This window comes from Rhinopithecus roxellana, chromosome 1, assembly GCF_007565055.1.
Source record: "Rhinopithecus roxellana isolate Shanxi Qingling chromosome 1, ASM756505v1, whole genome shotgun sequence".
Taxonomy (NCBI): Eukaryota; Metazoa; Chordata; class Mammalia; order Primates; family Cercopithecidae; genus Rhinopithecus; species Rhinopithecus roxellana.
In genome coordinates, this window is record NC_044549.1 from 199,974,334 (window position 1) to 200,046,422 (window position 72,089).

The following is a 72,089-nucleotide window of genomic DNA, read 5'->3' on the forward strand; positions in this document are numbered from 1 at the left end:
ACTTCCAACATACAATGGAGATACAGGCATTGGGTAAATATATCCATTCCAAAAGGGAAAAATTAGCCAAAACAAAGGTGCCACAGGCCCCACGCAAGTCCAAAATCCAGCAGGGAAGTCATTAAATCTTAAAGCTCCAAAATGATCTCCTTTGACTCCATGTCTCACATCCAGGCCACACTGATGCAAGGAGTGTGCTCCCAAGGCCTTGGGCAGCTCTACCCTGTTGCTTTGCAGGGTATAGCCCCCATGGCTGCTTTCACAGGCTGGCATTGAGTGTCTCCAGCTTTTCCAGGTACACAGTGCAAGCTGTCAGTGGATCTACCATTCTGGGGTCTGGAAGATGGTGGCACTCTTCTCACAGCTTCAGTAGACAGTGCCATAGTGGGGAATCTGTGTGGGGGCTCCAACCCCACATTTCTCCTCTGCATTGCCCTAGTAGAGGTTCTCCATGAGGCTCCACTCCTGTAGCACACTTCTGCCTGGACATCCAGGTGTTTTCACACATTCTCTAAAATCTAGGTAGAGGCTCTCAAAAGCCTCAACTCTTGCCCTCTGCACACCTGCAAGCTTAATACTGCATAGAAGCCACCAACACTTATGGCTTGCACCCTATGAAGCAGCAGTCTGATACATATCTGGGCCCTTTTGGCCATGGCTGGGTTGCAGGGAGCAGTGTCCTGAGGTGGCACAGGGCAGCGGGGCCATGGGCCTGGCCCATGAAACCTTTCCTCCTAGGCCTCCAGACCTGTGATGGGAGGAGTTGCCTTGACAGTCTCTAGAATGTGTTTGAGGCATATTTGCCATTGTCTTGGCTATTAATATTTGGCTCCTCTTTACTTAGGCAAATTTCTACAGCCTGATTAATTCCTTTCCAGAAAATGGGATTTTCTTTTCTACTACATGGTCAGGTCACAAATTTTCCAAACTTTTACACTATGCTTCCTTTTGAAACCTTCCAGTTCCAGGTCATTTCTTTGATCACAAATATAAGCATACATTTGTAGCATCAGCCAGGCCACATCTTGAATGTTTTGCTGCTTAGAAATTGCTTCTACCAGATACCCTAAGTCATTGCTATCAAGTTCAAAGTTCTACAGATCTATAGGGCAAGGGCACAATGCCACCAAGACCTTTGCTAATGCATAAGAAAAGTACCTTTTGCTCCAGTTCCCAATAAATTCCTCATCTTCATCTGAGGTCACCTTAGCCTGGACTTCATTGTCCATATCAGTATTAGCATTTTGGTCACAATAATTCAACAAGTCTCTAGGAAGTTCCAAACTTTCCCTTATCTTCCTATCTTCTTCTGAGCCCTCCAAACTGCTCCAACCTCTGCCCATTACCCAGTTCCAAAGCTGCTTCTACATTTTCAGATATCTTTATAGCAATGCTCCATTCCTGATACCAGTTTTCTGTAATTAGTCTGTTCTTGCACTGCTGTAAAGAACTACCTGAGACTGGGTAATTTATAAATAAAAGAGGTTTAATTGAGTCACAGTTCCACAAACTGTATAGGAAGCATGGTTCAGAAGGCCACAGGAAACTTACAATCATGGAGGAAGGTGAAGAGGAAGAAGGCACATCTTACATGGCTGGAGCAGGAGGAATAGAGTGAAGGGGGAGGTGCCACACACTTTTAAACAACCAGATCTTGTGAGAACTCACTCACTATCATGAGAACAGCAAGGGAGAGGTCTGCCTCCATGATCCAATCACCTCCTACCAGGCTCCTCCTCCAACATTGGGGATTATGATTTGACATGAGATTTGGGTAGGGACACAACTCCAAACCATATCAATCCCATTTATATGAAATTCCAGAATAGATAAATCTATAGAGACAGAAAATAGATTGGTGGTTGCCTAATGCTGGACATGACAGGAGGGTGTGAGTGAAAGAGGCAATGGAGTGATGGCTACAGAGTTTCTTTTTGGGGTGATAAAAATATTATAAAATTAGATTGTGGTTATAGTTGTATAACTCTTGAATATACTAAAATATATTGAATTTTCCATTTTAAATGGGTGAATCTTATGGTATGTGAATTATATCTCAATAAAACTGCAAAAAATCAGACAATTTGCAATTGCAAAAATATGGAATCAGTCCAAATGCCCATCAATGAATGGATAAAGGAATTGTGGTGTATATATATATATATATACACACACCATGGAATACTACTCAGCCATAAAAAGGAATAAAACAATGGCATTCTCAGCAACCTGGATGGAATTGGAGACCATTATTCTAAGTGAAGTAACTCAGTAATGGAAAACCAAATATCATATGTTCTCACTCATAAGCAGGAGCTAAGATATGAGGATGCAAAGGCATAAGAATGATATAATGGACTTTGGGAACTCAGGGAAAGGGTGAGAGGGGGATGAGGAATAAAAGACTACACATTGGGTACAGTGTACTCTGTTCAAGTGATGGCTGCACAAAAATCTCAGAAATCACTGCTAAAGAACTTATTTATGTAACCAAACACCACCTGTTCCCCAAAAACCTATTGAAATTAATTAATTATTTTTTAAAAACTGCTAAAATCAATAGTGAAAAGATGGACTATTCAATAATGGCATAGTTAATTAAATATCATATTTTAAAAATTAGATCCTTACCTCACACTATAACATAACAATAAATTCTAGATGAATTATAGCCCAAATATGCAAAGCAAAATTTTAATATTTTAGAAGACAATTTTTATGACCTTAAGTTAGAAAATGATTTTTTAAAACAGGAGGCAAAAACGCTAATCATAAAGAGATATTTTAGGCCATGCATGGTGGCTCACACCTGTAATCCTAGCACTTTGGGAAGCTGAGGTGGGTGGATCACTTGAGGTCAGGAGTTCAAGACAAGTCTGGCCAATAGGGTGAAACCCCATCTCTACTAAAAATACAAAAATTAGCTGGAAATCGCTTGAATCCAGGAGGTGGAGGTTGCAGTGAGCTGAGATTATGCCACTGCACTCCAGCCTGGGTGACAGAGAGAGACTCCATCTCAAAAAAATAAATAAATAAAAATAAAAAGAGAGATTTTAATAAGTTGCATTAAAATAAAAATCTATCCATCAAAGACACCATGAATAAAGTTAAAATAGGACACAATGAGAATATATTTGCCACGAATTTTTTCTTTTTCTTTTTTTTTTTTTTTTTGAGATGGAGTCTTGCTCTGTCACCCAGGCTGGAGTGCAGTGGTGCAATCTCTGCTCACTGCAACCTTCACCTCCCAGGTTCAAGCAATTCTCCTGCCTCAGCCTCCTGAGTAGCTGGGATTACAGGTATGTGCTACCATGCCCGGCTAATTTTTGTATTTTTAGTAGAGACAGGGTTTCACCATGTTGGTCAGGCTGGTCTTGAACTCCCGACCTCGTGATCCACCTACCTTGGACTCCCAAAGTGCTGGGATTACAGACATGAGCCACCGTGCCTGGCCTGCCATGAATATTTTTTCAAAGGTAGCATCCAGAATTAATAATCTTCTCCAACAAATTTCATTAGTAGTCAGGGAACTGCAAATTAAAGTCAAAGGAAAATACTACTTTCCATTCATTAGATTGGTAAATCCATTCAAGTCTGGTAATACCTAGTACTGAGTTGGAGTAATAGAAACTGCTAATGGGACAGTTAGTTGGTCACCACTTTGGAGAGAAATTTGTCAGTATCTAGTAAAAGCTCGTGATACATACACCTTCTATTTTCATCTGTTCTGCACTGCTACGACAGAATAACTGAGACTGGGTAATTTATAAATGATATAAATGTATTTCTAATGGTTCTGGAGGCTGGGAAGTCCAAGATTGAAGGGCCAGCCTCTGCAGAGAGCCTTCTTGCTGTGTCATGCCATGGCAGAAGGGCAAAGAGAGGGCAAGAAAGAGCAAAAGCAAATTCATAGCATCAATCCCTTTCATAATCAGCATTAATCTATTAATGAGGGTAATCATTATGGCCTAATCACCTCTAAAAGGTCACACCTCTTAATACTATTGGAATGGTAATTAAGTTTCTAATATTTACTTTTTGGGAGACATTTTCAGACTATAGCACCTACCCTATAGCCCAACATTTCTACTCCTAGGAGTATACCCTAGATAAATTCTGCATAAATATCTAAAGAGGAGTCATTGTTACATTGTTAAATAGTGGAAAATTGGAATCAATTACTATGTCTACCAGCAGCAGAAGATGGCTTTTTAAAAACTGTGGTTTATTCATGAAATGGAATATTGCATAAAGTATGCTCCATCTCACCAGATGAAAACATTTTGCGCTAGGACTATTTCAAAAGTAGTTTGATCACTGGGTTTCTCGATTATGCATAAAAATTTTAAATGAACATATTCTTTGACCTAGCACTCCTACTTTTAGTAATTTGCCCAAAAGGGACAATTATACTACTGGGATAAATCTTTGAATCATAAAGCAAGCTGTAAATGGTACATGCAGTAGGTCTTATTTTTATTTTAAGCACATTAACAATATTACACATATAGTAAAAAATAAATAAATAAAACATGCGAATAATAAACACCCAATTCAGAACAAGTGTTGACAGTGGAGAGGGAAAGAGAGAGAGAAAGAGAAATGGGGACTGGGGGAGGGTACACAAGGAAATTTTAGTTGCAGCTCCAAATTTTTACTTTTTAAACAATGAAGCGAATATGGCAAAATAGGATTTGTTAAAGTTGGGCAGCAGGTACACAGATATTCTATCATTATTATTTGAATATTTCTGTAGATTTAAATAGTCCATTAAAATAGAATACACATATCATTTTTAAGATTAACTTTTTTCTACTTTCTGGCCTTCATATGCACTGTTAACTTTACCCAGAATTCTTTATGCAATAATTAAGAGCAAAAGTGTAGAGCCAGACTGCTTGAGCTTGGATCACAGCACTAGGTTGATTTAGGGAGAGTGACTTAATCTCTTAATCCCAAGAGAAAATGTGATATAATAGTTTTGAGTTCATAAAGTTGTTGTAAGCATTAAATGTGACCTATATATGTAAAGCAATATAACAGTGCCTATTGCATTTATAAGCATCTGCCATTACCAGCTTCATCATTATCATGCCATGTCATGTCACCATCCACTACATTACCATCACTGTCACCATCATCATCATCACCACCACCATCATCATTAACTCCCTTTGTCTACTCAATTCTTTTTTGTTCTTCATATTTTAGATACCTGTTAAAATATTTTTTCAAAGATGTCTACCCTGATTCTTCAGTACAAACTTGATTTCATAAGATCCTATCTTTTTGTCCATATAATTATAAAAATTTGTAGTTCTATATTTAATGTGTTTTTGTTTGCTTAGCATCTCTCTCCTACATTGTGTTAAGTGTTTTAAAGGGAAGGTGAGGGTTAAAGAGAGACATAGAGAGAGATCGACAGAGAGAGAGAGAGGGAGAGAGGCTCTACAGGAACACAGGTATATTAGAAAAACCTGCAGAGGTGGGGACCAGCTTAATGCCAGAGCCCACCACTGCTTACAGGCTGGGGTACTTATAGGACTGGGGGTACTTATAGTCCTGGGTGGGTGGGGTCTGGGCAGTATGGCTTGCTCCCCAGGAAGATGTTGATAAGACGTTCCCATGATGAGACAGTTTGGTCCTTGTTCCCATAGAGTGTGATGCTCGTTGCACTTTTTCCCAGAAGAATATGATGGGGATGTTCCTTCAGTTGGGCCTTTGCCTGGCAGGGTATGATAAGGATGTTCCTGTGCCTTGGAATCAGGTAGTTAGACAGGATGTTTCTCACAGCCTGAACCCCCATGGAATGTTTCACTTTGACCAGGGTCTGCAAAATGGCAGGGGGCTTACAAATTGGTGCAGTTTGGACTAATACATTGGAACACAAAAGTTTTTTGGGGCCAAGGCCAGTGTATTAGTCTGTTTTCATGTTGCTAGTAAAGACATACCTGAGACTGGGTGACTTATAAAGAGAAAAGTGGTTTAATGGACTCATGGTTCCACATGGCTGGAGGCCTCACAATCATGGCAGAAGGCGAAGGAAGAGCAAAAGCACATCTTACATGGTGGTAGGTAGGAGAAAGTGTGCAGTAGAACCGCCCTTTATAAAACCGTCAGATCTTATGAGACTTATTCACTATCAAAAGAAGAGCATGGGAAAAATCTGCCCCCATGATTCAATTATCTCCCACCAGATTCCTCCCATGACATATGGTAATTATGGGAACTACAATTCAAGATGAGATTTGGGTGGGGACACAGTCAAACCATATCAGCTGGCTATGTTTTACTCATCTTTTTATACCCATTGTCGTGTCTTCTGAAAAACAATGGATGTAAAATGGTATAGACTCTTGAGTACTCACTTGTTGAATGATAAATCCATTTATGAACCATTTGACCAGCAACAGCCATTAAAATTTTTATTAATAAAATGTTATTAATTTTTTATTTTTAAATTTTATTTAAAAGTTTTATGTTTAATTTTATTTAAAATTTTATTAATAAAAAAATTATTAAAATGTTTATGAATAATTTACAGCATGGGAAAACTTGGGGTTGCTAGTAGAAAAATAAAAAGGTACAAAAAGATATATATAAAAAGCCTACAATCCATATAAACAATACTAACAGCAAAACAAACCTGTAAATTGGGGGAAGATGGGGCAGATAGAAGTAACCTAAAATACTAACATGTTGTTTGGGGTCATAAAATTATGGGTGATTATGCACCCCTTAATTTTTACTTTCTATGTTTGATTTTTCTATGGTAAATGCATTTTTATTGAGGTGGAATTCACATAACATGAAATGAACAATTTAGTGGCATTTATTATATTCACAATATTGTACAACCACTAGCTCTACTTCCAAAACATTTTCATCACTCTAAAATAAAACCTTGTACCCGTTAAGCAGTTACTCCCCATTCTTTCCTCTCTTAGCTCCTAGCAACCACCAACCTGCTTTCTGTCTGTAGAGATTTACCTATTCTGGATATTCCATAAAAATGGGGGCACAATATGTAGCCTTTCACGTCCGTCTTCTTTCACTAAGCATGTTTTTGAGGTTCATCCACATTGCATCATGTATCAGTACTTCATTTCTTTTTATGAATGACTGTATACAGACCACAATTTGTTATACATTTTTTGGTTTATGGACATTTGGATTGTTTTCATCTCTCAACTATTGTGAATAGTGCTGCTATGTGTATATTTGTACAAGAATTTGATTACCTGTTTTAAATTATTTTGTGTATATATCTAAGATCAAATTGCAGGGTTATATGCTAATCCTATGTTTAGCATTTTTTTAGGAACCCTTCAACTGTTTTCCAAATCTGCTGCCCCATTTTATATTCCTACTAGCAATGTAAGCAAGTTCTGATTTCTCCACATCCTCAACACCACTTGTTATTTTCTATTTTCATTATAGCCATTCTAATGAGTGTAAAGTGATATCTCATTGTGGTTTTCTTTGCACTTTCCTGATGACCGTTGATGTTGAGTACCTTTTCATGTACTTTTTGGTCATTTATATATCATCTTTGGAGAAATGTCTTTTCATGTATGTTCTGCCCATTTTTAAACTAGATTGTCTATCTTTGTTGTTGACATGCATGTTGACATGCATGCATTCCTTAAATATTCTGGATACTAGGCCCTTATCAGATATATGATTTACAATTTTTTTCTCATTTTATTGGCTGTCTTTTCACTTTCTTGATAATGTCCTTTGATGCCCCAAAGTTTTTTATTTTGATGAAGCATATTTATCAATTTATTACTTTTGTTGCTCATGCTTTTGATGTCACCTTTAAGAATTTGTAGCCAAATCAGAGGTGATGAAGATTTACCCCTCTATTTTCTTGTAAGAGTTTTATAGTTTTGATTCATTTGTTTAGGTAACTGATTCATTTTTAGTTAATTTTTGCATATGATGTGAAGAAGAGGTCCAACTTTACTCATTTGCATGTGGATACCCAGCTGTGCCAGCACCATTTGTGAAGAGACTATCTTCTCCTCATTTAATAATGGTCTTGACACCCTTGTTGAAGATCAATTGATAATAAATATATGAGTTTATTTCTGAACTCTAAATTCTATTCCATTGATCTACATGTCTATCCTTGTATCAGCATCACACTATCTTGATTACTGTAGATTTGTAGTAAGTTTTGAAATTAGAAAGTGTGAGTACTCCAATATTCTTCTTTTTCTTTTTTAAAGATTGCCAGGCCTCTTGCAATTTCATAGGAATATGAAGATTGACTTTTCTATTCTACAAAAAGGCCATTGAAATTTTGATAGAGATTGCACTGAAACTGTAGGTAGCTTTCAGTAATATTGCCATCTCAACAATTTTAAGTCTTCTAATTCATGAATATGAGCTTTCTTTCTCTTTATTTAGGTCTTCTTTAATTTCTTTCAACAGTGTTTTCCAGTTTTAGGGTACAAGTCTTTCACCTTTAAATTTTGGTTAAATTTATTTCTAGGTATTGTGTTATTTTTATACTATTGTAAATAAAATTATTTTCTCAATTTCCTTGTTGGATGTTCATTGCAGGTGTATAGAAACTCAATTGATTCTTTGTGTTGATTTATGCTGAGACCAGCTGGGTCAGGAAGACCCTAACCCAGCAGCACTAGAGGAATGAAAGACACACACACAGAAATATAGAGGTGTGAACTGAGAAATTAGGGGTCTCACAGCCTTCAGAGTTGAGAGCCTCAAACAGAGATTTACCCATGTATTTATTAACAGCAAGCCAGTCATTATCATTGTTTCTATAGATAATAGATTAACTAAAAGTATCCCTTATGGGAAACAAAGGGATGGGCTGAAATAAAGGGGTGGGTTGGGCTAGGTATCTGCAGCAGTAGCATGTCCTTAAAGCACAGATTGCTCATGCTATTGTTTGTGGTTTAAGAACACCTTTAAGCGGTTTTCCACCCTGTGTGGGTCAGGTGTTCCTAGCCCTCATTCTGGTAAACCCACAACCTTCCAGGGTGGGCGTTATGGCCATCATGAACATGTCACAGTGCTGCAGAGATTTTTTTTATGGCCAGTTTTGGGGCCAGTTTATGGCCAAATTTTGGAGGGCCTGTTCCCAACATGTCCCCCTTCTTTGATTTGCAAAGTGATAAAAGCAAAAGCAGCTTTGTCACAGTGAACTACTTTCCGCAGGAGTCAGGATCAGCATCTGCAGACTATACAAAGACAAACGACACAGATTAAAAGCACAATCATCATTGAAATCACAGAATTTCCAAATGTTTTTATCCATTTTAATGGGTTACTAGCTGCTAATCTGTCTGCAGCTCCTTTAAGCACTCCAGTTCCTGGCATTAAGGTCAGGTGTGTCTGGGATGTTTTAAATATTTGTTCTTTTAATTTTGCTGTATCCAGAAACAAGTTTGTAGAGTGTCCTTCTAGATGCTTTTTTATTCTTTCCTAAATTTTGATCTTATTAAGAGCCATTAATAGTTTCCACAAATCCTTATGTTTAGTTCCTACAACAAGCCATATCATTTGAGGTTGAGGTGCCACTATACCACCATCGTTCCAGATAATAGGAACTTTCGCCATACTTCTTATCATTTCTACTATCAGACCATTTTGTTCAGATCAACTGAACATAGTGTAGCCGTGGCACACAGACTGAGAGGTGCAATTCAAGCTAAACATACCCTTAGGGGACCAATTAATAATGATTCCATAGGAATCGTTGTGCAGCACCTCTGCCTGTTCTGCAATGCAATCTTCCTAAATAAGTACATTCATTTTTTTCTGGCCAGGTTCAATTTTGCTTACAAATAGGTTTTTGAGGGTGGTATGCCTCAATTATAGGAGCAGATTTATTATGGTAAATAGTGAGATCAGAAAGCATGTGTAACTGCATCATAGAGTGATTACATCCAGGCATTATTATCAGCCAGGATTGATAAATATGCCCAATAGGTATAATTGCTCTCTGTGTTAGCCCTTTTTGAAGGAATACTTACAGCAAGGGTGATCATCACTATCATAGGTACCATTAAATTACTCATTGTGACTGGTTGTCCCACTTTCCTCAGGTTTTCTTCCACCATCTGTGACAGCTTCCTGATCTGTCCCCAGGTGGGTGGCCGTGTTCAACAGGTGTTGCTTGTGGCAGTGGTGTCCTCCTCAGTGTGAACCTTGACATGGCTGCAACCAGGGGGTCCTTGGAATTCTCCTGGAATCTTTTCTTCAGCATCTGGCTCATGATAAGGTTTCAGGTGTCTTGATGGTATCTAAATCAGCTGTTGATTTTGGCCTGGAGAACCAAGCACCAAGAGGTTAAACACAAGCATAACCTCTACCCCAAGTAATTATTTTACCTATTTCCCAACTTTCTGTTATCGGATCCCTCCACCAAACCAGGTGCTCTGCTTCTGTCTTTATAGCTGGTTTCTGTAGATGCTGTTCAGCTGCTGATAACATCTGGCCTTTGGGCAGGCTCAACAAATTTAAAGTTAATAATGCTAGATTCAGTTGCATCTGTGGTGTTCCATATTCTCTATTTGCCCCCCTCTGCTTTTGCAACTGCTGTTTTAGGGAGAGATTCATTCTTTCCACTATGGCTTGTCCTTATAATTGTATGGGATACCAGTAATGTGTTTAACATTCCACATAGAGAAAAATGTAGCTAGATCTTGGCTAGTATAGCCTGGGCATTATCTGTTTTAATAGAAGCTGGAATGCCCATCACCACAAAACACTGGAAAAGTGATGTTTAACACAGGCAGAAGACTCTTCTGATTGGCATGTAACTCAGACACAGTAAGAAAAGGTGTCCACACATACATGTACATAAGCTGGTCTCTCAAACGAGGGAATATATGTGACATCTATTTGCCAAAGAGAATTAGGTTCCAATCCTCGAGGATTAACTCATCCTGTAAAAGATGAGGAATGTACCATTTGGCGAGTTGGGCATCGCTGAATAATAGCTTTAGCTTCTTTCCAAGTAATGCTGTATCTGCGTTTGAGACCAGAGGCATTAACATGGGTTAAATTGTGAAAGTGTCTAGCATTAGATATTGCATTAGCAACTAGGTGATCAGTCATTTGATCCCTTCAGTCAAAGGTCCTGAAAGAGGTGTATGAGCCTTAATGTGAGTGATGTAAAAAGGGTGCATTCTACTCCTAACTGCTGGTTGCAATTGGGTAAATAAAGTCATCAGTTGTTTATCTGTATGAAATTGTAACTGAGCATTTTCAACTAACTGTGTGGAATGAACCACGTGTGAAGAATCAGAAGTCACATTAACAGGTATATCAAAAGCAGTCAATACCTCAATTACAGCTATAAGCTCCACTTTTGAGCTGAAGTATAGGGCATCTGGAAAACTTTACTTTTTGAGCCAGAGTAAGAAGCTTTACCATTACTAGACCCATCTGGAAAACAATGAAAATGCTTAGCAGGCTGCAGGTTGTTTACTGCAGGAATTGTAAATGCAAACCATTCACAGTCTTGCTCAGCTAAAGGGATAGTAAAGAAACAGTCTTTTAAATCTATGACTATTAAAGGCCAATTTTTTAGAATTATAGCAGGAGAAGGCAGTCCTGGCTGTAATGCTCCCATAGGTTGTATAACTGAATTGATGGTTCTTAAGTCAGTTAACATTCTCCATTTGCCTGATTTTTTCTTAATTACAAAAACTGGAGAATTCCAAAGGGAAAATGTTGGAGCTATGTGCCCATTTTCTAATTGTTCAGTAACTAATTTCTCTAAAGTCTTCAGTTTCTCTTTACATAGCGGCCATTGTTCTGTCCAAATTGGCTTATCTGTTAACCATTTTAAAGGTATAGGTTCTGGAGGTTTATCAATGGCCGCCATCAAAAATGATATCCTAATCTTTGGCGGGAACTTTGTCTTTCTGCTTGAAGTGGTTCTTTCAAACATTGCAAATTTTTTTCTAGTCCCATACCAGGGACATACCCCATTTCACACATTATATGTTGACTTTAAGGGCTATATAATTGTTCTGGAATTAGAACTTCTGCTCCCCATTGTTGTAATAAATCTCTCCCCTGTAAATTCATAAATTTATAGGTACAGAAGTTAGAATTGGTTGAATAGTCCCAGGTTGTCCATCGGGCCCTTCACAATTGAAAATATAGCTACTTTGATACACTTCAGGGACTTTACCAACTCCAACTATGTTAAATTGAGCGGGTTGAATTGGTCATGTGGACAATAGAGAAATGTTGAATTGGTCATGTGGACTATAGAGAAATGGCTGAAATGTCCGCTCCTGTATCTACTAAACTTTTAAATTTCTTTCCTTGAATAGTTATTAAACAGGTAGGATGTTTATCAGTAATTTGATTTACCCAGTAAGTTGCTTTGCCTTATTTATTTGTGCTTCCAAATCCTCCTGTTCGTTTAACTTCACTCTTTCCCATTCCCACATACAGCACAATCAGGAGCTGTGCTATGCATTCTCCTGGCTCTGCTTTCCAGGGAATAGAAGTAGATATAACAATTTCAATTTCCCCATTGTAATCTGAATCAATGACTCCTGTATGTATTTGTACCTCCTTTAAATTTAAACTAGACCTTCCTAGAAGTCATCCTATCATCCCCGCTGGCAAGGGTTCACAGACTCCTGTTGGGACATTTTGTGGGGGTTCCCCAGGCAGAAGTCTCACGGATCTCATGCAGCACAAATCTACTGCAGCACTACTGGCTGTGGCGGGGGCAGATATTGTACAGGGGTGAGGGAATGGCCTGAGATGGAAATGCCCTGATTTGGAATGGGGTCCGGGACGGGCCCATCATAGCATTTCCCGAAATTGGGTCCCCATCTTTATCAAACTCAGAGTGACACTGATTAGCCCAATGTTTTCGTTTTTTATATTTTGGACATATTTCAGACTCAGCAGTTTTCTTTTTTCCCCTATCTAGCGGTCTGACACACTGATTTTTTCTACATTCTTTTTTAGTATGACCATGCTTCCCACAGTTAAAACAAGCTCCAGGAAATGGAGTATTTCCTTTATCCACTCTCAGTCCTGCCACTGCCTGTGTTAGCAGAGTAGCCTTATGCAGATTACCTCTGATACCATCACAGGCCTTGATATAATCAACTAAATGTGCTTTCCCTCTGATAGGTCACAGAGCAGCCTGACAATCAGGATTAGCATTATCAAAAGCTAATAACTGCAACGCTATATTCTGAGCAGCTGAATCTGCAATCACCTTTTTAAGAGACTCCTGTAACTGAGCTATAAAATCCATATATGGTTCTTTTGGTCCCTGTTTTATAGCACTAAAAGAAGGGTATTGTTCTCCACTTGAAGGGATTTTTTTCCCAAGCTCTAATGCACACTCCTCTAAGCTGTTCTATGGCATCATCCTTGTGACCACTTGTGCATCGAAACCAGCCCAGCTGCCAACCCCTAAAAGTTGGTCTGCAGTTATATTAATTTGAGGTTGGGCCTGGGCGTTGCAAGCAGCCTGAATGGAAGCTTCATCTGCCCACCAAGTTTTAAATTGTAAAAACTGGGCAGGAGTTAGACAAGCTCAAGTAAGAGCATCCCAGTCAGTAGGAATCATCAGATTGGAAACAGTAACATTCATTAACAGTCCCATTACAAAAGGAGAACCTGGCTCATACTGATTAATAGCTTGTTTAAATTCTTTGAGTAATTTAAAAGGAAAAGGCTCAAATGTAGCTGTAATATTTCCCTGTTGATCTGGGGGGTGCATTCTAACAGGGAACTGCCAAGCCTCTAAATCACCCACTCATCTAGCTTGCTGAATTCCCGCCTGAATATAACTAAGAGCGGTCGCTTGAGGCGCTGCTCAAACAGTCACTGGGGCAATTACTTTTTGCCCAGTGTCCTCTGGAAAAGAAAGATCTGGAGGGTCAGGCCACTCTTTTTCTTCAAAATAATAATGAAGGGGTGCAGAAGGGTAGGGATGAACCTCTCCCTCCTTTGCTGCTTTAGCTTTAGCTGGCAAATAAACCTGCTCTGTACTTCGTCATACTCTGCTTCCTCCTCATCATCAGTGTGAAAAAGTTCCAAGGTGGAACACACCAGAACCCATACTTGTCTCTGGTACCTTGACACTTCCAAGCTCCCTTCTTACTCACCATGGGGATTGCTTTAAGAGTACTCGGGTGTCCTCCAGCTAGTTCCATGTTCTCCAACTGTCACTCCAGCAACCCTTTGACCTGGATTCGAGCCCCCACAATGGACACCACTTGCTGAGACCAGCTCAGCTGGGGAGACCCTAACCCAGTGGCACTAGAGGAGTTAAAGACACACACACAGAAATACAAAGGTGTGAAGTGGGAAATCAGGGGTCTCACAGCCTTCAGAGCTGAGAGCCTCAAACAGAGATTTACCCAGGCATTTATTAACAGCAAGTCAGTCATTAGCATTGTTTCTATAGATATTAGATTAACTAAAAGTATCCCTTATGGGAAACAAAGGGATGGGCCTAAATAAAGGGGTGGGTTCAGTTAGTTATCTGCAGTAGGAGCATGTCCTTAAGTCACAGATCACTCATGCTATTGTTTGTGGTTTAGGAACTCCTTTAAGCGGTTTTCTGCCCTGTGTGGGCCAGGTGTTCCTTGCCCTCATTCCGGTAAACCAACAACCTTCCAGTGTGAGTGTTAAGGCCATCATGAACATATCACAGTGCTGCAGAGATTTTGTTTATGGCCAGTTTTGGGGCCAGTTTGTGGCCAGATTTTGGGGGGCCTGTTTCCAATAATCATACCTTGCCATTTTGCTGAATTTGCTTATTAACTTTGATGGTTTTTTTGTGGATTATTTGGGACTTTCTACATATCATGTCATCTGTGAATAAAGATAGTTTTACTTCTTTCTTCCTCATTTGGATGCCTTTTATTTCCTTTTCTTGCCTAATTTCCCTGGCTAGAACTTCCAGTATGATGTTGAATAACAGTGGTGAAAATGGGCATTGTTGTCTTTTTCCTGATGTTAGAGAGAAATTTTTCAGTCTTTTACCATTGAGTACAATGTTAACTGTGGGCTTTTTACAAATATCCTTTATCATGTTGAGGCAGTTCCTTCCTATTCATACGTCTTGGAGTGTTTTTGTCATAAAGGGTAATTAATTTGTCAAATGCTTTTTCTGTGTCAGTTAAGATGATCATGTGGGATTTTTTTCCCTTCATTCTATTAATGTTGATGTTACATTGGTTGATTTTTTATGTTGTACTACATTTGCATTCTTTAGATAAATTTCACTTGGTCGTGGTGTATAACCCTTTTAATGTGCTATTGAATTTAGTTTACTAGTATTTTGTTGAGAGTTTTTGCATCTATATTCATAAGCAATATCAGTCCACAGGTTTTTTGTGGTTTATTTGTCTGGCTTTGCTATAATGGTAATGTGGTCTTCATAGAGTGAATGGGGGAGTGTTTTCTCCTCTTTCATTTTTTAAACGTTTGAGAAGGATTGATATTAATTTTTCCTTAAGTGTTTGGTAGAACTTACCAGTGAAGCCATCTGGTTCTTAACATTTTTCTGTGTTGGGAGGTTTCTGGTTACCAATTCAATCTATTTTTTACAGATCAGGTTTTCTATTTCTTCTTGAGGCAGTTTTTAGCAATTTATGTATTTTAGAAATTTGTTCATTTAATCTAGGTTATTTAATTTATTGGTGTACAATTGTTCATAGTATTATCCTACAATCTTTTAATTTTTGTAAAGTTGACAATGTCCCCACCTTACCTGATTTTAGTTATTTGTGTCTTCTTCGTATTCGTTGTGTCTTCTTTTTCTGTCTTAGCATAGCTAAAGGTTTGTCAACATTGTTGATCTTTTTTTAAAGAATCAACTTTTGCTTTCAGCATGCATTACTTTTTAAATAGAAATATATACACCTAAGTTGCATTACAAAGAAGTTGTCCTCCACACACTTATTGTTTCCCCACCATCAGATGTTTATGGTCCCTGCAAAAGTCACCATCAGTTGGGCTCATCTCCAATCAGCCATGGTAAGTCAGGGTCCATCTTACTGTCTCTGTCACTCATGCCCCCCCCCCCTCCCCGCAGGGTGAGTCTAACCATGTTCAACAATCAGAACCTCTGCCACATCAGCTCTGTGGGTTTTCTCTCATGCAATCTGTACCAACAATGAGCACAGTCTGGGTTTCCTGATGTTTTCTATAGCATGGTGCCCCTCCCTGGGACACCTCAGAAGCCACAGTGATATTCATTAAACTTCTTCCTGCAAGTAATCCCTCTGTTGCTCCTTCTACTCACCAAGCTTAGTGTCAGGGAAGATGCCAGTGGGGAGTATGAATCTTAGCTTCTTGCTCCCAGACTCAGCTCCCAATCTGCTGTTGCCAAGTCTTGGGGACATCTATAAATGCCTTCTAAATACCTATCTTGGCCTATCCACAGCCAAGAATTCCTCCCTAGAGCAGGCTACATCTGAGGCATCTATACTGAGATCTTAATCACAGAGGCATTTAAAACATCTAGGCTACAAAAGAATTCCTATTATAGGGTTCAAATGAATTGCCTTCAGACACTTGAGAGAGCTTTTTAGCAAGTAAATGTATTAAAGATTCTGATTTCCCCTTTTTTCTCCTACAGTTTGTTTGGCCTAAAGGTATGACATCTAATCTGCTACATTTACACTCTAAGTCAAAATTACCATTTTGTTTTTTTAATTTCTATTTCTAATGATACATTCTTGTCTATTCCTGGTTCATCTGAAGACAATGGTGAACTTAGAAGATGGAGGAGAAATTCTTGTCTTCCCTCTGCTAGTTGACACTTCCTTTCCAAGAATCATTTGCAGTTGCTGGGCTTTCTTGCTGTAACTCTATGCCCTGTTGTGTTACTTTTTCATTTGTGACAAAAACAGTGGAAATAATTTGCTTCATTTTTATTATGAAGACTTGACCAGGATAGGTAGGGACACGATTACTGCTTTTTCTGTGGACATCATATTGGTCCAGATCATGTTTAACCAAAATTGAAGATGTAAAATCCTAGAACACACTAATCTATTTTAGTAGGTCACAGGAAGCATGCAAACCATAAAAACCACAATGAGCCAAAAGCATCTGTGTTGACAAGAGGCAAGAATTTCTCTATCTTCTAAAGGCACTAACTGAACAAATCCATTGCCCATTACTTAGGAAATTGCTAAGGGCATCATTAAAGTACTTTGGACTGTTGAAAAACCTTTTCTGTCTCCCTGCCCCACCACCAATGATCTCTAGCTATGTTTTCTCTCACATGTTCTTGCCATCCATGGAGTGGCAGAGAGGTTCTGAGTACAACTCTAACTTTCAGTTTCAATGGCCTAATCCCCAACTCAGCTGCTGACCTTGAGTGTAAAAATAAGCAAGATCTTAAACATCTTATGGCCAGCATTCTGGGTCTTCTTTTGTCATTTGGGGAGCATAAACTATTTTCATTTCATTGGCTTGCAGAAGAATTGAGTTTCTCCTCATCCTTGCCCCATGTCACCTTGAGGTGACCACAGCCCTGCCTTCTGTGTAATCCTGCTTGGTCAGCAGGCACATCAGAGCTCAGTGGCTTGTGATGTACTTTCCCTCAAGCCTGCTCGAAGGGCCATACTCATCATTGAGGTTGGGAACCTTAGAAACCATGAACCCAGTGCCAATGGGTAGATACAGAATTCTCAAACTCATGAAAAAGCATCTTTTTAACTCTCTCCACATGCATAAAGAGTTCTAAGATGTACTTATCAAGATTCCCAATTTTCTAACTATCTATTAACATATGGACAAGGTAAGAAGAAAGTTGCAAGAAAAAAATCTGTTTGACTTGACGGTTATGTGGTTATTTGCCATGCCCCCCAGATCCACTCTGAGTCCCAGGAAGCTGATTTTAGGGGCTACATTGCCTAGACTGTCCATGATTCCCTCTTCCCATCTGGTTCAGCCACTGGGAAGCACTGGTAGGAAGTCAGAGTGGGAGAAGGAGGTTAGGATACTTTCTGCCCCGGCTGTCCTACTGCTTTGCTGAACTTCTAGTAGTGGCTGAGCCATTAACCTGTGGTTCTCAACTCCAGCTGTCAATAGCACTCAAGTGGTATTGTTTATTCTTTTGATCCTTCTAGCTGTTAAGGAAGAAAAAATAAATTTTTCCTTAATGCTCATAAGTTCTTGGAATGGACCCCTCTAACGAAAGACAGATTAACAAGAGAAAAGAAAAGTTTATTAACATGCATACTTTATACATACATAGGAGATATCCAGGGAATGAATAATTCTCAAAGAGGCGACTTTGAATTCCAGCTCATATAGCATCTTCGACAAAGTTTAGTGACATTTTAGAGATATAACAAGACAAAGAAAATGAACTTTGAGCCTTTAGGGTCAGCGACTTGTAGGAAGGCAAAAGGAATAAATGGAGATAAAGGCTGGTTAGTAACGCTTGTTAATGAAGATTCCTCTGGTGTCATCTCCAGGTTCATAAGGATTTAAAGTTGTCTTCAGTGGTGAACCTTTGTTCGCCCTGGCAGAAGGTGTGAGGTGGGTGCAGATCCCTTTTGTCTTTTTAAGTCTATATTCTGCTTTCAGACAAGTAAAGGGAGGGAAAAGAGCTTTCCTTCATCTGCTTCTTCTTAATTGACTTCAGCTAACAATCCTTAGGCAAAAGAGGTACATTTTAGGGTAGCAAATTCTGGTGTCCCACAAAGCATAGGGATGACAGACTGCCTCACCATCCCTGTTGCTTCTCTTAAGCCTGCTTACCCCTCCAAAAATTATTTCATCCTATACAGTCTCTTGAAAATCTCTGCCGAGGGTGCCCTCTCTTCCCTGTGTCAGGATAAGCCAAAGATTTGAATCCCGGCTCTGCAACTAGCTACCTCTGTGCCTCTCCTTGTTTATGAAATTACAGGGTTGGAGATAAAGATCACAATGTGAAGACAAAATTGTAGAGCGGTCCTAAATCAGCCAGAGCAAAAGTTCTGGCTCTTGCCCTTCCCCATCCTGGGTTGAATCATAGGAACTGGTGGCAAGATGCCAGGGTCAGGAGATTCCAGAAGTGGCAGTAAGCTCAGTGTTACCAGGGCAGAGATGACCTGTCTTATTATTGAAATCTCAGAGATATGCTCCAATTCCTGCCCAGAGACACATTGAGAGACAACTGGGGAACTTACTGTGTTCCTGAACAGGCAATGAGCTGTCTTCCAAGAAAAAACCTGAGGCCCTTCAGGTCTCAGGTCTTACTTAGCAGAAATACCAGGTCTTAAACAGAACACATGGTTACAGCTGACTGAAATCTGGGCTGGGTGTGGGAGCTCACACCTGTAATCCCAGCCCTTCAGAAGGCTGAGGTGGGCAGATTGCCTGAGCCCAGGAGTTTGAGACCAGCCTGGGCAACATGGCAAAACCCCGTCTCTACAAAAAATACAAAAATTAGTCGGGCATGGTGGCATGCACCTGTAGTCTCAGCTGCTTGGGAGGCTCAGACTAGAAGATTGCTTGAGCCCGGGAGGTTGACACTGCAGTGAACCATGATCATGACGCCTCCCTCCAGCCTAGGCAACAGAGCAAGACCTTGTCACAAAAGAAAGCAAAAACGCAACACAACAATGACAACAAAAAAGCCAACTTCTTGACATCTGTAAAGGACCCCTGGACTGCACTGAGCATTTGATTGTTGGCTCTAGCAGTGGATGCATCCTTCAACCTCTGGCACTCTGCAGGGCTCAGACTGTTCTGTTCTGTTTGTTACCCGTGGAGTGCCTGCCAGACCCTGCACTAGCTGCTTTAGATCCATTTACCCTCACAGACCCCCAGTCTTGTTATTCATATTTCATAGTTGGGAAATGGAAACTTAGAAACTTGCCAAGTCCACAGCATGAGCTCCTACCTCCAGTGTCTGCTGGATTCCAGAAAGTGTCAGGGGCCAACTTAGATGACACCATGTTCTCTGTACAATCTTAGGAATGTTCCTAGTATGATGTCCCCATTGCAGAATTTACATTTTCTTTTAACTAAGCATCTTTCCAAGGAAGGGGACTTAAAATAACTGAGGTTCTTCTTGCTGAGGACATTCCTGACACAAGAGATAATTTAGTATTTCCTTTTCAAATCCTGTCATTTGTGACAATGTGGATGAACCTGGAGGATATTATGTTGAGTGAAACAAGCCACACACAGATAGACAAATACCACATGATCCCACTCTTATGTGGAATTTATTTTTTTTAAAATATGTTGCTTAGTCAGGCATGATGACACACACCTGTAATCCCAGCTACTCAGGAGGCTGAGGTGGGAGGATGGCTTGAGCTCGGAAGGTGGAGGTTGCAATGAGCTGAGACTGTGCCACTGCACTCCAGTCTGGGTGACAGAATGAAACCCCATCTCAAAAAACAACAACAACAAAAAAGTTGCTATCTTAGAAACAGACAATAGAACACTGGTTACCGGAGATGGGAGGAAAGAGAGGAGGTGAGGATGGGCAGCGGTTGATCAACGGGTACAAAGTGACCATGAGATAGGAGAAACAAGTTCTGGTGCACTTCTCCATGGTAGGATGATGGTAGTTAATAATGAATTCTATATATCTAAATAGCTAGAAGAGAGGATTTTCAATATAATTATTTCAAAAGAAATGATAAATGTTTCAGAGGATGGATATGTAATTACCCTGATTTGATCATTACACAATGTATACATGTAGCAAAATATCACGTTGTGTCCCATAAATATATATAATTATGTGAATTAAATTTTTAAAAAATTTTAAAGTGTTATCTAAATGAAATTTCTAACCAGATTCTAAATCCATGATACTACTGAAACCAGCACACGTGATCACAGTAAAACCTCATTATATTTCCTCCACTATCACTAACACCCTTTATTCTCTGGAAAATGAAAAGTTCTGTTGTGCTCATATCATGCAAATTATCACTAGTAGGAGAGCAGAGAGTGGAAGTGTTCCAGATATAAAGACCCACAAGATAAAGACTCTCAGAGTCGTTAGAAACAGGAGCAGATGTACAGGGTTTGCCTGACTCACACTCAAGGTTGCATAAGCAAGATTTCAAAATTAATCCTGTTCTGGAGACCTCAACCCAATGTACAATGTTCCTGGCTGGAAAAGAAGAACTATATTTTTCTGATCTTTTTTTTTTCAAATCTTTACCATTACTTGCCCTATATCTCCGCCTTCTCTTTCTGCAGGAAACTTTATTTCCTACTTCTGCATACCAAGTTTCTACCTCTAGATCTGTTTGGTTCAGTTGCTGAGAAGCCTGATATACCAGGACTGCCTGAGACAAGCCACAAGCTGGTGAGTTATGGGCATTTTTTCCATTACTTTCTGATTCATAGGCTCAATGCATCTCATAGCTGGAAATGCTGGAACTGGGTACACCCTGGGGGACTGCAAAGCCTGTGCACTTGTGGGGAATGATCAAGGTGAGAGGATGGGGGTGGCATGTGCACCAGGAGATGTCAGAGAAACCCTGAGGAGGAGCAGGGTGCAGCAGGTGATGGGGGAGAGTGGGCAGCAAGCAAGGCCAGGACAGCCACTCTGCTCAGTCACCTCTCCACACACCCAGGGACTCACTCTGCCCCTCTCAGCACCCAAGGATGTTAAAGAGCTGGAACTGTTAGTCTAAATATAGAACCATCCAAGCTCTGAACCAAAATGTGTCTCTTGCCTCAACTCAGGAGATCCAGAGAGGCAGAAGTAAGGAATTTATTTTTCTGAAAGGTAGATTTCTATCAGTCCTGGGTGACATGTCCTGACACTTGAAATGACACCTAGGACAGCACATTTCAGGCATCTTGCTTGTTGTTCATTGTAGTAGAAGCTACATGCTAGCCAGTTGTAAAAATGAAATTAAGTAATGTGTGCACAGCATTTAACATAGCACCTGAGCTTCAGGAGCATTCAATTAATGACCACAGTTGTGATTCTTTAGGCAGATGCATTTTTTTCCAACCTTGATCAGAGGTCTTATTTAGCTTCTCCAGATTTCAAGAATCTGACTCAGTGATATGAAATACAAGACTTGTGAAAAGTGTCAACTGCAAGAGAAATGGAAGGATAAGGTATACAGGTGGATGAAAAAGAAATTCAGAGTCACTACCAGAAAAAAAAATTTTTTTGAGAATCAAGTCCTGATGATGTTAGGGCTTATAGTTCTTATTATGAAGAGTTTTATGTACTCATTCAGTGAACATTTATTGGTGCCTCCTTTAGCCAGGTACTATTATAAGAGCTGGAAATAGAAGCATAATCCAGTCCTTGATCTTAAGGAACATGCTGTGTGTAGCAGATAACATGATAAGTGCTTATCTAGACGCATGCAGTGTTATGTGATAAGAGTAATTTGACAGAGGATACAGATTAGGCTTCACAGAGAAGGGGAATGTGAGCAGGAGGTATTGAAGGGTGAACAGGGGCTCACCAACCATTTTAGGTAGAGGGGCAAGGACCTGCAAAACCACTGAAGCATGAAGGAAGTGGTGAGTTTAGGGGAAATGAAAAGAAGATGGCTGTGACTGAAGCCCAGGATTTGGGATTGGAGAAAGGGCTGGAGGCGAGGCTGAGAAGAGGCAAACTCAGAAAAGACGTTGTGCTGGGCAGTGTGGACATTATCTTTGAAGCCCACCACATATAAGTCACGGGGCTACTGGAGGTTTTAAGCTAAGAGTGTCTATTCAATTTCAACTTAAGACAGGTTGAGAGGGAACATGGCTTGAGATGAGCCGTGAGCAAAGCAAAGACTACAACTAAGGCAGGAGCGAAGAGTATATGAAGCAAGAAAGTGACAGTTGAAAGCGGTGCAGAGGGGATGAATCTGAGAGGCATCTGTGAGGTGGAACTCAAATGACATGATAATAATACAGGGCATTTCTCTGTACCAGATGCTGCCCTAAGTCTTTATTCCATTGATCTTCACAGCAACTCAGCATAGTTAATATTTTATACATAAAGAAATTAACACTTGAAGGAGTAATTGGCCCCAAATTACACTGCCTACAAGGATTCGAATCCAGGTTTGTTTGGCTCCAAAAGCTGGCTCCTAATTTTCAGAAGGGGAAGGGACCCAGAGCAATGCCCAATTTTGCTTCTTAGGCAATGGAGGAATCCACAAGCTGGAGGAATTTTCAGGGGTGCCCCATTTGGGGTGGGTTGAATTTGCGGTCCCTGAATGATACCCGCTTTGCTCATGCCTTATCTTTAGTGCCTAAAACTGAGTGTGGTTCATAGTAGGTGTTTAATAAGTGTTGGTGCAGTGAATACCTGCATGGAGAGATATGCAGCAGGCAATGGGAAATTCAACTCTGAGGCTTAGGAGAAAGGTGGAGCTTGAAGACGGAGCTTTAGAAAACAGTAGCACAGAGGGGAGTAGGAACCATGAGGTCAGACAACATGATTCAGGAAGAACCTTGTAGCAAGGATATAGAGGCAAAAAATTAAACAGGTGAGAGCTAAGTGTGGTGCCTGAGGAATCTCAAGGTGTGGGCATGGGGAGGAGATGCCAACGAAGAACATGAATAAAAAGTGGTCGCACAGCCCCTCCCATCTGGAAGCCAAAAACAATTATAAATGGAGGAAGTTAGCAGAAGGATCAAATGCTCCATCAGGATGGAACTGGAATAAAACCAGGGCATTTGAAAATTGGGTTGTCACTGCAATCTTAACAAGAGAAATTTTGGCAAGATGACGGAAGCAGAAAGTTGAATCTCAGAACGTTTCGACTTCAGAGAACAGAAAATACAGTTCATAATGGCTTTAAAACAGGGGCTTGTTTTTCTCCCAGCTCTTTGGGAGGCCAAGGCGGGTAGATCAGGAGGTCAAGAGATCGAGCCCATCCTGGCCAACATGGCGAAACGCCATCTCTATTAAAAATACAAAAATTAGCCGGGCGTGGTGGCGTGCGCTTACAGTCCCAGCTACTCAGAGGCTGAGGCAGGAGAATCGCTTGAACCCAGGAGGCGGAGGTTGCAGTGAGCTGAGATCATGGCCACTGCCCTACAGCCTGGTGACACAGCAAGACTCCATCTCAAAAAACAAAAACAAAAAAAAAAAAAAAGAAAGAAAGAAAAGAAAAGGAAGAAGATGAGTAGTTCAAGGGTGGGTTTGGGACTCAGTGATTTTAGGATTCTGCCTGGCTTCTCATGGTTCTCTAGGTCTTCCATTCATGGCACCACGCCTTCACTAGACATGCTGCCAGAGCAGGAGGGGCAGGTGGAGGGTTCTCTTGTGTCTGTCTTATCAGGCAAGAAGAGCTTTCCCAGAAGCCCCCAGCAGACTTGCTTTTCATATTGTGTTCCAGAAATGAGTCACAGACCTATGCACCACCTGCAAAGGAGCCAGAGAAAACAAACGCCCAGCACTTTTAGCCTGAAAATGAGAATCGGGCTTGCTGGGGAAGACAAAGGGTGTTGGGAAATGGCTGTTGGGTGAATCATTGATGTCTGCTACTAGGAATGAAAGGCAAATAAGGAACTAGCACACATGCTTTTAGGGAGATGGCTGTGAGGGAGAGGCCAAAGACTGGGAAGTTGCTTACATGGTGCCAGACTATTTGGAAGATCATGGATTGTGGTGTTTGTGTTGTGTGGTCATCATTTTGTTCTTTGTTTACATAACAGAGAAAGTGGATTGAACAAGGACACATTTCCCCAGTACATCCACAACATGCTGTCCACATCTCGTTCTCGATTTATCAGAAATACCAACGAGAGCAGTGAAGAAGTCACCACCTTTTTTGATTATGATTATGGTGCTCCCTGTCATAAATATGACGTGAAGCAAATCGGGGCCCAACTGCTGCCTCCGCTCTACTCGCTGGTGTTCATCTTTGGTTTTGTGGGCAACATGCTGGTCGTCCTCATCTTAATAAACTGCAAAAAGCTGAAGAGCTTGACTGACATCTACCTGCTCAACCTGGCCATCTCTGATCTGCTTTTTCTTATTACTCTCCCACTGTGGGCTCACTCTGCTGCAAATGAGTGGGTCTTTGGGAATGCAATGTGCAAATTATTCACAGGGCTGTATCACATTGGTTATTTTGGCGGAATCTTCTTCATCATCCTCCTGACAATCGATAGATACCTGGCAATCGTCCATGCTGTGTTTGCTTTAAAAGCCAGGACGGTCACCTTTGGGGTGGTGACAAGTGTGATCACCTGGTTGGTGGCTGTGTTTGCTTCTATCCCAGGAATCATCTTTACTAAATGCCAGGAAGAAGATTCTGTTTATATCTGTGGCCCTTATTTTCCACGAGGATGGAATAATTTCCACACAATAATGAGGAACATTTTGGGGCTGGTCCTGCCACTGCTCGTCATGGTCATCTGCTACTCGGGAATCCTGAAAACCCTGCTTCGGTGTCGAAACGAGAAGAAGAGGCACAGGGCTGTGAGGCTCATCTTCACCATCATGATTGTTTACTTTCTCTTCTGGACTCCCTATAATATTGTCATTCTCCTGAGCACCTTCCAGGAATTCTTCGGCCTGAGTAACTGTGAAAGCACCAGACAACTGGACCAAGCCACGCAGGTGACGGAGACTCTTGGGATGACGCACTGCTGCATCAACCCCATCATCTACGCATTCGTCGGCGAGAAGTTCAGAAGGTATCTCTCGGTGTTCTTCCGAAAGTACATCACCAAGCACTTCTGCAAACAATGTCCAGTTTTCTACAGAGAGACGGTGGATGGAGTGACTTCAACAAACACACCTTCCACTGGGGAGCAGGAAGTCTCGGTTGGTTTATAAAATGAGGAGCAGTTTGATTGTTGTTTATGAAGAGAGATAACAATCTGTATATAACAACAAACTTCAAGGGTTTTTGAAGAGTAGAAACCTGTAAAGCAGGTGCCCAGGAACCTCAGGGCTGTGTGTACTAAGACAGACTATGTTACTCAATGCGTATCCAACATGTGCTCAGGGAATAATCCAGAAAACTGTGGGTAGAAACTTTGAGTCTCCAGAAAGCTCACTTCAGCTCCTGGAAAATGCCTCATTACCTTGTGCTAATCCTCTTTTTCTAGGCTTCATCATTTCTTCACTCTCTGATTCTATCAATGTATTGAAATCAAGGGCCAGCTGGAGGTGAGGAGGAGAATGTGACAGGCACAGATGAATGGGAGTGAGGGATAGTGGGGTCAGGGCTGATAGGAGAAGGAGGGAGACATAAGCATCACTGAGCCTGGACAAAGACAAAGGTGAGCAAAAGGCTCACTCAGTCAGCCAGGAGATGATACTGGTCCTTAGCCCCATCTGCCACCTATATTTAACCTCGAAGGTTTCACCAGGTCATGGAGAGTTTGGGAACTGCGATAACCTGGGAGTTTTGGTGGAGTCTGATGATTCTCTTTTGCATAAGTGCACGACACATTTTTGCTTTATTATAGTTTATCTATGGCAACCATTCACCCTACATTTGAAATCTATGAAATATCATGCTCCATTGTTCAGATGCTTCTTAGGCCACATCCCCCTGTCTAAAAATTCAGAAAATTTTTGTTTATATAAGATGCATCATCTATGATATGCTAATAGATGTATGTGTGTGTGAATATATATATATATATATATACATATATATATATATATATACTCTTGATTGATTTCTCCAGGAGGTAGTGATTATGAGAAGGTGATAGAGAATGATGAGTTCCTTCACCAGGAGCAAAGCACAGGGATCGTGTGGAACCACTGCAGAGCTATTTCCAGAATTAACTAAGTGGAGAGCCAGGAAGGCTGCATCAGAATCCAGTAAAGCTTCCTGTCTGGATCTGAGCTGGTTTGTTTTGTGGTTGCTGTTCCCTGCCTTGCTGCTCCCCTTGCCCCTGTCTGTTTCCCCACAGCCTTTATCACATAGTTCTTGGCTGTAGGATTGCCCTACTCCAAAAACCAGTGTGTGGAGGTCCAGGAGTGAGATCAGGAAAGAATGTGAAAGAAACTACACAAGGACTCCTTGATGGTCGTGGAAAAGGAAAGTCCAATGGCAGAGCCCCTGAAGCCAGTCTTCAGGGCAGAGAAGGAGCCTAGAGACAGAAATAACAGACCTCTGCTTTGGAAATCACACATCTGGCCTCACAGATGTGTGATTCACAATGTGAATCTTGGTGTCTACGTTACCAGGCAGGAAGGCTGAGAGGAGAGAGATTCCAGCTGGGTTGGAAAACAGTATTTTCCAAACTACCTTCCAGTTCCTCATTTTTGGATACAGGCATAGAGTTCAGACTTTTTTAAACAGTAAAAATAAAATTAAAGCTGAAAACTGCAACTTGTAAATGTAAAGTGTTAGTTTGAGTTACTGTCATGTCAAGCGTGAAAATGCTGTATTAGTCACAGAGATAATTCTAGCTTTGAGCTGAAGAATTTGGAGCAGGTGGTATGTTTGGGAGATGGCTGGGTCAACCCAATAGTTGTCGATTGGCAGGAGTTGGAAGTGTGTGATCTGTGGGCACATTAACCTATGGGGATGCAGCATCTAAGTAATGATGTCATTCGAATCACAGTACACGCTCCATTGCTGTCATCTCAGCTGGGTCTCCATTCTCTCAGGCTTGTTGCCAAAAGCCTTTTGTGTTTTGTTTTGTATCATTATGAAGTCATGCGTTTAATCACATTCGAGTGTTTCAGTGCTTCACAGATGTCCTTGTTGGTGCTCACATTGTTCCCTGTTTAGCCAGCGGGAACTCCTAAATCAAGTTGGCTTCTAATCAAAGCTTTTAAACCCTATTTGTAAAGAACAGAAGTTGGAGAAGCTCCCTGAAGTAAGCAAAGACTTTCCTCTTAGTCGAGCCAAGTTAAGAATGTTCTTATGTTGCCCAGTATGTTTTTGATCTGATGCAAGCAAGAAACACTGGGCTTCTAGAACCAGGCAACTTGGGAACTAGACTCCCAAGCTGGACTGTGGCTCTACTTTCAGGCCACACGGCTAAAGAAGGTTTCAGAAAGAAGTGGGAACAGAGCAGAACTTTCACCTTCATATATTTGTATTATCCTAATGAATGCATAAAATTTTAATTTGATGGTGATGAAATGTAAATACTGTTTTTAAAAACTATGATTTGGAAAATAAATCAATGCTCTATGTTGATAAAAGATTTAAAAACAACTGGCTGTTTTTTTATACTGTGGTGTGGATGATTGTGTTTTCTCACAACTTTCCACTTCTTCCCCTGTGTGATTACACACCTGCCCTTGTGGTGTGACTTGCAGTGCACCCTGCAGGCCACACACCCCATGCCCTCCACCACTGGCTCTGCTGCTGGCATGTGAGCAGAAGTGACATCTGCCTCATCCAAGCAGAGCCTCTTGCTCAGCCACGGGAAGGCCCATTCCAGATCACACCCCTCAGCCTGTGCACCCTGGTGAATGAGAAGACACAGGGAGCTGCAGCCACATATAACATGAGCAAGAAGTCTGTGTTTGCTGTGATTAAGCCATTGAGTTTTAGGGGTTGTTTGTTAAGAAGCACAAAAACTGATTAAGACATGTGGTATATAGTGATTTCATATACAGAATCTGGAAAACTATCCATTTATCTTCCATCATGGAATTCAATATGACAAGCACCCTGGAGGGTCTACCCTATGCCAGACTGGGTTGAAAACAGAAAGACAGATGTTAATGCCAGTGTCCTTTAGACCTCCAAGTCCAGGGCCAGTTGAGGAGTGGGAGGGGTAGAGAAGGTCCTGTGCACAGTCACAGTGCGCTGTGCAGAGCAGGAACAGAGGCATCTATGAAAAGTCTGATAGCCTGGAGGACAGAGTGACTAATGCAATGACAGTCTTGCATCATAAGAATAGCAACCACAGCGGGACTTCATTGCTGCCAAAGAAACTGCCATTTAAAAATTGCCAGCCATCTCATCTTTCTAAAGTGGAATCCTCAAGTCTGCTTTATTCTGGGGACTTTTGAGTGGGCTGTTCGAGTTAAGCAGGTGGAAGGTGGAGGGTCATGATTCTGAAGGATGAGTGTCTGAACACGTTTTTGGTAAGGAAGTGTCTTGACATAGCCCACCCCATGCCACCCCCCTTGATCTGTGATATCCCCAGCAGCTGGGGAGGTTGGAGCATTTTGCAAAGAGGCCCCAAAGCCTCCAGAAAGTAAGCCTTCAAGAGCCCATCCTTCCTTCCTCTTTTGGTTTTGCTCATTATGAAAACTTCCCTGACAAATTGAAAAGGCCTCAGGTGAGATTAGCCTGCAGGAAAAACCACCAAGGGCCACCCAGAGGAGCCACACTGTGACAGAAGAGGAGTGTGGGCTGGTGAGCCGACCTCTGGAAGACAGTGCATGAATTGAGGGGAAGAGATTGGTTCCAGGCATGGGAACAATGAGGCTGGAAATTTCTTCAGACATTGCCACTTCGGCACTGTGTGTGTATGTGTGTGTGTGTGTGTGTGTGTGTGTGTGTGTGTTTGTGTGTGTTTGTATGTGTAAACAGAGTCCTGTAATGCAAGGTCTGGCCTTGGCAGCCCCAACCTGGGGCCACAGTGAGAGGCGAGCCGAGGGTTATGCTGGGAAAAACTTCTCCCTCCCACCACCTGAGAGACTCTGCGGGGCCAGCAACTCAGCAAGCAAGGGTAAGGGCATGGACTAACATCTTACTTCATACTATCCCTTATAACACATCCTAATGTAATCAGCTCACAATATGAAATTATTCATTTCTCTCCAATCATTGTTTCAGTGGGGACTTAGGGTCAACTGGATTCTGGAGGGCCCTGCCTAGAGGAGAGGGTGCGTTCTGTCCCTATATCCCCTCATGCTCCATCCTCCACAGCATGTACCTAGTGGTCTACCTTGTGGGGAACTCTTGTACCTCCCTCTTCTAGGCATGGACTAGCATTGAGAAATGGGAGAGGAGGGTTAGGAAAAAGGGCAAATATAGACACACCTTATCTTATTGTGCTTTGTTGTTGTTTACAAGTTGAAGGTTTGTGGCAACCCTGCCTCAAGCAAGTCTATTGGTGCTGTTTTTCCAACAGCAGGTGCTTGTTTTGCATCTCTGTGTCACATTTTGGTAATTCTCCCAATATTTCAAACTTTGTCATTATTTCTATATCTGTCATGGTGATCTGTGATCAGTGATCTTTGACGTCACTATTGTAGTTGTTTTGGGGCACCACGAAGTGTACCCATATAAGATGGCAAACTTAATAAATGTTGTGCATGTTCTGACTGCTCCAATGACTGCCTGTTCCTGAGACACAATAATATATAACAGGCATGAGTCACTGTGCCCAGCCCGACACAGTAATATTGAAATTAAGCCAATTAATAACCCTACAATGGCCTCTAAGTGTTGAAGTGAAAGGAAAAGTCCCAAGTCTCTCACTTTAAATCAAAGCTAGAAATGATTACGCTTAGTAAGGAGGACACGTTGAAAGTCAAGGCCAAAAGCTCGCCTCTTGCACCAGTTAGCCAAATTGCGACTTCACAAGAAAAGTTCTTGAAGGATATTTGAGCTCTACTCCAGGGAACATGCAAATGAAGAGAAAACAAAGCAGCCATATTGCTGATATGGAGAAAGTCCAAGTGGTCTGGAGAAAAGATCCAACCAGCCACAACATTTCCTTAAGCCAAAGCCTAATCCAGAGCAAGACTCTCTCTTCAATGCTATGAAGGCTGAGAGAAGTGAGGAAGCTGTAGAAGAAAAGTTTGAAGCTAGCAGAGGTTGGTTGGTGAGGTTTAATGAAAGACAACATCTCCATAACATAAAAATGCAAGATGAAGCAGCAAGTGCAAAGGGAGAAGCTGTGGCAAATTATCCAGAAAATCTAGATAAGATAATTGATGAAAGTTTCTACACCAAACAACAGATTTTCAAAGTAAACAAAACAGCCTGATGTTGGAAGAAGATGCCATCCAGGACTTTCAGAGCTAGAGAGGAGATGTCAATGCAAGCTGCAAAGCTTCAAGAGACAGGCTGACTCTCTTTTTAGAGGTGAATGCAGCTGATAACTTTAAGTTGAAGTAAATGTTCATTTACTATTTTGAAAATCCTGGATTCATTAAGAATTACACTAAATCTACTCTACCTGTGCTCCATAAATGGAACAATAAAGCCTGGATGACAACACATTTGTTTACAGCATGGTTTACTGAATATTTTAAGCCCACTATTGAGAACTATTGCTCAGAAAAAAATATTTCTTTCAAAATATTATTGCTCTGCACCGTGTCGCTCAAGAGCTGTGTTGGAGATATACGAGAATATTCATGTTGCTTTCATGCCTGCTAACACAAACATCCATTCTGCAGTCCATGGACCAAGATTTCAAGTCTCATTAATAAATATATTTCATAAGGCTATTAAGAAATAGCTATATATATAGCCTTTTAGAATTTATATAGCTGCCATTGATAGTGATTCCATTGATAGATCTGAGCAAAGCAAATTGAAAAGCTTCTGGAAAGTACTCATTATTCTAGATGCCATTAGGAACATTTGTAATTCATGGGAGGAGGTCAAAATACCAACATTAACAGAAGTGTGAAAGGCATTGATTCCAACCCCATAGGTGACTTTCAGGGGTTCACGTCTTCAGTGGAGGAAGTCACTGTAGATGTGGTGGAAACAACAAGAGAACTAGAACTAGAAGTGGAGCCTGAAGTTGTGACTGAATTGCTGCACTCTCATGATCAAACTTGAACAGATGAAGAGTTGCTTCTCACAGATGAGCAGTGAAAGTGGTCCCTTGAGATGGAATCTCCTCCTGGTGAAGATGCTGTGAACATGGTTAAAATGACAATTGATTTAGAATATTACATAAATTTAGTTAATAAAGCAGTGGCAGGGTTTGAGAGTATTAACTCCAATTTTGAAAGAACTGGGTAAAATGCTCTCAAATAGCATCACATGGTATGGAGAAATCTTTTGTGAAGGGAAGAGTCGACCAATGTGGCAAACTGCATTGTCATCTTATTTTAAGAAATTGCCACAGCCACCCCCAGCTTTGGCAACCACCACTCTGATCAGTAAGCAGTCATCAACATCAAAATAAGAGCTCCATCCTCTTCAGCAAAAACACTAAGACTTGCTGAAGGCTCAGACGATGGTTAGCATTTTTAGCACTAAAATATTTTTAATTAAGGTATGCACATTGCTTTTTTTGACATAATACTATTACATACTTGATAGACTACAGTATAGGGTAAATACAACTTTTATACACACTGAGAAACCAAAAAAGTTATTTTTGTGATATTTGCTTTATTGTGGTGGTCTGAAACTAAACTCACAATCTCACCAAGGTGTGCCTGAACCTCTTTATCTAACTGGTCACTGCCACAGTCCACTCTGTGTTGGCCAAGATGCCCCAGAGTGGCAGGCACACTGTGTGGTCACATCCAAGGGCCTAGAGATGGTGGGGGCTCCATATGGATCTAGATGTGCAAAATCTCTCTTTGATTTGACTTCCTCCAACCCACCATCTTCTGGGCGCCAGGCTCATCTCACCCAGAAAGTAGGACCCAATGTGACAGTTCCTGCCCAGTTCCCTCCTGTGGCATCCACTTGACCCGGGGGCACTCTTGATCCTTGCAGCCTCACTTCCACACCCTATCTCTACCCCTATCACCTCTCTCCAATCCCCACACCCCCTGCTCATCTTGTCTGCTGCCCAGTGGGGGCCCCACCCATGCTGGCCTCTCCTTTTGCAAGTCCCCATTCTTCATATGGTTTCTTCAGAGCCCCTTTCCTTGGCTTTGAGGAGAGGGGCCCTCACTCTCTTCCCCACCAATCCTGCCCACTTCTACAGTCCATTCGTTATCCTAATTGCCTCCATATACAGACTAGGGTGAAAAGAATTGATGCGATGGGTGTGGATACAGGGCTGGTGCTGTCTTCTTCTAGTAAGCCCTGGGAGAGGTGTCTGAGCCCAAGTGTCAGTGGTTTTCTTTGGAACTGTGAGTACATAACACTTCTTTGCCTTCAGCCTTAGGCCATAGTTGCTAGTTCTGGGACAACCAGAAAAGTCCTACCTAATCTCGTGTTATGTACAGAGCTGAGTATAGAGTTCCAGGTGTGATCTGATTCACTTAAGATCACAGTGAGTCTATTGTATTGTTGAACTGTTAGCTTAGACATCTGTTACTGCACCCACATTGCACTAGCCTCATGCCTAGATACTGATCTGAAAGAAATCCCCTAAATGCATACAGAAGACTTCTCAGCTGAGCTAAGGGGCTCCCACCAGGTTTGAGCCTATCTAATGAATCCATGAAGTAGACAGCCTGCACGTGTCCACCTGGTTTGATGAACTGCACAAATCCCCGTGGGGGATGTAGTCCATGGCCTGGGAAGTGGGTTACCCTGGGAAAGGTCTAGAGGACAGAGGCAGGGGTGGAGATAACAGCATGGTGAGTTCCCAACCCACCCACGATGATAGGTGTTTGAGGCAGAAGGTAAAGAGGCTGTCCCCTGGTGGGTGTCACGGGACCCAAGCATCATTGCTGAGGCATGTAGATAACAAAGTGTGGCACTGGATTCTTCCTATTTCTGTGAGGATCATGGGGACTCTCTGGCTCTCCTGGTAAAGGTGGCTCTGGGGACAGGAAGAGTGTCCTTCTTGACAGGGATGTCAGAGCACTGATGGTGACAATCAGTGTGGCACTGCTCACATGACTGAACAACGGGAAGAGCCCAACTGTCTAATGACAGAACTCTGTTAAAAAGAATTAAGGGTATTTTGTTGAATGAATGAAGCCAGATGGGAAAGAAGACAGTATCTGTAATTCCATTTATAGAAGTTAAAGACAGGCTCATTTAATCTCTATGAAGACACAGTGGCCCTTACCTCTGGGTGGAGCAAAAGGCACCCTCTGAAGTGATAGGGATATCTTTTACCGTCCTGATCGGGAGTGGTAGTTACATGCATGTATGCATATCAAAACTCGCCAAGCTGCACTAAGATCAGTGTGTCCTTCCTCAGTAAAAATAATAAAGAACTATACTTATAAAGAATTTTTTAATAATATAGGAAAATGTCTACACTATAATCTTTAGCCAAAAAAAGAGCCACCTACAGAATGCTATATGCATGAGAACAATTAATCAAAAAGTTCATGGGAAAAGTCGGGATTGAAACATCATGTCTTAAAAGACATTGTTTTGATATTGTGAGAATGTACTTAATTTTTTCCTTTTTTCTGCTTTTCCCAATTTAATACAATGAGCATGTGTTGGTTGTATAATTAGACATTTTGTTTGTTTGGTTGGTTTTGTTTTGAGACAGTCTTGCTGTCACCCAGGCTGGAGTGCAATGGCCCGATCTTGGTTCACTGCAACCTCCACCTCCTGTGTTCAAGAGATTCTCCCACTTCAGCCTCCTGAGTAGCTGGGACTATAGGGGCGCACCACCATGCCCAGCTAATTTTGTGTATTTTTAGTAGAGATGGGGTTTCACCATGTTGGCCATGTTGGTCTCAAACTCCTGGCCTCAAGCTATCCACCCGCCTTGGCTTCCCAAAGTGCTGGAATTACAGGCATGAGCCACCGCACCCGGCCTAGACATTTGTTTTTAAAAATAAAAGATTCATTTGCTCTTTTTACAGCCCATCTCACTGTTGACTGATATTGACCAGGAGTCAACTCAGGCCCCAGGGATTTTCACAACTGCTGCTATATGGCAGGGTTCCTGCTCACTGTGCTCGTGTAGTTGGCCCTTGCACCCGAAGTGAGTAATTAACATTCTCCCCATCCTGTTGATGATGGTCTGAAAATATGGTCCAGAAATGGTGTGGGCAAGGAGAAAGCAAAGCAACGCTTGGAACATAGGTACAGTGACTAGACATGGAGCACCTGCTTAAAGACAAAAAGGCCCAAAAAGGAGGGATGGCACGAAACACCCTCCAATATGGGCATGGAGTCTACAGTGACAAACTGATCAAAAGTTCACTTCCCATGGGGAGTCCGAACATATTTAATAATAAAAAGAGAACAAGAGCCATGCAAACTGAGAAGGACAAAGTAGAAAGAGTAGCAGACACCAAGCAACTAAAGCACAGCATGATAAGCTGCTGGCTTGTTGTCATTATTGTATCCAGAACAACATTTTACTTAAATGCTGAAGAATTTCCCATGGGTCCCCACTTTCTTGTGAATCCTTGGGCTGAACCCCCCTTTCCTGAGTGATTACTAGAACACATCTCTGGACCAGAAACACAAAAGTGGAGTAACACACACTGCAAAGCTGTGCTTCCTTGTTTTGGGCTATGAATCCTCACCTTGTTTCCCATCTAGTATATATTTTTCAAACCAACTTGTCCATGGAGTCATGTAGTATTTAGGGTGGAAGTTGCCCCAGGTCTAGCACGTCATTTAACAGATGAGGAAATGGAAGCTTGGGCAGTAGAAGTATCTTGCCAAGGTCACACAGGTCTGTGTGACTCCGAGCCTGCTCTGCTAGCCCACATTGCCCTCTGGAGGTAAGCATGTCTTCACATCCTCCACTACCCTAATGACAGACACGCAGAACATGGCAAAGCCTCAGCTCTGCGTGGTGAAAGTAAGAACCAGCAATTGTCACAAACAGAAATACAGTGTTGGTCCGGCAGCCTCCAGGAGTTCTGCACAAGTGGATTACCAGTGAATACAAGGCTATCTTTCTAAAAACCAGAATCGTATTTATGTTATCTATTTTCTATAAAATTTTGTACTAATTTGTTTGTTACCTATTTTTGAACTCTTTCAAAAGCACACTATATTTCCCTGCTTGAACAGCCCCCTGAGGGCGGGTGCCTGAAAGCCTCTACACTTGTGTCATTCCATATCCACCACAGGCATATTGAGTAAGTTTGTATCTGGGTTTTTTTAAAACCTCCACTCTACAGTTAAGAAAACTAAGGCAGAGAGCTTCAATAATGTGGTCAAAGCCAAGTAGTAGTAATGACACTGGAGGTTAAACCCAGCAGCATGACTACAGTTCTTAATTAATGCCTTTTGAAGTGCACATATGGGATGAACTTGAACATGTTCTTGATGATTCACTGTCCTTGTTATGATTACCAGTTACTGAGCTCTGTTGTAACAGAGACCTATGTCCCTATGTGGGGCAGGGGTGGGGTGTCTTGATTGCTGGGCTATTTCTGTACTTTTCTGGCTTTTCCCAAGCAGTCATTTCTTTCTATTCTCCAAGCACCAGCAATTGGTTTCACCTTTTCAGCTTCTAGTTTGCTGAAACTAATCTGCTGTAGACAGAAACTCCAGTGAAACAATTTTACTAGGGTTTAATCAAATAAACTCTCTCTGACAAAGGATTACTGAAAGAGTAACTAAGAGTTTGATGTTTACTGAGTGTATAGTATGTGCTAGATGCTGGCTGTGGATGCCTCACAGAATCCTCCCAACAACCCATGAAATGACTACTGTCATTCAGCCCAACACCCAGGTGAGAAAGTCTTGGCAGTCTGACTACAGAGGCCACTGGCTTAGCCCCTGGGTTAGGCTGCCTCTGTAGGTTTGGGGGCATGTAATTTTGCTGTTTGGGGTCTCCTTTGCCTTCTTAGAGATCACAAGCCAAAGCTTTTTGTTTGGTCACAGAAGCCCAGAAGGGCATCTTGTGGCTCAGGAGTAGCTCTCTGCTGTCTTCCAAGCTCTGCTGACAATACTTGAGATTTTCAGATGTCACCAACCACCAAGAGAGCTTGATATGACTGTACATGTTATTGTCATAAAGAACCTGAACTTGACCATATACTTCTGTCATGTGGAAAATTTCTTATAGCTCCAGATAGATTGTATCTGGAGTGAAGAATCCTGCCACCTATGTACCTGGCATAGTGTGAGTCCTCATAAATGCTTACTGGTCTGAAGGGCCACAAAATAGTGAACAGTGAAAATCCCCACTAAGATCCTGAGTCCAGAAAAAGATGGGAAACCTGGTTAGCTCACCCACGAGCCTATAGTTAAAACTCTTTAGACAACAGGTTGTTTTCATTTACGGAGTAATATTAGGTGGTGAGTTCATGTGTATGGGGAGTGGGATAGGGGATACGGGGAGAGTGGAGAAGAAGGGGGCACAGGGTTAATATGAAGTCCAGGATCCCCCTCTACATTGAAAGTTGGTTTAAGTTGGCTTTAACTGATGGCAACTCTTAAGATAATCAGAATTTTCTTACCTTTTTAGCCTTACTGTTGAAAAGCCCTGTGATCTTGTACAAATCATTTGCTTCTTGGATAGTAATTTCTTTTACTCAAATGTGGGCTTTTGACTAGATGAATGTAAATGTTCCTCTAGCTCTAATATCCTTTATTCTTTACATTTTCTAACAGATTCTGTGTAGTTGGATGAGCAGAGAACAAAAACAAAATAATCCAGTGAGGAAAGCCCGTGAATAAACTTTCAGATCCGAGATCTACTCTCTAGCCTATTTTAAGCTCAACTTGAAAAGAAGAACTGTTCTCTGATTCTTTTCCCCTTCAATACTTATTTAACTCCACCCTCCTTCAAAACAGTATTTCCTACTTTTATACTGTCTATATGATTGATTTGCACAGCTCATCTGGCCAGAAGAGCTGAGACATCCGTTCCCCTACAAGAAACTCTCCCCGGTAAGTAACCTCAGCTGCTTGGCCTATTAGTTAGCTTCTGAGATGAGTAAAAGCCTTAACAGGAAACCCATAGAAGACATTTGGCAAACACAAAGCACTCATGCAATTATCTTAAAATATAATCTTTAAGATGAGGAAAGGGTCAGAGTTTAGAATGAGTTTCAGATTGTTATAACATCAAAGATACAAAACATGATTGTGAGTGAAAGACTTTAAAGGGAGCAATAGTATTTTAATAACTAACAGTCCTTACCTCTCAAAAGAAAGATTTGCAGAGAGATGAGTCTTAGCTGAAATCTTGAAATCTTGTCTTCTGCTAAGGAGAACTAAATCCTCTCCAGTGAAATGCCTTCTGAATATGTGCCCACAAGAAGTTGTGTCTAAGTCTGGTTCCCTTTTTCCTTTTTCCTCCAGACAAGAGGGAAGCCTAAAAATGGTCCAAATTAATATCAAACTATAAATGTCAAATAAAATTTTCCTCTAATATATCAGTTTCATGGCACAGTTAGTATATAATTCTTTATGGCTCAAAATTGAAAGTGAGCTTTTCTAGGGGCTTCTCCCAGCTGCCTAATCTAAGATGCAGGGAGTTTGAGACTCACAGGGTTTAATAAGAGAAAATTCTCAGCTAGAGCAGCTGAACTTAAATAGACTAGGCAAGCCAGCTGGTTATAAGACTAAACTACCCAGAATGCATGACATTCATCTGTGGTGGCAGACGAAACATTTTTTTATTTTATTATTTCTTGGGTCTGTATGAAAACTCTTAATTGTGGCAACTCAGAAACTACATACACAAACTTCACAGAGAGTGTGAGGATTTTACAATTCTCTGTTGGTGTCTATGACCTTCTCAGGGGACTTGGGCATCCGGCCATTTCACTCTGACTGTATCACAGCACCGAACATCTGATGGTCTTGCCTTTTAATTCTCTTCTCCAGGAGTGAGAGGGAGGGTAGCATGGTAGTTAAGAGTACAGGCTTCCCGCATTCAAAATCAGTTGCTTCCCAGCTATGTGGCTTTGAGCACGTTACTTGCCCTCTCTATGCTTCCAGGTACTTGTCTGCAAAATGTGAAAAATATTTCCTGCCTCATAAGGTTGCCCTGAGGATTAAATGAATAAATGGGTATGACTCTTAGACAGTGACTGGTATCTAGTATGTGCCCTCGAGGCCTCTTAATTATTACTGGTTTGCTCATAGTGCATGCTCTTTGTGGACTAACTCCAGAGAGTGGCAGCGTCAATAAAAATCTTAAGACTGAGTTGCATCTGGGCATGGTGGCTCATGCTTGCAATCCCAGCATTCTAGGAGGCAGAGGCAGGAGGATTGCTTGAGCCCAGGAGTTCGAGACCAGCCTGGGCAACATAGTGTGATCTTGTCTCTATAAAAATAAACAAAATTAGGCCAGGCGTGGTGGCTTATGCCTGCAATCCCAGCACTTTGGGAGGCCAAGGCGGGTGGATCACGAGGTCAGGAGATGGAGACCATCCTGGCTAACACGGTGAAACCCCGTCTCTACTAAAAATACAAAAACAAAATTAGCCAGGTGTGGTGATGGGTGCCTGTAGTCCCAGCTACTCAAGAGGCTGAGGCAGGAGAATGGCATGAACCCGGGAGGAGCAGCTTGCAGTGAGTTGAGATCGTGCCACTGCACTCCAGCATGGGCAAAAGAGCAAGACTCCGTCTCAAATAAATAAATAAATAAATAAATAAATATAAAAATAAATAAAAATAAACAAAATTAGCTGTTACAGGTGTGGTGGCACCTGTAGTCTCCAGCCACTTGGAAAGGTGAGGTGAGAGGATTACTTGAGCCCGGGAGGTCCAGGCTGCAGTGAGCCATAACCGAGCCACTGCACTCCAGCCTGAGTGACAGAGTGAGACCCTGTCTCAAAACAACAACGACAACAGCAACAACAAAAAGGCTGAGCTGCACCATGCTTGACCCAGTTTCTTAAAATTGTTATCAAAGCTTCATTCACTCCATGGTGCTATAGAGCACAAGATTTTATTTGGTGAGATGGTGCTTTCATGAATTCCCCTAACAGAGCTAGGCTCTCCATCTAGTGAGCAGGAAGCTAGCAGCAAACCTTCCCTTCACTACAAAACTTCATTGTTTGGCCAAAAAGGGAGTTCATTCAATGTAGACATCTATGTATGGAATTAAAAACCTATTGAAGTATAAAACTGTTTGCATTCATGGTGGGCCACTAAATACTTTCTAGGGCTTTATAAAAGATCACTTTCTACTTATTCACAGGGTGGAACAAGATGGATTATCAAGTGTCAAGTCCAACCTATGACATCGATTATTATACATCGGAGCCCTGCCAGAAAGTCAATGTGAAGCAAATTGCAGCCCGCCTCCTGCCTCCGCTCTACTCACTGGTGTTCATCTTTGGTTTTGTGGGCAACATACTGGTCGTCCTCATCCTGATAAACTGCAAAAGGCTGAAAAGCATGACTGACATCTACCTGCTCAACCTGGCCATCTCTGACCTGTTTTTCCTTCTTACTGTCCCTTTCTGGGCTCACTATGCTGCTGCCCAGTGGGACTTTGGAAATACAATGTGTCAACTCTTGACAGGGCTCTATTTTATAGGCTTCTTCTCTGGAATCTTCTTCATCATCCTCCTGACAATCGATAGGTACCTGGCTATCGTCCATGCTGTGTTTGCTTTAAAAGCCAGGACAGTCACCTTTGGGGTGGTGACAAGTGTGATCACTTGGGTGGTGGCTGTGTTTGCCTCTCTCCCAGGAATCATCTTTACCAGATCTCAGAGAGAAGGTGTTCATTACACCTGCAGCTCTCATTTTCCATACAGTCAGTATCAATTCTGGAAGAATTTCCAGACATTAAAGATAGTCATCTTGGGGCTGGTCCTGCCGCTGCTCGTCATGGTCATCTGCTACTCGGGAATCCTGAAAACTCTGCTTCGGTGTCGAAACGAGAAGAAGAGGCACAGTGCTGTGAGGCTTATCTTCACCATCATGATTGTTTATTTTCTCTTCTGGGCTCCCTACAACATTGTCCTTCTCCTGAACACCTTCCAGGAATTCTTTGGCCTGAATAATTGCAGTAGCTCTAACAGGTTGGACCAAGCCATGCAGGTGACAGAGACTCTTGGGATGACACACTGCTGCATCAACCCCATCATCTATGCTTTCGTCGGGGAGAAGTTCAGAAACTACCTCTTAGTCTTCTTCCAAAAGCACATTGCCAAACGCTTCTGCAAATGCTGTTCCATTTTCCAGCAAGAGGCTCCTGAGCGAGCAAGTTCAGTTTACACCCGATCCACTGGGGAGCAGGAAACATCTGTGGGCTTGTGACCCGGACTCAAGTGTGCTAGTGACCCAGTCAGAGTTGTGCACATGATTTGGTGTTGATACACAGCCTGGGCTGGGGGTGGGGTGGGAGAGGTCTTTTTTAAAAGGAAGTTACTGTTACAGAAGGTCTAAGATTCATCCATTTATTTGGCATCTGTTTAAAGTAGATTTGATCTTTTAAGCCCATCAATTATAGAAAGCCAAATCAAAATATGTTGATGAAAAATAGCAATCTTTTTATCTCTCCTTCACATGCATCAAGTTATTGACAAACTCTCCCTTCTCTCCAAAAGTTCCTTATATATATTAAAAAGAAAGCCTCAGAGAATTGCTGATTCTTGAGTTTAGTGACCTGGACAGAAATACCAAAATTATTTCAGAAATGTACAACTTTTTACCTTGTACAAGGCAACATATAGGTTGTAAATGTGTTTAAAACAGGTATTTGTCTTGCTATGGGGAGAAAAGACATGGATATGATTAGTTAAGAAATGACACCTTTCATGTGTGATTTCCCCTCCAAGGTATGCTTAGTAAGTTTCACTGACTTTTAGAACCAGGCGAGAGTCTTGTGGCCTGGGAGAGCTGGGGGAGCCTCTTAAATGAGAAGGAATTTGAGTTGGATCATCTATTCCTGGCAGAGACAGAAGCCTCACTGCAAGCACTGCATGGGCAAGTTTGGATGTAGAAGGAGACAGAGCTGGTTGGGAAGACCTGGGGAGGAAGGACAAGGCTAGATCGTGAAGAACCTTGACGGCACTGCTCCGTCTAAGTTATGAGCTGAGCAGGGAGATCCTGGTTGGTGTTGCAGAAGGTTTATTCTGTGGCCAAAGGAGGGTGAGGAAGGATGAGCATTTAGGGCAAAGAGACCAGCAACAGCCCTCAGGTCAGGGTGAGGATGGCCTCCGCTAAGCTCAAGGCTTGAGGATGGGAAGGAGGGAGGTATTCGTGCAGCATATGAGGATGTGGAGTCAGCAGAACTGGGGTGGATTTGGGTTGGAGGTGAGGGGCAGAGAAGAGTCAGGGAGAAGCCCTAGCCTTCAAGCAGATTCGAGAAGCCCTTGAAAAGACATCAAGCACAGAAGGAGGAGGAGTTTTAGGTCAAGAAGAAGAGGGATTGGTGTAAAAGGATGGGTCTGGTTTGCAGAGCTTGAACACAGTCTCACCCAGACTCCAGGCTGTCTTTCACTGAATACTTCTGACTTCACAGAGTTCATTCCCATCCCAGCTCAAATACTGAGGGGTCTCCAGGAGGAGACTAGATTTATGAATACATGAGGTGTGAGGACTAGGAACATACTTCAGCTCACACATGAGATCTAGGTGAGGATTGATTACCTAAGAGTCATTTCATGGGTTGTTGGGAGGATTCTATGAGGCAACCACAGGCAGCATTTAGCACATACTTCGCATTCAACAAGCATCAAACTCTTAGTTACTCATTCAGGGATAGCATTGAGCAAAGCATTGAGCAAAGAGGTCCCATAGAGATGAGGGAAGCCTGAAAAACTAAGATGCTGCCTGCCCAGTGCACACCAGTGTAGGTATCATTTTCTGCATTTAACCATCAATAGGCAAAGCGGGGAAGGGACATATTCATTTGGAAACAAGCTGCCTTGAGCCTTAAAACTCACAAAAAATACAATTTACCAGCCTCCGTATTTCAGGCTGAAGGGGTTGGCGGGGGGTGCCCTTAGGTACTCTTTCCAGATGCCTTCTCCAGACAAACCAGAAGCAACAGAAGAAACCTCTCTCTCTCCCTTTGAAATTAATATACCCCTTAGTGTTTTGGTCTATTCATTTCAAAGGGAGACAGAGAGGTTGTTTTCTGTTGCTTCTCTTATGATTGTGCATATACTTGAGATTGTTTTGAATTTCGAGGATGGTTAAAACCATCATAGTATACAAGTAAGGTGAGGGAATAGAAAGTGGTGAGAACCACTCAGGGAATGAAGGTGTCAGAATAATAAGAGGCGCTACTGACTTTCTCAGCCTCTGAACATGAACAGTGAGCATTGTGGCTGTTAGCAGGAAGCAATGAAGGTAAATGCCTTTCCTTTTGCTCTTAAGTTGTGGAGAGTGTAAGAGTAGTATAGGACCCTACCCTCTGGGCCAAGTCAAAGACATTCTGACACCTTAGTATTTGCATATTCTTATGTATATGAAAGTTACGAGTTGCTTGAAAGAAAATATGCATCTAATAAAAAAACCTTCTAACATAATTCATTATATTCTTGCTCTTTCAGTGTACATTTAGATAATAGCACTTAAAACTGCCAAAGTAGTTTATAAGTAGCTGTTTTCTTCCTTAGTGTGTGTGCATGTGTGTGTGGTGTATGCAAAGAGAGAGATCATTGTATTTTTGTATTTTCTTTTAAATAATTTTTAAAATTCACTCTTTTCCTGAGACAAATTGCCAGAATAGTTTGTATTTACAGATGATACTTCTAAGAGTAGGGTTGCTGAGCAATTGACTTGAACACTTTTAAAATTCAAATTTTAATTCCACTACTCAAAAGAATTGCCATGTTTTAAAAAAGAGAATCGGTGCCATAAATCAGTTGTCTATGTTTGAAAGTGAAGAAGACACGCAACGTCATGGCCCTGGTCACTTACCCGCAGCCCTGTGTTGTAGGCACATCACAAGTGAGAATGAGGATATGCTTTTCTTTCATTTAAAATCCCTCCCCAAAACTTGGCTCTAATTGCAGTGATGACAATCATGTACATTTGGATTTCTGTGCAGGAGTCTCTTACTCTGAGAGACGACAGGTGCTCCAGGTGGAGGGGACCCGTCTGGGTCACGTTCACATCTGGAACATGCTGGTTTTCAGTCACTGCACACTCATCTCCCAGCGCAGGTCATGGGCAGCAGATGCAAGAGCTGCCCATGGTCCTATTTGGAGGTGCATGAAATGAGCAGAAGACAGAATAGCTGGATCTGACTAGAAGGGCAGCTTCTCCCTACCAAGACTTGAAGGATTGCCTTTCATCTCTTAGGCTAAAAGGTAGAATGAATCAAGGAAGGGCAGGAGGAGGCTGGGGTTAGGGAAGAAGGAAGGGACCATGGAGAAGGGAGATCCATCCCATAGGATGAAGGCAGTGTGGCAGGGAGATTGGAAGGTGTCAGCTTTTATGGCTGACATAAATGCAGCCATGTCAATTACTGCTTTTTCTTTTCCATCTTATTAAATGCCTTCCAATGTTAGCACAAAGAAAAGCTATTTTCAGTGTTGCCAGCCTTTCCAGAGCCCATTCCCATTATCTCCCCAGGCCCATGCCTTTACTCCTTGGAGTTTCAACTCATGACCTTCAGGATCTGACTTTATTCACCATCTCTGGGGTGAATGTACCTTCTGTCTCACCCAGAGGTCCCTATCAAAGAAGAGATTGCATGCCATGGATAAAGTCAAAGTAGAGGTGACTGTCCTTAACAAGGAAGAATAATGTGCAAATTCATAAACTGGGATTCTGTTTACGTTTTGTACTCTAGGGGTTCTTAGTTTAAATCGCTCTGAATAAATTAAGATGCACTGGCATTTCCACTGTAACGATTAAATTTACAAATCATTTATTTTCTATCGGGGGAGAGATAGAGTTCCAAATGCAAACATAACTGTTCAAATGTTAACACTTCTAATGAAAGCATAAGAATTACAACCAACTACCCTCAGGGCTGGAAGCAGAAATGTGAACCGGAAAACAAATCATGAACTTTCCTTTTTTTTTTTTTTGAGATGGAGTCTTGCTCTGTTGCCCAGTCTGGAGTGCAGTGGTGTGATCTCGGCTCACTGTAACCAGTGCCTACCAGATTCAAGTGATTCTCCTGCCTCAGCCTCCTGAGTAGCTGGGACTACAGGTATGCACCACCATGCCTGGGGAATTTTTTGTATTTTTAGTAGAGATGGGGTTCCACCGTGTTAGCCAGGATCTCCTGACCTCGTGATCCACCCTCCTCAGCCTCCCAAAGTGCTGGGATTATAGGCTTGAGCCACCGCGCCCAGCCAACAAATCATGAACTTTGTAACTGCCGTTCCTTGTAGGTTGTTAACACATCCACTTACTTATCGTCAGAGTATGTAGAGATTTTCCACAACCTTCAGGGATAAGGCTGAACAGAAGAGGAAAAAATGTGAAAACATTTCGATAGCTCCTTTACTTTGAAATAAAATTCACTGTAAAAGTTGCTTGTATTTTTCCAAAACAAAGTCAACCTTTAATATTTAAGATTCTATATACAAATACGTATTTTATATAATTAATATGTGTCATATGACATACACTATATCTTTATATTAATATGCATGCATATAATATCTATTTCCTTCCTAATTTTCTATAAGCAATTTTACAAGTCTGACTTCTATTTGCCTCCTTATTGTTACTACATAGTTTGATAATCCGTTTTGTGTCGTTGTGATTCTGTCGTGTTTTGGGGACTTATTTTTGTTTCTCTGGGTGGTCACTAGTTTTCTTAAAGCATTCATGGAAGAGTGTGAATCTTTTTCAAGCTAGGAAGCCATGGCAAGCCTTGGGTCATACTGCCCCCGCGAGGCCACATTGGCAAACGAGCAAGGGTGTTCAACCTCCAGCCTTGGCCGTGGAGAAGACACATGAGGAGGCTTTTCACATTCAGCTGTTTAATGTTTGTCTTTGCCAGCACCATTCCAGTTGTGAAAAAGAGATATTTTCACAGCAGCTCAGGGTAGGTAGTGCACAGCTCACATTCATCATTTCTGAAGACCGAGAGGAGTCTCCATTCGGGGTACAGGTTGATGCCTGTTGTGGAATGAAGGTTCCAACACCCAGACCAATCTCTGCAGTGTGCTGATCTCATGACCTTGCAACAAGATCAGAAAGTGTTTTGTGACTAAGCATTTTTCATAATGCATAAAATGCTCCAAGCTCCTCCCTTGTTTCTCTCTATGATCCTGTATATCTGATGGTTGTGGGTACCAAGTGTTTGAAATAATCAAATGTGATTTGATGTTGGTAAATTTCTTTATCATTCGCACTCTCCTTTCTCTATTATTGTTTATGTAACTGAACCGCAGATTAGTAACTCGTTACTTGCAGAATCCAATTAACAAGAGCAAAGTCAGGTATAAAGCAAATGATTTATTTCAAACCTTCTTCAGGGAAGACGTGCAGGCTCCTGCCTCTAAATGCACTGCTTTGCTGGGCATGGTGGCTCACGCCTGTAATCCCAGCACTTTGAGAGACCAAGGAGGGTGGATCACTTGAGGTCAGGAGTTCGAGACCAGCCTGGCCAATATAGTGAAACCCCCGACTCTACGAAAAATACGAAAAATTAGCCAGGCATGGTGGCAGATGCCTGTAATCCCAGCTACTCGGGAGGCTGAGGCAGGAGAATCGCTTAAACCTGGGAGGTGGAGGTTGCAGTGAGCCGACCTCTTGCCACTGTACTCCAGCCTGGGTGACAGAGTGAGACTGTCTCTAAATAAACAAATAAATAGTAAATGCACTGCTTTGCTTTTGGAGCAGAAAGCAGGCACTTTTAAAAGGCAGGGGAGGAAGTGAGCAAGGGCAGGGGGTTCTGCATGCTGGCATGGTTGGTGCCTAATCTATCGGGCAGTTGAGTTGACATTTTCATAGGCAGAAATAAGTTGAAAAAGTGACCTAAAACTCTCTAGGTGGGAGAGGGTAGTGGGCAGGCCTTCAACCTGCCTTCCTGGAGGGTGAGTTCCATGGCAACCCCCTGGAGGGTGAGAGTTCCATGGAAGTCATGCTTTGGTGTGTAAATCAGCTGTTAACTCTCTAGAGTTCTGTCTTGGAGCATATAGTTAGATGAACTTACCCTGTAAAGAATGTCTGGTGAAGGGGAGGTAAAAGGTGAGATTTGTATTTCTAAAGGGCTAAGTAGAAAGTAGGGCACAAGAGGAAAGGAGAAAAGACAAAATAATTTTAAAAATAATTGTAACATTCCCTTTTACTTAGAAAAAAAGGGACTACTCGGTTATATTATCACCTCGTTTAATCAAACCCTCTTATGGAATCCTAAGGTTTGAAAACAAAAAGGTTGTTGAGGACCAGACAGCCCAACCACTTTGCTTTCTAAATGAGAGAACTGCCTGTCCCAAGCCCCAGAGACTCTGATGTCGTGGGTCTGGAGTGGGCTCCAACAGCGGCATGTTTTGATGGTGCTTCCCAATGGCAAACCATCGGCGAGCCTTTGAATAGGGAAAGTAGGAGCACTTCTGACTCCCTTCACGATCAGCACCTGTGTGCTAATAAATTCACAAAAGCCAACATATTGGAGTCACTTGGGTAGTTTTACAAACAGTGACGTTAAATCCAACCTCAAAAGTTCTGATTCCATCTGTCTGCATTGCTGCCCTGTGGTTGCCCACTGTAGAAGCTCCCCAGGTGACTGTAAGCATAGTCAAGTCTGAGAAGTACTGCCTAAAGCCTATCGGACTGACAGCAAGGGCTGTTGTCTGAGCAAGACTTTGCCTGGCCTGGGGTGGTGTTTGCACCAGGAAGAGTCTCAACTTTCCTAACAGAACACTCCCCAAGCTGGTTTTTTAAAGCATGTGAATCTAGACTTCATTGGCAATACCAGAGATCTGTATTTGAGGTTCCAAGTATTTCACGTTCATTTTTGGTTTTGGGTTATGTTTTCACCTTTCCTTTCCAAGTGAAAAGTAAACAGAAATGGGATGTCTGGCGCCCATGCTGAGCTTGGCGACTTCAAATTCAATAGAGAATAAGTCTCTTGTGTAGAAAAGGGCCTGTCTGAGATGTTTCTCAAATGAATATAGATTTTGCTTATGTGGCTAAAGGGCTCTTCTCCCTGCATTTCCTTATCCCTGCAGCGAGCCATCCTTCTTAACTCTTTCCATGAAAGCATTATTCCTGAAGACCTGGGAACTCGTGCCAGCCCTGGTCAGGCGATGATAATTCTGCAGAGAATTAAAATTTAGCGTTAAAATGTCAATCAATATTGACATTTTGAATATCTTGAATATCCTGGCAAACGGTTTAAACACATGTACACACATACAAACACCTCCTACTATTTACTGAAGAGCAGATATCTGATAACTTAATCTTTTGGTTTTGAGTCAAGACAACTTCTCCTTTTGAAACTGCATACCACTGAATATAATAAAATGTAATTAAGATTGAAAATAAAAAAACTAATAGGAGAATTTCAATATTGTCTATGTTCACTTTAAAATTCCTCTACTTAGGTTTATTGCCATTACCAAAGACTATTCAAAAGTCCTTTTTAGGAGAATCCTAATGGTTTTCTGACATACAGTCAAATAAGGACTCTGTTGATTGGCTCACTCAATCTTCCTGTGGCAAAAAGCAGAACCTGGCAGAGAAGAGGGCAGGGACTTGAAAGTCAGACTGACTTGAGTTCCAGCCTTGAGGCTTGGGCAAGTGACTTAACGTCTCTGGCTCTCAGGATCTAAAAGGATTTCCAGTAGTAATTTGGGGTGTTACCGATACAGGAGCTAAAAAGGAATTATTTAGGCGGTTAGTGAGGGTCAGAGAGTCCTCGGTAAGATTTGCTTTTTTTTTTTTTTTTTTTTTTTTATTGAGACGGAGTCTCGCTCTGTCGCCCAGGCTGGAGTGCAGTGGCGCGATCTCAGCTCACTGCAAGCTCCGCCTCCCGGGTTCACGCCATTCTCCTGGCTCAGCCTCCCCAGTAGCTGGGACTACAGGTGCCCGCCACCTGGCCCGCTTCATTTTTTGTATTTTTTAGTAGAGACAGGGTTTCACCGTGTTTGCCAGGATGGTCTCGATCTCCTGACCTCGTGATCCACCCATCTCGGCCTCCCAAAGTGCTGGGATTACAGGCTGAGCCACTGCGCCCGGCCAGATTTGCTTTTAAGAAAAAGCAGCCCCAGAATCATTTGTTTGCTAACAAAGAAAAGCCTGTAAAATCGGGCTGCAGACATAGATAAGCAAGCTGGAAGGTTGCACGGGTGAATGCCGGCAGCTGTGCCAATAGGAAAAGGCTATTTGGGGGCCAGGCATGTTCAACATGGATTCTCCATCTTCCCTTTTCTTTGTCAACCACGTGTAGAGTAAAGCAACAGGCAACGTGGCACCGGCCAGGTAGAGATCCCCTCTGCATAGTAAAAGATTAGGGTGAGATGGCCAGCTTCTTCCCATGCTATGTAAATGGCATACCTGGTCCAACCAATCTTTTGGGCCCTATGGAAATCAGACACTGCCTCCTCAAGCTAGTCTATAAAACCCCATGAATTTTACCATGGAACTGGGAGATCCACTTGGAACCCCCTCTTTCTGCACGAGAGAGCTTTTCTCTTTTGCCTATTACACTTCCTCTCTTAAACTCACTCCTCCTGTGTTAGCATCCTTGATTTCCTTGGCACGAGGCAACGAACCTTGTGTATTACCCCACACAAATGATGGTGCTTCGTTACTAATAGCAACCTGACAGGGTTGTGTTGGGGTATAAATTATCTAGACCAGAGAGATGCAATAGAATTTTTTTGTAATGACAGGAATGCTTTGTATCTGCATCATCCAAAATGGTAGCCACCAGACCGGGGCGAAATGTGGCCAGTGTGACTGAGGAACTGGATGTTTTCCATGATTTAATTTAAATGTGGCCGATGGCTACTATAGAAGACAGTGTGAGTCTGGCATATTAAAAATACTCAATAAATATTAATATAATTTCAATTTTGGCATCAGTGTTTCCTAGATTTGAATTACTATGCAAGTTGCTTACTGTTTCTAAGCCTCAATTTTCTAATCTGTAATTGGGGCTAATAATAATACCTGCCTTACAGGTTCGTTCAGAGGATAAATGAGAAATTGCATGTTAAGGGCTTAACACAGTGCTTGGCACATAAAAGCTCTGGTAACTGTTAGCTACTTTAATAATTTGCTAATAATGGCTATTTCTTCTTCAGATTAGGATGTGCTCTCCCAAACAGTGCTCTTAGACATAGCGGGCAGTCTAGCTCACTCTCTGCGGTGAAACAGAAGCACTGGCCGACCAGAGTCAACCAGCTATCAATAATTCTGGTCAAATGTAGACTCCACAGCTCAAAGCAAACTGAGAGAGTGAGGGCAGCAGGCCAATTCCCCACCCCTTCCTTCTGGACTCTGACAGAAGCATACACTCAAGGAAGAGCAAGTAGGAATTAATTTATTAAGAGCTAGGTAAGCTAAACCCAATGAGAAGTTCTGGCAAAGCCCCATGGGCAGATGTGGCTTAGGCACAGGAAAGAAGTAGGATTTCATACCACCAGCCTCAGTCTACATCTGGGGCCCTCATCCTCAGCTGTGCCTATGCAAAGGGGAGCAACCGATAAACCCCACCTCCACTCTCCTCCCGTGGAGGCCAGGGATGGCCAGGGGTAAGAAAGGGATGGGAAGTGTTTCCTCCAGCCCTCCTCTGAGAGGGAGAGGAAACTGGGCAAAGCTTCTGTCCTCCTTCAAGCAGAAACAGAAACCTGAGGAGAGGGGAAGTAAGGGGTTCTTCCCAGTACTCTTCAGTTGCGCACTAACCCATCTGCAGCTCAATATTCAGCATTCATTCACTGTCCTTATGAAAATCACTATTTAGAGAGAAAAGCAAGCAAAAAGGCAAAGTTTGAAAAGTACTGTTGAAGTGGCATCATTGTCTGGGGTGAATGCCTGAGGTTTGTGGCCTCACGCTAAGGGAATCGAGGATGCAGATACACAAGAAGTGAGTTTAAGAGCAGAGGTTTAATAGGCAAAAGAAAGAGAGAAGAGAATAGCTCTCTTGCCTGCACAGAGAGAGGGACACCTGAGTGGGTCTTCCTGTTTCATGGTGAAACACAAGGCATTTTATAAACAAGCTTGAGGAAGTGGTGTCTGATTTACTTAGGACCCAAGAGATTGGTCAGACCAGGTGTGATGTTTACACAGCACGCAAAGAAGCTGGCCGTCCCACTCTAATCTTCTATTATGCAGATGAGGTCTATACCTGGCCAGTGCCATGTTGTCTGTTCCTTACTGTATACATGGTGGACAAAGAAAAGGGAAGATGAAGAATCTATGTTGAACATGACTGGCCCCCAGATAGCCTTTTCCTATTGGCACAGCTGCCTGCATTCACCTGTGCAAGCTTCCAGATTGCTTATCGATGTCTGCAGCCTGATTTTACAGGTTGCTCTTTGTTAGAAAAGAAATGATTTGGGGGCTGCTTTTCATTAAAAGGAAAACCTTACCGAGGACTTCCTACCCTCACTATCTCCCTAAACAATTTCTTTTTAACACCTATGTTACTGTGAACGGTGTTAAGATAAGGCTCTGAGAGACAGAGGAGGATGAGTTATGCAATCCAAGGATGGGGGTCTGGAGGAAGAAATCCTAGAGAGCATTGCTGCAGTTGAATAAGGATTAGTTAGAAGCTACTGAGTGGAGCATAGGAGTAGGAACTCTTACACAAATATGCAGAGGTGAAATAAAGCAAGGTATAGTCCAGGTGCCTAAAGTAGCACAGCAGACTTGAGATAGATGATAGATAGGTAGATAGATAGATAGGGTAGGTAGATAGATAGATAGATAGATAGATAGATAGATAGATAGATAGATAGATAGATAGATAGATAGATAGACAGACGTTGGTGTGTGTGTCTGATTGTGTGCATGCATTCCTCCTGCGGGAGATCAGGAACAGTGGGCAGTACGGAGTGACAGGAAGATCAGGAGGTACTCCCTCCAGCCCTCCCCTCTGCTCTGCCCTCCACTGGAGCAGAAGCAAAGCATATGGTGAAGGAGAACAAGGATTCTCACCAGCCCAGTGCCCGAGTGCATTAGTTATTTATCACTCCACAGTCCCCATTCATGTGTTAATTCCACATTTATTAAATGTTTACTGTTTGCAATGTCTATGTCAAGCTGTCAAGTGTAGTTTTTATTCTACAGGCCACAGGCACCCCCTGACAGTGTTAAAAAAAGACAGTAGCATTGAGACAGAAATAATAAGTGCGGTCACAGGAGAATGGAAAATTCCAGGCAGCAGTTCGACTAGTAAAAAGGAAACTGTTGAAATAGCTGCATAATCTGGGAGTCAATAAGAACCTGAAAACCAGGGTGTGAGCCAAGGCTGGTTAACACTGACTGGATCCAACATGGCGCTGGGTTTGTCCTGGGTTTTGCCTAGAACCTCATTATATGCTCAATACCAAATCACATGCCCACCAGGGCCATTCCCTTTCCTGGAACACCCACCCCATGTTTGGTGTAAAAGTGGGTGGCACCACAGCTCTGAGAAATCTTTACCTTTTTCAGGAAACTTCATGAATATTCCACCCCTTGGCTAAAGAAACCCCTAATGTAGAAGCCCCAAACCCTACTGGGCACAACTTTCTCTTGAGTATGCCTGCACTTCCCTTTCTTATTTTATTTATATATTTATTTATTTATTTATTTTTGAGACAGAGTCTCGCTCTGTCGCCCAGGCTGGCGTGCAGTGACGTGATCTCGGCTCACTGCAAGCTCTGCCTCCAGGGTTCAGGCCATTTTCCTGCCTCAGCCTCCAGAGCAGTGGAGACTACAGCTGCCCACCACCACGCCTGGCTAATTTTTTGTATTTTCAATAGAGACGGGGTTTCACTATATTTTATTTTATTTTTGAGACAGGGTCTCACTTTGTCAGCTCACTGCAACCTCCGCCTCCCGGGCTCAAGCAATCCTCCAACCTCAGCCCCCTGAACAGCCCCCTGAATGGGAGAGCAGGCGTGCACCACCACGCCTGGCTAATTTTTTGTATTTTTTTGTAGAGACGGGGTCTTGCCATGTTCCCCAGGCTGGTCTTGAACTCCTGGACTCAGGTGATCAGCCTGCCTCCACCTTCCAAAGTGCTGGGATTACAGGAATAAGCCACCCGCCCAGTCACACTCCGCTTTCTTGAGTGTGTGCATTTTGCTTTGCAATAAGTCTCTCTACTTTCACTTTTCTAACTCGTCCATAAATTCCTTCTTGTGACAGTGTCAAGACCCTCCATACCAGCTGGAGTCAAGGTCTCACCAGTGTTTAGGGACCTCCCCTAATCCACCGGTATCAGCATGATCAGATTTGCTTTTACAGAAAAAGCTTTCTGTCCATAGGACAAAGGGAAGTGACTCAAAGAAGGAGCAGGAGGAGTCACAAGCTCCCTGCCTGACAAGGCCTGGACTACGGCAGAGGCAGTGAGACGGTGAGAAAGCAAGGGTATACAGCCAGCCAAATCCAGAATATAGAAAGTTCTACAGGAAAAAGTGGGGCCAACGTGGAACAGGGGGAAAAGAATTGTTGCACATTAACAGTGCAATGCAATGCACTGTCCTTGTTTATGTCCAGGTTAGAACAAACCAATGAGAAAGCACATCTATGAGACTACTGGAGAAATTTGAACACTGACTAGATATAATATTATGTTAATTATGCTTTAATTTGGGATGCAGTAATGTTTTTGTAGCTATTTCTAAAGAGTCCTATCTCTTAAGGATACACTCTAAAATACTAGTGGAAAATAATCCAGTGGGGTGAGAGGGAGAGGGAAGGGAGAGGAGCATAGATGAAACAATTTTGGGCGTATGTTTGTAACTGTTGAAACTGAGTGATGGGAATATGGAGATTTAACATATTAATACTATTTTCTGCCCATGCAATATTTGAATATTTTCATAACAAAATTGAGAGAGAGATAAAGAGAGAAAAGAGAAAAGAAGAGAAGAGAGAAGAGATGAGGGAAGTGGAGGAAAAAGAGCTTTCTGTCAAGGACCATAGCGGTAGACACAAATGAAAAAGACTACCTTCCTACCATGAATTCTAGGTGTGCACTACCCAAGATGCATCCATCGGATTCTTGCTTCCAGAAATGGTGAGCATGATGCAACCCCACAGAAGCAGTGTCCTGGAGAATAGACCCATGACCATCCAAGGAAGATGTCCCATCACAGAACTGCCCTGGGTCATGTGTTTTCCAAGTCCATATGTCCAGTAGTTCCTTCTTTCCTGTGACCAATGCCACCAATCTTCCAGCACTGGCCTGTATTGCTAGGCAAACTTGAGCCATCCTCTGCTTCTTGCAACTTGTGCCTGAACTAACATGGACACAAAGTCCCCACTTCTCCCATATTCTCAGAATGAAGTAGTTCTGCCTTCACACTTTAGGTGCTAGAGGCAAGTGGATTGCTTGAGCTGGAGTTCAAGACCAGCCTGAGCAACACGGCAAAACCCTATCTCTACAAAAAATACAAAAAGTAACCAAGGGTGGTGGTGTGCACCTGTAGTCCCAGCTACTCAGGAGGCAGAGCAGGAGGATTTCTTGAGCCCTGAAGGTGGTTGTGTTACATGCATCCATGTGAAGAGACCACCAAACAGGCTTTGTGTGAGCAACAGAGCATTTTAATCACATGGGTGCAGGCAGACTGAGTCCGAAAAAGGAGTCAACAAAGGGAGAGAGGAGTGGGGCAGTTTTATAGGATTTGGGTAGGTAGTGGAAAATTATAGTTAAAGGGGGTTGTCCTCTTGCAGGGATGGGCAGAGGTCACAAGGTGCTCAGTGGGAAGCTCCTGAGATTCACGTCCAGGAGAAGGAATGGCACAAGGTTAATCGCTCAGTTAGGGTAGGGCAGGAACAAATACAATGGTGGAATGTCATCTGTTAAGGCAGAAACTGGGTATTTTCACTTCTTTTATGGTTCTTCAGTTGCTTCAGGCCATCTGGATGTACACGTGCAGGTCACCGGGGATATGATGGCTTAGCTCGGGCTCAGAGGCCTGACATTCCTATCTTCTTATATTAATAAGAAAAACAAAACGAAATAGTGGTGAAATGTTGGGGCAGCGAAAAATTTTGGGGGTGGTATGGAGAGATAAGGGGCGATGTTCTCAGGGCTGCTTTGAGCAGGATTGGGGCAGCATGGGAAACTAGAGTGGGAGAGATTAAACTGAAGAAAGATTTTGTGGTAAGGGGTGATATTGTGGGGTTGTTAGAAGGAGCATTTGTTGTATGGAATGATTGGTGATGGCCTGGATGTGGTTTTGTATGAATTAAGAAACTAAGCGGAAGGCACAAGGTCTGAGTAAGAGAAGGAGAAAAACAGGCATTAAAGGACTAAGAAATGGGAGGGCACAGGACATCCAATTAGAGAGTGCCCAAGGGGGTTGGTGAGTTTTTTGTCGCTATCCTTGAGTTTTTTTACATTGTCATATACCAGGCCAGATTGATTTAGGTAAAAACAACACTCTTCAAGGCCTCAGTAGTTTTGGAGGAGAGAGAAATGCAAAGCCAGCAATTGTTTGTTAAAGAATGAGTATAAAAGTAAAGAATAGGACTTCATCAGGGTGAAAGTATTGGAGGGTGCCCTGTCAGCAAAGATCATCTATCCACTCCAAGAGGGAGCCAAGAGTGGCGGACTGGGGATAGTACCAGGAGATATCCACTATGATGGTTTGGAGAAAAAGTGTAAACCGGCAGTGCAAACAGGGGCAGGGCATTTATGAGTAGTTGAGAATGGTGAATAGGAGTATGACTAGACAGAAGATAGTAGAGATGACAAATTTTAGGGGCACAGTCCAAGTAGTGGGGGTGACTGCATAGAGCTCTGTTGCAAAAAGTAAGGTAAGGATGAATAGACTTAATAGACTGAAGGGATGTATTAGGCTCGTAAGAGTTATTACTGTTCTTCAGAAATGCAAGCGAGTTTAAGGGAAGTGGGGGTGAGTACTTGTGACTTCCAGGAGAAAGAGGAGAGATCAGTCTGGCTGTCTGATGGTCACAGCTTTATTCTGGAACGGTGAACCCAATAGGGAGGGTCCTGCAGACGGATGGCAGTTGGGGTGCTATCAATGACCAGGTAGGGTCCAGTCCATCAAAGCTGTAGAGTCTGAGGGGTCAGACTTGAGAAGGACTGATTGTCCAACTAAGGTATCTTCATATGGCTGGGAGTTTGGAGGAGGCAAGAGAAGATTAGCAGCCTGGAGAATTTCCTGTCTAGCCTGCTGGAGGACTGGAAGATAAAGGCAACAGGTCATGGGCCTGGCTCCTGTGTGAGGACCCCAGCAGCACAGCCTTGTATTTCAGTTGTGTGTAAGGAAAAAGGATGGGATGAGTCAGGGAGTGCTACTGTGGGAGTTGTCTCCAGGGCCTTTTTGAGAAAGTGAAAGGAAGAACGGGGAAAATAATTACAGTCTATGGGATTAGTTAATTACCCCTTGTGAGCTTGTAAAGTGGTTTGGTTAGGATAGCAAAGCCTGATATCCAGAGTTGGACGTATCCAACAATGCCTAAGAAGGAAAGGAGTTGTTGCTTGGTGGTGGGGGTTGGGATCTGGAAGATTCACTGAATATGGTCTGCAGGAAGGCTGTGTGTATGTTGATGCAGCATTACACCAAGATAGGTAATGCTAGGGTAAGAAATGGGTGCCTTGGAGGGGGATACTTGGTACTCCTTTGAGTAGAGATATTGAAGAAGCAGGATAGTGTCCTGCTGGGAAGATTGGTAAGAGGGGCTGCAAAGAAGAAGATCGTCAAAATATTGAATAAGGTAGGAGGCAGATGGGCAAAAAGAAAGCAGATCATGAGAAAGGGCCTGGCCAAAGTAGTGTGGCTGTCCCTGAAGCCTTGGGGCAGAACAATCCAGGTAAGTTGTTGGGACTGGTGGGTGTCAGAGTCAGCCCAAGTAAAGGCAAAAAGAGGCTGGGAGGAGGGATGCAAGGGGACGGTAAAGAAGGCATCTTTGAGGTCGATAACAGAATAGAGTTGTGGAAGGTGGTATTGAAGATAGGAGGGTGTACGGGTTTGGCACTATAGGATGGAAGGGAAGGACGATTTGATCAACAAGGCGAAGATCCTGAACCAACCTGTAAGACTTGTCCGTTTTCTGGACGAGTAGGAGAGGGGATTTGTAAGGAGAATTTGTAGGCTTTAAGAGGCCATGTTGTAACAAGCAGGTGAAAAAGGCTTTAACCCTTTTAAAGCCTGCTGTGGGATGAGATATTGGCATTGAGTGGGGTAAGGGTGATTACATTTGAATGGGATGATAAAGAGTGCATGATCGGTCACCAAGGTAGGAGTAAAGGTATCTTATACTTGTGGATTAAGGTGGGGAGATACAAGGGGAGGATGTGAAAGAGGTCTTCAGTTGGGTAAAAGTGAAGTAATGAGATGTGGCTGCAGCCCAGGAATGGTCAGGGAAGCAGATAATTTGGTTAAAATGTCTCAGCCTAATAAGGGAACTGGAGAGGTGGGGATAACTAAAAAAGAGTGCTTAAAAGAATGTTGTCCAAGATGGCACCAGAGTGGGGAAGTTTTAAGGGGTTTAGAAGCCTGGTTGTCAATACCCACAACAGTTATGGAGGCAAGGGAAACAGGCCCTTGAAAAGAAGGTAATGTGGAGTGGGTAGCCTCTGCATCGATTAAGAAGAAGACGGACTTACCCTCCACTGTAAGAGTTACCTGAAGTGTCTGTGATAGTCCAGGAGGCTTCCCAGGCGATTGAGCAGTATCAGTCTTTAACTGCTAAGCCGAGAAGATCTGGGAAGGAGTCAGTCAAAGAGCCTTGGGCTAGAGTTCCAGGGGCTCTGGGAGTGACTGCTGGGCAAGTTAAATAGTCCAATTTCCAGTGGGGTCTCTCACAGATGGAACATGGCTTAGGAGGAATCCTGGGCTGCGGGCATTCCTTGGCCCAAGGGCCAGATTTCCAGCACTTGAAGGAAGATCCTGGGGGAGGTGGTCCTGGAGGAACACCTGGCTGCTGCGGTTTAGGTGTTTTGAAGTTTTCATGTGCTGGAGATGTGGCTGGGGTTTCTCGTACAGCAGAGGCAAGTAATTGCAACTCAGAAGTATGTTGCCACTTGGCTGCCTCTTTTCTATTATTGTACACCTTGAAGGCGAGGTTAATGAAATCCTGTTGTGGGGCTTGAGGGCTGGAATCTAATTTTTAGAGCTTTTTCTAATGTCAGGAGTGGATTGGGTAATGAAATGCATATTGAGAATAAGACAGCCTTCTGCCCCTCCGGGTCTAGGGTGGTAAAGCGTCTAAGGGTTGTTGTCAAACAGTCCATGGACTCAGCTGGGTTTTCATATTTGACGAGAAAGAGCCTAAACGCTAACTGATTTGGGAGAGGTCGGCTAAAGAAAAAGGAGCATTAACCTTGACTATGCCTTTAGCTCCAGCCACCTCTCTAAGAGGAAATTTTTGGGCAGGTTGGGGAGGGCTAGTCGCGGAACGAAACTGTAAGCCAGACCGGGTGTGAGGAGGGGAGGTGATAGAAGGATTATAACGTGGGGCAGCAGAGGCTGACGAAGAACTGGGACCTGGCTCGGCCTGTCAAGGAGCAGCCTGGGGAGAAAGAGAGAGGTCAGATGGGTCCGTAGAAAAGGAGGATTCAAAGGACTCAGAGCTTGGGGTGGAGACTGAAGGGACAGACAGGAGAGAAAGGAGAAAGATTTGGGACAAGTTGCCCTGGGAGCACAGACTAGGGAGGGACAGATGTGTAAAGAATGCCTGGATGTCAGGCATCTCAGACCATTTGCCCATTTTAAGACAAAAATTGTCTAGATCTTATAGGATGGATAAATCGAAAGTGTCATTCTCTGGCCACTTGGAACTACTGTCGAGTTTGTAGTGGGGCCAAGTGGTATTACAGAAGGAAATAAGATGTTCAGGTTTTAAAAAGAGTGCATAAAAGAATGTTGGAAGTGGTGTGGCTCAGCAAAAACCTGAGAACAAAGAATGAGCCTTCTGATATCTCATGGTTAAATCAGCACAAATGAAACCATTTTATAACCAACCTTTTCCCTCCTGAGCTGCATTTGTCCTAGAACCCATTTAACCCTTCCTGACATGTTCAATCCAGCCCTGTGATTTTTCAGTCACATTCAAGATGCATAGAATTCCTTTTCTGTTCAGTGCTCCCCAGCCAATCTTTTTCCCTTCCCCCACCCCACAGTTACCAATTCCAGTGTTTCAGTTCCCAGCAGAGGACGACAGCTCCACCAGGAGACATCTAGTGTTATCTGGAGACATTTTAGTTGTCCCAGCTGAGGGCACAGTGCTGCTGGCATCTAGTGGGTGAAGGTCAGGAATGCACCTCAACATCCTGGAACACTCGGGACAATCCCCCGCAACAAAAACCTATCCATCCAGAACATCAACAGGGCTGTGGTTGAGGAGTCCTGCTCTAGTGCTTCCTCCTTGCTGTATCCTCATCAAGGGGGGCTCGGGGCCCCCCTTGATGTCAGGGGCTGCTACAGGCTCCTGGCAGATTTTGGCAACTTGCTCCAGACTCATGGAACATTCAGGATTCTTAGCATGGACACAGGAGACTCAGGCTGTCCACAAGAACTCTCTTTTTCTTCACCCACTCTTTCCCATCACTCCACCACTTCCTCTGCCTTCCCAAATGCCCTTCGTGAGTCCCACCAGGGGCCAGAATACCACCCTCTCAAGCCTCCCCAGTGGCGCGCACACAACTGGAGAACCTGTCTCCCAGCTGGCAAGGCGTCTTGGGATCCCAGCACTTCTCGGTCTTTCCCAGCTTGTTTGTATATGGAGTGGGGTGGGTTCTCTCACACAGGAGAAATTACAAGGAATTACGTGAGGGGAATACAGGAATTTCTGTGGAAACGGTGTGTGAGAAAACATGGGAAGAAAACAACTTCAGGAAATGGTTAAGTGGCATCTTGAGAGCAGAAAGTGAGAAGGGAGCAGGAAGAAATGCGGCTGGAACCTGGGAAGGAGAGGACAGGTGGGGATGGCCTTGCACACTGTGGGCACTGAGGAGTGTGGGCCCGTGGCATGGGTGGAGTTTCAAGCCAGGGAGAAGATTCCCGTTTTGAACTTTGGATTGGCCCTGGCAATGTGGAGACTGTATTGGAGGAAGGCAAGGATGGAGGAGACCCCCTAGGTGGAGGTTTGGCAATGCTCTCTCCAGGATATAGAAGAAGCCTCTTCCAAGGTAGGAAAGTCCTGAGTGGAGAGAAGTTAATGGATCTGAGGGCTGCAAGGGAGGACTTGGATCATCAGGACTTTTAGGGAGGCATATGGTCAAGGCTTGAGTCCTGGCCCATTGAAAAGGAGAGCACTGGTTTTAGGATGTGGGTCAATTAGTTTGGTTTTCGGGACAGGCTGAGTTGGATATCCTGGGGAACCTGCAGGTGGCAGTGTCAGGGGAAGCTGGATGTGCTGACACTGAACTCAGCAGAATGCGTGGAGATCTACATCTAGGGTCACAGGCAGTGGATGCCGTAGGGTGGACTCAATAGGTCAAGCAGAACCCCGAGGAATACAGGCAGCAAAGGGAGCCCTAAAGAACAATGAGGAGATGTGCCAAGAAAGAGCCAAATCCAGGGCTTTGTAGCAGCCCAGGTGAGAGGGCTTGGGGAATAAGAGGAAGTGTCAGCAATGTCAAATGTTGCAGAGACATAGAGTAAGACAAAATAGGAAAAAACATCCATGGAACCCTGTGATGCAATCACAATGCAGAACGACTTTATAACTCCTGCCTGGTCTTCTCCTCTGCCCACTCATGGCAAAGGAATACAAAGTAATACAAAGTAATGTTCCCTCCTTCCCCTAGAAAAGCACAACTTCTGCCCCCAAGCTCTGGGCTCTCCGGAGAGGACAGGACCAGCCTCTGAAGTTTGAAGGTCCTGGTTCACCAGGTAGGGAAGGAGCCCTTTCCAAGACCCTTTCCAGAAGGTGGGACTGAGATGGGAACTGTGGACTCTGTGCAGATGTAGGAGCTGGCTCCAGTCAAGTGCTAGGAAGCTGTGAGTCCTGGGAAGGGAGAGGCTCTGGAGCCTCTGTGGAGACTCTGGGACTGTCTTTGGGGGAGACGTGAGCAGGAAGAAGCAGGGCCTTGACAGTCCCCAGCTTAGGGGCCTCACCATCCAGACTGAAGACCAGGCCCAAACCCTTTCCTGTACAGTTGCAATGTGTCATTTAATTTTACTAAAGGTAATATTTCTTGAATGAGGATGCTACTTAGTGTATTAATTTTTACCTGTATTCATAAAATAAATTTTTCTTGTCTATATAAGATTATTCATATCAGACCAGTGTCTGCCCAACCCGACTGACCCTGTGAAAACTGGGCACTTCACACTCCAGTGATGATGGATGAGTCCCCAGCAGCATAGTTTAGGGGAGCGAGTGGGCAGTGTGGCCTCCTGTGCACGTGACTTCCTCCTTCGGTGTGCCCATATGTGGGTTCCGTGGTCTTGTGACACTGTGGCTTTAGAAATTTCAGTTTCCATTTTCTATCATTCAGAGTAAATGAAATTTGCAGGAAATTCAGAACCTCTTCCTGTACAGTGGATGCTGTAGGACTCTGCCCAGATGTCCTCTTCAAGTCAATGCATCTCTCCATGCCCCCATCCCTGTAGATGGGAACAGAGGTGCGGGAACTCACAGCTACTCCCCTTTGTGGGAACTGGAGCTGCCTGCCCAGGCAATGCCCCCTTCCCAGGGATGGCTGAGCCAATGACTGGCTAATGTCGGATTGCAGAGACCTGGCGCCCTCCCCTCAATTCCTAATTCCTTGTAGGAATAACTGAGGCCTCCTCTGTGACCACAAGGGCAGCTTTCCCTCTGCCTGGTCCTGTCTTGTTCTCTCCTTTCCAGTTGTGTCTCCTGGAAACCCTCCCTACAAGTCTGCTGCACACAACCCTCCTTCTCAGAGGGCCTGAGCCCTGGATTCCCAGGAATCCAACCTAAAATAGTCTGGCACTTGGTTTCAATTTTCTCTTTCACTAAGACTCAGTCACAGGTGCCAATAAGTAATACAATGTCACCACCTTGAATTCTATCACTCTCTCTTTTCTTGCCCCATCCCTGAGAGACAAGTAAGTGATCCCTCAAGAACCTGAAAAGCAGACATTAGGAGGAAAGGAGGAGGGGGGAAGAGGCCCACTCCTCACCTGGCCAGCTCCCATCCATGCGTCCTTGACTGAGGTGACACCTTCCCTGGGGAACTTTCCCCTGCCCCTCCTGAGTCAGGCTGGGTACCCTTGAGACGGCTGCCATCACTCCTGTGTGCTCCCCCAGCTTGGCACATGACTCCCTGAATTATAATCAGTTCTGCACCTGAATCTCCCTCTGGAATGTCAGTGCCATGAGGACAGAGGACGGTTCCGCTTTGTTCACTATTTTCTCCCCAGGGTCTGGCAAAGTTCCTGGGACTTGGGAGAGGTGTCCTTCAGGAGTTTGGCAGACGCCAAACGGCACACTTAGGTAGGGCAACTGAGGCGAGTTTAATGAAGGATTCCATACAAAGATTTGGACAGGGTATAGGGAGGCCACAATACACAGTGTGGTGCCTGGTGCCAGTGAGAGCAGGTCACCATTCCCACTGCAAGGCCAGATGGAGCAAGGGGAGGGAGCTGTCTGACAAGAGCTGCCCTTATGTCAAGGGACACATCAGCCCACTGAGACCCCATCAGGAGGGAGCCAGGGCCTGATTCCCTTGACCTTGCTCTCTAGTCTTCTGCCTAAAATTCCCCATCAGCCAAACACAACTGAAAATCGAAAGACAGGGGAGCCTGCTGTTAACAAGGTGAGCTTCCCCCGGAATAAAGCTGGGTAGAGTGGAGAATGGATATGGAAGGGCAAAAGGAAGATTTATAAGACACTGGGCACTAAATACCTACGAGATGAAGAAAGGGACCACATTTTATAACAAATGTTCATTGAAACGCCACTCAATGGAAAGAGACCATTTCGGTTACCGTCTGATGCAGACAAATCAAAGGCCACACACATCAAAAAGGCCATGTCAGTGTAACTCTGACATGGGGCAGACAGCAAGGCTGAAGGTTATGGGATATGGGGAGCTGGAACTGAGAGATCCTGATGTAAATCTAGCACTTGGGGAAAGGGGGACTAGAAGAAATTCACCCACAGGCAGAGGAAAACACAAACACTTACCTACTTTTGCCTAGGCTTTAAGTGGTAGGGGAAAAAGTCTCTGAGAACACAAAACCTGTGCTTCATGCACAGGTTTATAATACCCTCAAAATGGAAGACCCCAAAACCAGGCAGGGAAAATTCATATCAGGCCATTGATGTCCTCAATGTTCCTGGCTGAAAACAAATTCAAAACTTCTCTGGAAAGGAGTGCTCCCACTTCAAGCCAGGAAAAGCTACTGCAGAGAAAATAATCCCCAATCAAGACACACTCACACTGAAACTGCAAGACACACAAGGAAATGGATCACCCTGAGTGATAGCTGGCAGAGCTAATAAACCTCTGTAAACCTCTAACAAAGCTCTACACACTAGTAGAACCCTTAAAGATTTGATTAAATCATTACTTTATTGAAAATATGTTTATAAAAAATCAAAATCCTAAAAAAGCAACAAATTTTATACCAGAGCCAATTCGGTATATACAAGGGTGTATCTCACTCTTGTGGAATTTGTCTTACTGCCCTAACTCAGCACGTTGTCCTGGTCTATGAAGAGTCCTAGAAACCCTTCTACCCTCTGGAATGTAGGAGCTTTAACTCAATAGGGTTTTTTAACTCCTTTTTCTTGTCTTGTTTTTCTTTATTTTTTTCCATTTTTTCAAGTCAAACTGAAGAAATATTTTTCTTTTATTTCTAGGAATGCATACTCACCCTCCAAGACCACTTGTCTCCTAATTGGAGAGTATTAGACAATTCTCAGGATTTCTTTATTTTCCTTCTTTCTTCCACAGGATTGGGAAACCCAGTAGGACTGGGCTTAGGCATGTCTCTAAAGCACCACGTTTCAACATTTTGATGTAAGACTGTGCCCTATTTCTTGTTCAATTGCTGCCAGCAGATTTTATAGTTTTAAAACTAGTTTTTGGTCATTGAGATGTTAGAGGAGGAAGGAGTCTGCTATCCTGCTTTACTCATCTTCATCTACACTACACTGTCATCTTCACTGCAAAGTCCTGTATTAATGTTTTTAGATTCTGTAACATTTTAACAGGTGTCAAAAAAATCTTAAGCACCACTTCAGCTTGGGAATCTCTAAATGTAATGGTGTTTGTGGGCTGGAGTGATGTCTGGGTTTTATTGTTGTTGTTATTGTCTATAGTATTGGAGAGTCGGGAGATCCTGGACACTTCCTGTTCATGGGCACATGATGCATTAGCTGCCCCAGCAGCTGATTACATTTAACCACAAGGATATGTGGGTGAACCCAGGGAGACCAATCTCAGTGGAATGGTGGGGGCAGAAGCCAGGCTGCAGAGTGTAGAGTGGGGAATGAGCAGTGATGAAGTAGAAACAGAGTTTGGACAACTAATGAAGCTGCCTGGAAGAGGGGGACAAGAGACATTGGTCAGACCAATGTTTGAGGTCAAGGGTGGGTTTGTATTCTTTATTTAAGGGAGGGATCTGAGCATTTAAAAATTCTGAATAATGTAATAGAGAGGAAAAAGTTGAGACTCAAAGAAAATGTGGGAAAAAATGGTGAAGGTTAAATGGAATGAGATCCAGAGTGCAGGGGGAGAGATTAGCCTTTGGTGTAAGAGCAGCAACTCTGCCCGTGGAGAGAGGAAAAATGTAGACATACCACAGTTGCACTTTAAGTTGGAGCCTGAGGAGTTGAGGAGTTCTGAGAAAAGCAGAAGATGAGATCATTTCCTGAGAGTAAACATGAGTCATTAGAATGGGGGTGAAGAGACTGGAAGCTTTAGGCAGCTTGAAATAGTTGATGGAAAAATGGTATAAAGTGACAACTTGTCACACTCAGAAGAGTTATCAGGGAATCTAGAAGAATCTCTGGAAGTTAGTTGAAGATCTTAAATTACTGATGTATCTTGTCCACATAGTTAAGTGGTTTCATTTATTTTTATTTTTTTGAAACAAGGTCTCACTCTGTCACCCAGGCTGGAGTATAGTAGTAGTACAATCACAGCTCAGTGCAATCTCTGCCTCCTGGGCTCAAGCAATCCTCCCACCCCAGCCTCCCGGGCCTGGGACTACAGACACACACCACCACTCCCAGCTATGTTTTGTATATTTTGTAGAGACATGGTCTTGCCATATTGCCCAAGCTGGTCTTGAACTCCTGGGCTCAAGCAATCTGCCCACTTTGGCCTCCCAAAGTGCTGGCATTACAAACTTGAGCCCCGCTGCTAAGTGGTTTTATTTATTTATTTTTTTATTTTTTTTTATTTTTTTGAGATGGAGTCTTGCTCTGTCGCCCAGGCTGGTGTGCAGTGGCACGATCTCGGCTCACTGCAAGCTCCACCTCCTGTGTTCACACCATTCTCCTGCCTCAGCCTCCTGAGTAGCTGGGACTACAGGCACCCACCACCACGCTGGGCTAATTTTTTGAATTTTTAGTAGAGACAGGTTTCACCGTGTTAGCCAGGATAGTCTCGATCTCTTGACCTCGCGATCTGCCCGCTTCAGCCTCCCAAAGTGCTGGGATTACAGGCTTGAGCCCAGCTGCTGAGTAGTTTTAAACAGCTGTTCTCAGAAACACACACTCACAGAAAAAATGTAGAGGAGAATTTATCTAAGGCTGGATCTTCCAGAGAGGTCAGGGTGTTGACAAGAGAATGACTAAGTGACAGACTACTGGATTTCAGCTAGACAAAGAGGGATGTGACCGTGGGAGGGGCTGATAGTCAGAGGCTGGAGGGCTTGATGAACAACACATATTACAGAAAGAATAAATGGAGTGAGAGAAACCAAAGGAGTAAAAGTTGTCATCAGAAAAGTGAGCAATTGTATTTTGAGAGATCAGTGGTAAATCAATGGTAACAAACCTCAGCTGGGTACTAGTGGCGTGAAACCGAAGACCAGGGAGTTGAGTTAATGAGCTGAGACTTGGGCACCAGATGGGCATCCACATGGACAACTAAGCCACCAGGATGATATGGGACACTGGGGTGAATAGAAGCCCCTTATCCATGTGCACAAGTCTTGAATAAAATAGGGGCAACCAGGCAGTCAGTGGATGATAGCAGTGAGGTGGAACAGAGGGCGATGTAGTCGGAGGACTGGAGCCCACAGCAGTCTCCTTTATATCTGGAAGGGAATTAATAGTCAAAAAGTGGCACTGAGGCCAAGGATGTCACCTTCTGACTCCCAAATCTGAGACGGATGTGAGAGGGAAGGAGTATCCTCAAGGGACAGGAGATGGTGTGAATGCTTTGGGCATAAATCAAAGATATCAGGGAGATTGTCAGAATTCAGGTTCCAGAGACATAGAGGAAAAGCATGGGAGAAAATGGAATTTTGGGAGGTGAGGTTAGGGCAGAGGAAGCACAAAGCAGAGAACAAGGAATAGAAAAAGTCATATGAGCTGAGGAACTGGCCAAACATGACAGAATGGAAATATGATGGAATTAAGTGGCTTTATGTATTCCAAAAGGACTGGTCCACGCAGGCCACAGGTAAATGGAAGGTAAGAAGAAAGGGGTTGAGATGCTGCAAAATGTATTACTTCATGGTAAGCAAAGGACTCAAGACTCTAGAAAATTATGTCCTTCCTTCCAAGACTATGTTAGTCCAAATCTTTCAAGATACAGAACCCAAGGTGGGGTCTGGCATACAAGAAGTGTAACAGAGGAAATGTCTGTGACATTTGCAGGACTGCAAAGGGAGCCAGGAGAAGCTGGGAAAGCCAGCAAGTCTGACTCCAAGTGAAGGAGATGGGGAAGGAAGTGAAGGTTTGGCTGAAGCATGTGCCAAAGGCACCCATCAGAGGAGTCCCTGTTTAAGAGATGGGCCTGTCATAGTGTCCCTAATAGGGTCATGGAGTGGGAGCAGCCCATGGAGGGCACAGCCTTGGCATGAATGCAGACATGGGTCTCAGAGTGCAGTAGCTGGGCCCCTCAGTCAATTACGCTCCCTCAGAGCTGGGGCAGGGGATGAACTAGACCACACAGTAATATTTATTTATTATTAATTAAATTAATAATAGCAATTAATTTAATTAATTAATTACACAGTAATATTTGTATGTCTAAGGAAGCATTTCTCAGAATATTCTCACTGAACTTTTAGCCTATAAGTATCTATACAAAAAATTTAAAAGGGATTCGAAACATTTTGGGAAACACTCCATACTTTTCTTCCTCATGGAGGATCATAATCCCTATTAGCATATGAAGGGCTCTGAGAAGTCCTGTAGTAAAGAAATTTGCTTTAGTTTTCCAGTCCAGCTATTTTTTCAAACTTAAATGAACAATAGCCTCCTGTCCTTTTTTCTACACTTTTTAGCATACTGCAGAATAAACTGCACATGCATTGAGAAAGACTGCTTTAGGGAATAGTTAACACTATTTCACTCCCAGTAAGCACATATAAAATCTGTATTTCCAGGGTGGATTATCAAAACAGTTGCATTTTAGAAGTATTATCTGCCCTCCCAGGTATCCCAGCTACTACATGTTGGGTGCTGAGTGGAATTTTAGGGATCAGCCAACTACAGGAAAGAAAATCTGGGGCAGGATAAGATGGTCTCAGAAGCCGTAAAATTATATGCCGTTATTTGTCTCTTCGATCTACTAATCAATATCAAACAACTAATTCAGAAGAAAATTGATTGTTTTCTAAAAGTAGTTTTTCTACATTTCCCATTAAGAAGCAGTACTGTTTAAAACTTATAATGGCTATTATGTGAGATTATCACTATCATAGTTTTTCTCTATACAAATTTTCTGTAGCATTATTTGCTAATGGAAATTAGATAATGGATTGATTAATTGATAATCTAAGAAAGATTGTATTTGAAGAAGCCATAGTAAAGGACAGATTAAATTATCATCAGTCTAAACATTCTAATACTTATTTTTCTTTTTTTGAAACTTTCCACATTTGTTATTATGCATTTAAATAATAATTTTTTAGACTTTTATTTTAGGTTCTGGGGTACATGTGAAGGCTTGTTACATAGGTAAACTTTTTTCATGGGGGTTTGTTGTACAAATTATGTCATCACTCAGATATTAAGCCCAGTACTCGATAGGTATTTTTTCTGCTCCTCTCCCTCCTCCCACCCTCCAATCTCAAGTAGACCCAGTGTCCGTTGTTCCCTTCTTTGAGTTCATGTGTTCTCATCATTTAGCTCCCACTTATAAGTGAGAATACGAGGTATTTGGTTTTCTGTTCCTGTGTTAGTTTGTTAAGGATAATAGCCTCCAGTTCCATTCATGTTTCCACCAAAAAAATGATCTCATTCTTTTCATGGCTGCATAGTATTCCATGGCGTATATGTGCCACATTTTCTTTATCTAATCTGTCATTGACAGGCATTTAGGTTGATTCCATGTCTTTGCTACTGTGAATAGTGCCGCAATGAACGTTCACATGCATGTTTCTTTATGGTAGAATGATTTATATTCATCTGGGTACATACCCAGTAATGGGATTGCTGGGTTGAATGGTAGTTCTGTTTTTAGCTCTTTGGTCTAATACCTATTTCTCAAGATCAAGTTAGATCTCTAAAAAAGGCATCATCCTAGCATTCTCCCATCCTTTCTCTAAACTAAATTTAATGTGTGTATCAATCAGCATATAGTCAAGACAGAAACCACACCAGTAGTTTGAACAATAAACATTAAATATAAAGAGTTATTAACTTATAAAAGGGTATGAACTTCTAAAGGGGGTAAGGAGAACTCTAAAGAATGCAGGAATGGCAGATGTAGAGAGCAGCCACGACCTCGAAGCTAAGGCAGAGCAGCCAAGGAAGGGGAGCACTAAAAAATGCCCTCCCTCCCCAGTTGATCCACCCTTGTTGGAGGGGGTGTGGCTGCAACCCAATGGATGCCCAAGAAGTTTGCTGAGTTGTGGCAGGTTGGGGCTGAGCAGGAAACTGCCCGAAGGGGTACTAGAGAGATTTCCAAGAACATGGGCATGCCTATGGTGAGGAAGATGCTCTTGGGGTGCCAGCAAAATTTACTAGGAAGCTACCCACTAGAGTGCCAGCAAAAGTCAGCAGGAAGCCACTGTCATGGTGTTGGCAAAATTCACCAGGCAGTGGGCACTGCAGGGTCTCCACCCAGCACTGGCAAATCAGCCAAAAGAACAAAAACAAAATAAAAACAAATCCTGGAACCAGAAAGAAAAAACTCTGCCTCTTACTGTGACCCTCTTATGCCTTCTACAGCAGCTGGCAAAGGAGAAATGTTTATGGGGTCCAGCTCTAGACTCACAAGGCAGAACACAGAAGAGTGGATGAAGAGCCGAAAGGCAATAAATCGATAACTGGAGCCTCACATCCTTTGCCTTTTTTATTGAGGGTCAATATATTAAGAAGAATGTCTGCGTCTTCGGTAAAATTATTGCTAAGGTTATCACCCAGTGTGTGTTTTCCACCTCCCTGATATAAGAACTTAGTGACAAGAAAGAATGAGATAATGATCATGAACTATTGGACCTAACCATTTGTGGCTTTGGTGCCCATCTTCTCAGCAAGGCTTTCTCTCTCTCTCTCTCTCTCTCTCTCTCTCTCTCTCTCTCTCTCTCTCTCTCTCTCTCTTTAGAAGGTGTCTCACTCTGTCACCCAGGCTGAAGTGCAGTGGCAGGATCTTGGCTCACTGCAACCTCCGCCTCCTGGTTTCGAGTGATTCTCCTGCCTCAGCCTCCTGAGTAGCCGGGATTACAGGCACCTGCTGCCACCCCTCCTGGCTAATTTTGGTATTTTTAGTAGAGATGGAGTTTTGCCATGTCAGCCAGCCTGGTCTCAAACTCCTGACCTCAAGTGATCCACCCACCTCAGCCTCCCAAAGTGCTGGGATTACAGGCGTGAGCCACCATGCCCAGCTCTCAGCAAGGCTTTCTCAAACTACACTATTTAAAATGTGATCCCTGAGTCACCTTGGCCTCTCTTGCTCTCCTACCCTGCTTCACTTTCTCCATAGCACTTCTCTCCTACTAACCTACAATTTACTTGCTTAGTTTCTGTCTGTAGAATGTGAGCTCCATGAAGGTCAGGATTTTTGCCTGTTTTGTCCATTGATGCATCCCCAGCACCTGGAACTGAGCTGGGCACAAGCTAGGCACTCTAGAAATACTAGCTGAATAATTCAGTTGAGTAAATGAGTGATCTACACGAAGTGGGGAATGAGAGTATACAGTGATAGTTCCTTCGACTAAAACTGGGGTCGAATTATAGTGATAAAGAGGAACTCAGACCTTCAAAGGTAAGGTTTGTGGGCCACTTGCCAAGGCTGCAGAATGTGGTGTCGTTTCACAAGGAGGAGGCCCTATTATGGCTTCAGATATTAGAATGATAAAGAGAACTTTCCTTTCCCCTCAACTACAGCCTTCTAAACTCTTCCTTCCTTCCTACGTAGATGAAGTTTCAAGGACCTCATGGCCTGAATGTGGACAGGCAGAATGCTGGGAATCAGGCAAAAAATAAAATAATACTGAAAGTGAAGGCCAGGCTAATATTAGGAAGTCAGGGTGATCCTGAGTTTACAAAACATTTTTCTTTGGGAAACTTTACACCTCACATTATTCTGTGTTTTTCCTTGGGAAATTTCACATCTCACATGATTCTGTGACATGTGATACACGAGGTGCCCAACTGCTGTTTTTGTCCTCCACTAATGAGGAAGAGTGTGTGTACTCCTGGGGTTTTGCAAGTTTCAAAGTCTGACTTGACTTTCGTTCCTTTTTCTGGAACTGATCCACAAGCATGGAGAGTAAAGCTGCCCGCACCTATTCATTCAAGGTCCTGAGTGTCCTGCCCAGCTGCAGGAGTTGGAGAGACCCAGGAGGAGGGGCCACTGCTGATCCCAGGCTGCAGGGGGTGGGAAGAGTATCCTAGGGCATGGTGACCCCCACTCACTCAGTCACAGGAGACCCACACGAGAGAGAAGAGGGCACTTACAGCTTAGGTTCCCGCCAGCACCAACCCCTCTGCCATCGAACATCACCGTGTTTCTCTTTCTGCCTTGACTTTCGGCATACATGGAGTTAAATTTAATGCTCAGTCACGTATTTGTCTGGGCTCTTTCTATGTTTATTTTTCTCTTAATAGTTCTCTCTCTGCCCCCCTCTCCCCGCCTCTCCTCCTCCTCCTTCTCCTCCTCCTTCTTCTTTTTTTTTTTTTTTTTCCAGGGACAGTGTCTCGTTCTGCCACCCAGGCCGGAGTGCAGAGTGGCATGATCGTGGCTTACTACAGGCTTAAACTCCCGGGCTCAAGTGATCATCCCACCTCAGCCTCTCGAATGTCTGGGATTACAGGCACTTGCCACTGCATCTGGCTAATTTTTATATTGTTTATAGATATGGGGTCTCACTATGTTGCCCAGGCTGGCCACGAACTCCTGGGCTCAACTGACCCTCCCACCTCAGGCTTCTGAGCAGTTGAGACTATAGGAATGTGCCGCAGTGCCAGGCTAGTTTCTTAATTTTCTATTTTGACAGGCCTACCTCAAACACATCTGTGGTGTGTATTCAATCCTACCTCAGACACATCTGTGGTGTGAAAAGGATGTCATTTAATCAATATATAAATTCTAAGCAAATAGGTCTGGTCCCCAAATTAGGTTAGTCGCAGCTGCTGAGTCGTTGACCCAAGAGAAGCTCATCTAGATTTTTTCAGTATTTTCAAGTTCCTCTTCTCAGTTCATCCTTCTTCCAAACCGTGCCCTCCCCCTCCCACCCTCTTCCCACAGCCTCCCCTCCCCACAGCCTCCTCCCACCATTCCAAATCTGGGCTGTTCTCTCAATTTCCTTTTCTCTGGCCTCAAACCTACCCTACCCCCCAGCCTCAGTTTGGGGTTAAACTTGTCCCCCTCACGTTCTCTCCCACACGACTTGATGTCACCTCTGTGTCGTCACCACAGGGCTTTCCTCCTCTGGGTTCTCCTTTGCAGAGCGGCGTCAGCTCCCCCATGAGTCCCAGCACCAATCACTTCCGGCTGCTTGCAAATCCCCTTGCTTTCCTCAGTGTTGACACCCAGGGCAGCCCTATGCTCACTGCCGCTGAGGCCCCACCTCTCTCCCGGCCTTTTCCCAACTGACATCACCCTGTAGCTTCCATTTTCCTGAAATTCTCTTTTGAGGCCTCAGTCTTTAGACAAAGCACACAGTGTCCCTCAAAAATGACAATAAAAACCCAAACACACTGTGACTCTCACGGCAGCTTCTTGGTCCCCATATCGAATCAGCGGGTGGGTTTCTGTAAACACTGGTGAGAGGCCACATTAGAGGATCAGGACCCTCAGGTCTGGACTTGTGGTCACCATGAACATTCCTCTCTGCTGACGGTAGCTGGTACCTGTCA

The 72,089-nt window shown here is 43.1% G+C and overlaps 2 protein-coding genes across 2 annotated transcripts; both read left to right on the plus strand.

Annotated features, from left to right (window-relative positions):
- The first annotated feature begins 20,935 nt into the window (after positions 1-20,935).
- Positions 20,936-28,094, plus strand: CCR2 (C-C motif chemokine receptor 2). Its single transcript, XM_030936185.1, has 2 exons — positions 20,936-21,310; positions 24,631-28,094. Exon 2 carries the CDS (start codon positions 24,677-24,679, stop codon positions 25,757-25,759), a length of 1,083 nt encoding a protein of 360 aa, XP_030792045.1. The 5' UTR covers positions 20,936-21,310; positions 24,631-24,676; the 3' UTR covers positions 25,760-28,094.
- A 9,336-nt stretch (positions 28,095-37,430) lies between these two features.
- On the plus strand, positions 37,431-43,108 carry CCR5 (C-C motif chemokine receptor 5). Its single transcript, XM_010374788.2, has 2 exons — positions 37,431-37,556; positions 39,820-43,108. Exon 2 carries the CDS (start codon positions 39,831-39,833, stop codon positions 40,887-40,889), a length of 1,059 nt encoding a protein of 352 aa, XP_010373090.2. The 5' UTR covers positions 37,431-37,556; positions 39,820-39,830; the 3' UTR covers positions 40,890-43,108.
- Positions 43,109-72,089: the final 28,981 nt, after the last annotated feature.

Bases quoted from the DNA above. Each gene is read 5' to 3' on its own strand.
- CCR2 (XM_030936185.1), top strand. From the start codon at position 24,677: ATGCTGTCCACATCTCGTTCTCGATTTATCAGAAATACCAACGAGAGC.
- CCR5 (XM_010374788.2), top strand. From the start codon at position 39,831: ATGGATTATCAAGTGTCAAGTCCAACCTATGACATCGATTATTATACA.